Here is a 60948-nt window from a genome sequence, read left to right as displayed (position 1 = left end):
TGACTCTACTGACAACATCACAGTGACATGAATGACACCACTGACAACAACACAGGGCAATGAATGACTCCAATGACTGCATAATAGTGACATGAATGACTCCACTGACATCACAGTGACATGAATGACTCCACTGACAACATCACAGTAACATGAATGACACCACTGACAACAACACAGGGCAATGAATGACTCCTATGACTGCATAATAGTGACATGAATGACTCCACTGACAACATCACAGGGACATGAATGACTCCACTGACAACATCAGTGACATGAATGACTCCACTGACATCACAGTGACATGAATGATTCCACTGACAACATCACAGTGACACGAATGACTCTACTGACAACATCACAGGGACATGAATGACTCCACTGACAACATCACAGGGACATGAGTGACTCCACTGACAACATCACAGTGACATGAATGACTCCACTGACATCATTACAGTGACATGAATAATTCCACTGACAACATCACAGTGACATGAATGACTACTGACAACATCACATTGACACGAATGACTCTACTGACAACATCACAGGGACATGAGTGACTCCACTGACAACATCACAGGGACATGAGTGACTCCACTGACATCATTACAGTGACATGAATGACTCCACTGACAACATCACAGTGACATGAATAACTCAACTGACAACATCACAGTAACATGAATGACTCCACTGACAACATCACAGTGACACGAATGACTCCACTGACAACATCACAGTAACACGAATGACTCCACTGACAACATCACAGTAACATGAATGACTCCACTGACAACATCACAGGGACATGAGTGACTCCACTGACAACATCACAGTGACATGAATGACTCCACTGACAACATCACAGTGACATGAATGACTCCACTGACAACATCACAGTGACATGAATGACTCCACTGACAACATCACAGTGACATGAATGACTCCACTGACATCACAGGGACATGAGTGACTCCACTGACAACATCACAGTGACACGAATGACTCCACTGACAACATCACATTGAAACGAATGTCTACTGACTGCATCACAGTGATATGAATAACTCTACTGACAACATCACAGGGACATGAGTGACTCCACTGACAACATCACAGGGACATGAATGACTCCACTGACAACATCACATTGACACGAATGTCTCTACTGACTGCATCACAGTGACATGAATAACTCCACTGACAACATCACAGGGACATGAGTGACTCCACTGACAACAACACAGGGACATGAATGACTCCACTGACAACATCACATTGACACGAATGTCTCTACTGACTGCATCACAGTGACATGATAAACTCTACTGACAACATCACAGGGACATGAGTGACTCCACTGACAACATCACATTGACACGAATGTCTCTACTGACTGCATCACAGTGACATGATAAACTCTACTGACAACATCACAGGGACATGAATGACTCCACTGACAACATCACATTGACACGAATGTCTCTACTGACTGCATCACAGTGACATGTACAACTCCACTGACAATATCACAGGGACATGAGTGACTCCACTAACAACATCACATTGACACGAATGACTCTACTGACAACATCACAGTGACATGAATAACTCTACTGACAACATCACGACAATGAATAACTCCGCTGACAACATCACAGTGACATGAGTGACTCCACTGACAACATCACATTGACATGAGTAACTCCACTGACTGCATAATAGTAACTATATAGTTGTGTTCTTCCTGTTCGTGCGTCTGGTGTCATTTCTCGAAAGGCTTTGACCATGGAGCTACAAGCTCCCTGCTTTGACCGATCACGTCCAAACTTGACACAAAGACCATGTATATGGTGACTTACATATGTCAGTATTCGTTATAATTTATAACTGGCAGTAATGTTGATCCTCAAATTCGCTAAACTTTGATAGTTTAAACCACAGTCCCTGTGTTTAAACGTGTATTGAACCGTTTCTAGGAAACGAATAGGGCGAACTATGTAAGGGATCATACATGTTGGGTTAAATGTGCTGAATTGTAAGTTTGCACTCAAGTGCTATACATTGGTTGTGTTATTCTGTGTGAGTTGGTCACCAGGGGTTGATCATCAGTTGAGTAATTTCCCGCAGATAAACAGGATTTTGTATGCGGGTTATATGTACTGGGTTACAGGCACACACCATTTTAACAACCGTTTCTTTTAAATGCGTCGTATGTTTCTTTCAAACTCAATACAATGATTCTACGCACTGGATTTTGGTTGCACGTAACATTTTATATTGATTCACAGTCCCTCTCTATTTGTAAATTGTAAAAACCCATTTTACTGTAAGTGGAATTTTTATTTTATTTCCTGTAAAAACGTAAAATGCTTATCTTATGTGATTTAAACAAAGACATTAGAAAGAGATATGTCTTTGATTTAAACAAACAAACAAACAAAACACGCTAACGTAAAACAATGATATAATGTAAAGAAAAAAAACACACATTAATACACCATGGTCTAGACATGCATATTCTCGTCAAAAAATAATATTTTATCAGAAAATCTAAATGCTGTACTAGCTTACTTCGTATAATACGCCTCTCCAAGTTGTTCATCCAGCGACGAGACGTTTCTGTGAAGTAGACGGGAAGGGAAGTCACATCGTCGCTATCGTTTTGATCTGTAGATTGTGTGCAGTTATCTGTAAATATGTCAATATAAATATTCTAATTGACCATAGTGATTGGTTAAACTAAATGATAAACAACTAAACAGACTGTGATAATTTGCTTCACCTACGTGACCACCGTCTCTGTCCCTTCCCGACCCAGTTACATGTTCGTGTTCGCCTGAGCCACGTTTCCAGGTTACAGCAGCGTTTCGCCGCCAGAGCGACGAGTCACAAGAAAGGTGCACTTCCACGATCGTTGAACATCATACAGTACCCATGAACAAACCAATACAACTTTCCTTTAAATTGCGCCCTCTATGACGAACATGGGGACCGTTCAAAACGTCGATATCGCTTTGACCTTTAGCCGTCCTTCAACAAAGGCCATGTTTTTGAGAGATTTGACTTAATTCTAAATGGCAAACGACTACACAACAAAACAGAGTTGTCGATTTGAGTGACACTTGTCGATTTGGCGATGGCGCGATTCATGTGTTTGGTTGTATTATCGGGAAAGGTGGAATATGTCTAAATTCGAATCATTTAATATGAAATATGATATTTATCTCTATTATAGATATTAATTGTATGACTACATCACGCGCCGATATGTACCAACATAACATGTTCCAATGTCATCATGAAATTTAATATTATTTACTGTGGATTTTTTGGCGGGAGAATGTTACTAACGGCCCACGTGAATGGCGCGGCACAGCTGCAAGCACACAAATTGCTGTCCTTGGGTGTAAATGATTCGGTAAACAAAACATGTGTATCTTTCAATGAAATTCAATAGAAACGTGTATTTTTGTCACTACTACGTGTTTTTATTTTACTATATTAAGTATTTTTATTTACTGGTATATTTCATTGCTTTATACTGTGTTAAATAAAAGAAGGATGCCGTTTTTTCCCCGTTTATCAAGGGAGTTTGCCAATAATACCCTTTAAGTTCTTAGTTTGTTACCGTGTAGGGAGACATGTTATCAAAGAAAATACGTCAATGTCACATGATAAGGGGGGTTATCACTACCATGTAAAAACTGTAGACAGAAATATATTGTAAAATATCACTGTTGGCATATCATATTACAATATTTGTAAAAGACGAAAGTAGTTTAGATAATATAAAATTCGAAAAAGTGTCATTCTTGAAAATAGTTTGGGACAAAAAGAAATCTTTCGCGTTTAAAATGAAAAAAAAATCAACCAATCAAAGCCTTGGGCATTTGGTTTGGTTAGAATAGTATAAAATACGAACGGAAATTACGTAATTGGCTTGAAGGAGATCTTACCTTCAAATGTAATTGACTCATCACAACTTACTTAGTTAGCATCTATGAGTTTTGTACCAGAATACATTATTAAAAAAGTTGATAATTTAAATTTACGAGTTTACTTCAAAGGGTGTCGAAAAAATGAAACAAATGTATTTTAGCCGGCCCTCCACGTAATGATGGGTTTAATATGCCACCATTCAGACTAGGATGAAAGCTCTAAAATTAAGGATATTTTTGGGATTTTATTTATCATGATTTTCCTGCTCCAAATCATGAAATCTCATGTTACACCAAATACACCTCTGATTACATACAATTCTTTGGAATTCATTTCCGTGAAGTGAAATTTCGATTATGTCTTTATCAGTAATAATAATTACCTTGTAATTCAAAAACCAAATATATTTACAATTTTCTCGTTAGCCCAATTTCAAAAGGAGCCAATAAACTACGCGATTTCTGCTGGACGTTTTTGCATAAACGATTTTTTAACAATGCGAAGTTACATCAGTGGAACAAAGATGAAAATTGCGTATTCTCGGGCGGAGCTACGTCACAGAACTTTCTATGTTGCTAAAACGCGCACCACTGTACCATGTATTTCTATGGACTATACGCGAGCTGCGGTGGAACGCTGGTCGAAGAGCCATAAGTCGAGGAAACAGCACAAACTTAATGTTGAAGTAATCCTGAGCAACTAAATTTCTATATGTACATGTAGGGGTAATCTTGTTACACTTTTCAGGGGAGTATCAAGCCCAAAGTACCATTTCCTGAGAGTTTTCGGTTTTTGTTTTGTGATGGTTGCTAGGCAATGAATATAAATAGTGTAACGTAACAGACACAGCTGTACATAGATATTACGAATGTGGTATTGATAATAATATTTTTTTTTGGAGGATAATAGTAGTTAAACTGTCAATTACAGCCAGGCATACCAATGAATGTAATGTTACTTGATATCAATAATAAAATAAATAATAAAATAAATTTATTTATTCTAATTTTCAAATGGTCAATTCACATATTGCATAGCAGAACAGACTCACACTGAGACATTATAAATTCAATCATTCAACATTACGTTAGACATGTAAGCGACTTCAATTTTTATCCTGTTTAGAATGTAATAAAATCTTTATTTTAGTTTCCATTCATCATTGTTACATCGTCATACAATCCACACGAAGCTGTTCGCATCAGAAAAATCCCTTCCAGATACAAAATCTAAAATTAAATGAAAATAACAAAATATGGATAGCTCGACTGGCGCCCGCCTTCATCCTCAAAGAGTCTTGTTTTATTTCAGTCAGAAATGTTTTTAGCAGTGTCCTGCAACTTTGATTATTTTTCATAAATTTTGGGAATTTATTTATTTGGCCCACTTATCTGATTGTTAAGTTTTTGTAATATTTGAAGCGTGATTTCTGTTCGTTTCGGAACATTTATTAATAGCAATTCTTCAAGGTCGTCGAGCAAGTCTGTTTATGTGTAGATAGTATTCAGTGCACTTTGCATTATATTAATTTCGTGATTATACAATTTTTGAAGCATTACTATTAAAATCAATCATACGAAACTACTAACCCAGTATATAATGCATGCCAATTCAAATTAAATACTAATGATTCGTTACAGTCCATTCTTATAAGTTTCCGCCTAAAGGGAATGTAAAAAACGCCGTCGAGAATCGGTGTGAAAATGCCGGACCCCGTGTTTAAAGAATCGTACACACACCCCTACTCAGTGCTTCATAAGTGTTGTAGTTATGACGAGCATAACAAATATACGCACAAAATGCTCAAGTCAAATAAGTTCTGCTCCAATTGTTTTCGATCGATGTGACCTGTGGGTCAACTACCCATTATCCATAGTTGATTGGTTTTCGATGTTATCTAGTTTACCTATCAACTTTATCAAGGGGAAATCCACATACACTTAACATAGCTCCCGTATGGCTTTTCTCACTTCACGCCGGAATAAAAACCTGTATAAAAATGAGTGAGCTCAATCGAACCATGACTAATCCAACCTCGTGCATGTGTAAAGTGTACACGTGCGTGTGTTGGACACAATTTGTGTAGCCACGGAATTCATTTCAGTACTCAAAACGAATCGTTGTTTTTAGTTGGCAACTTATATATCCTATTAAAATCTGCGTCATAAAAAATCTTCAACTTAATATCATAACCACAATTTTCATTAATATTTACGGCTATTATATGCCGTTAGTTCGTCAAATAATTAAATAACAAAGTTGTCCAAAGAAATCGAAATATGAAATGAAACTTACAATAAGTACATACGAATCTGTCGTACAAGTAGTATTGCTGCCCAACTCAATAACTGAAATATACAACAACAATAGGCTGTGAAGCAACAATCAACCGTATCAGTGGAAATGTACATACCATGATAAATATTTATGTGTCGGAAACTTGTGTTGTCTGTTTTTTTGGTCTGGCTTTTTATCTATAACCTGGTGGTGGGACTTTCAGAGCAATTCAAGTTGGGTACCCACATAAGTTCCCATTTTTAAGAAGAAGGGACATTTATTGCCGGTATCATTTTCCAGATTTGAACAATACTTTCATTTGTCTCGCAAAAATAAAATTGCATGATACCAGTTCCCAATAGGAGTCATTTTCATGTTTTCAATTATTTATTAAGGGTATTTGAACAGAAGTGTCACTCATTCAGAAATATAAATACGATACTGTCTACTCTCTGGTTCCTAGGGCATATGTTTTTGACCAAATATATATCGAAATACCACCACCGCCGCGGTTTGAAGTGAGCATAATACTAATTAGTAATATCTTGACATTATCTCAGTACTGGTGAGCAAAATTTCACTTCACTGACTACTTGTCTAAACTTTACAATTTTCGTTGAGGGCGCACTAACCTTCATTTTACGCCAAGCGACGTGTATCGATGGGATACTGGAACACAACTACATGTGCTATCATTTGATACGAGATATTCGACGTCGGGTTATGAAACATATGGCACTTATAAATATTCGATCATAAAGAAATGTAAAACATGTACAGCAAGCCACAATGCTTTCTATTTTTTGTACTTCTACTAAAAGGCTGTAAGTGGGTGTTATAATGCCATTATCAAGCCCAAGTACACTATAGACAACTTTTACGCCTGCAATTCTTGGTACATACATACCAGACGTGCCCACACTCGTATGCATACACTTACAGCGTCGATTTAAAGCATTACCTGTGAATTGTAAAGTAGGTCGAGGAAAGTTAACGCAAATTAATGCAGATCTGTGCGATTTAAAAGACACACTAAGTAGGTAGGCATAAGTGAATTTGTTTGTTCGTAAAACCAATATATTTCGGGTCTTGATTATATTAGGCGTTTTTCAATTATTTCTCTGAAATTGAAAACAGAAAATTATTACTTAGAATTATCTAGTTGAAGCTGAAAAAGAATCCCGATTACCTACGTTAATAGCTACTCAAAGCTCGGATGTTGTTTTCATTATATTCATTTGTCATTGGATTGTATCTATTTTATCCTGCGAGAGGGTTAACACGTGGCGATGAATCTAAACAGCAAAGAAGCTGCTACCAAAGAGAATATGCATAATATTATTGTTATTATTTTATTTTGAATGTAAATACCGGGAAGCACGAGCAATATCTGATGTTTTGATTCTTGGAAACCCGTATAACGCAGCAATATCTGATGTTTTGATTCTTGGAAACCCGTATAACGCAGCAAGCGACAAACACTCACAGTCTGCCTAGCACGGGAATATAACTTTCAACACTTACCGAGTAAGTCAGTTTCAGAACTTCAGCTGTTCCATCCACTTCATATCCAATTAAACCCCTCCTAATTACTGATTCTCGTCATTAATTATCTTCGATATTTCCCGAAATGAATTTCGTAACGAGATAATAAATAACCATCAATTTAACCGCATATAAATTAATAAAACCCATCATTCATATCTAGGAAACTATATTGAAATAAGAATAGCAATTTATATAAAGCGAACTCTGGTCTTCTGGGGGTCATATCTTTTGACCCAATCATGGAATCTTCCAAATGAAATTTATATTCATTTGATATCATTAGCTGCTAATGTCATCACTTTTACTATCTCTTTCGTTGATGGAATTCTAATCTTTGTATCTTTATCCGAGTCCGCCAAAGTCTAATACGATTAATTTCAATAAATATGGCTTAAGTTATTACTCTGACTGTATTAATATGACATCATTAATATCAAGTCGGTCATAAGTTTGTCTGTCGCCTTGTCACAATGCTTGTAAGTATCGCGTACACTCAAATCACAAAACTAATGTGCTTGCTTTTGTTATATTCAAACAGTCTTGCCTTCACAATGGTAAAAATGAGAAATATACTAAAATTATCGAAAAAAATGCAAAGATGATCCTATTTTAGAATGCTTTGCATTTTAAATGACCGTAAAAAGAATTGTTGGTACGAGTGCTTAAGAACCCGAGTGATTAATTTGTTTAAACAGGACTCCACAATTTATATACGAGACTGATATTATATAATATACTATTTCTTGTTTGTTTGTTTATCAATCAAACCAATGGTAAACATTTCACATCGTTTTGTGACATTTTACCCTTATTTAGAAATAATTTGAGCTTGGTATGGCATGATATATATAATTGTTTATAGTGATATCCATTACATATGGTATGGTTACATTTTATGATATTAAAGCGGAGAGGGTCATCACCTGCGCATACGCGGGAATTGAGTCCCCGCGCGACGATAACAACGCACGCTAAAACGCAAAAGCTCATTGATATACGCTTGTTTGTAAACAACGACACTCTATAGCCATTTGCTGCATGCGCAGATGATGACTCCCCTGCTTTAATCAATGCCCAAACGACATCTCATAATACTAAACTACGTAATGTTAAACTACTCTGCAACAACGTAATGCAGTTACTTTGTACTAAAATAATGCAGTTACTTTGCATTACGGTAATAAAGTTACTCTGTATTAACGTGATGCAATTGTTTTGTACTAACGTAATGCGGTTACACTGTACTAACGTAATACATTAACTCTGTATTTTCGCTAATCAGTTACTATAACGTATTGCAGTTCATTTGTACTAACGTGATGCAGTTACTTTGTTCTAACGTAATACAGTTACTTTGCACTAACGTAATGCAGTTACTATAAAATAACGTATTGCAGTTAATTGATACTAACGTAGTACAAATGTACGAACGTAATGCATTTAATGCTCTATATTAAGGTACTGGTGTATTATATAATTACTCTTCTGCACTATGTAATGGGTGTCACCACTATGTGCTAACACAGTACCCCACCCTCACATCACTGTCCTCTCCTTTATTTTACTGTACACTTATCTGTCTGCCCCTATACCATTGCCCTACTTCACCTACATCTACTCTTTGTCTACCTCATCCTCCGATCTCCACCCTCACCCGTATTCGTACTCTCATCTGTCTGTCCCCATACCGCTGCCCTCACCTGTGTCCTCGTACTACTCTTTGCCTACCTCACCCTCCGATCTCTGCCCTCATCCGTATTCTATGAACTCTCATTTGTCCGCCCTCATACCACTGCCCTCACCCGTGTCCTCGTACTACTCTTTGCCTACATCACCCTCCGATATCGACCCCCACCCGTATTCTCTGTACTCTCATCTGTCTGCCCTCATATCTCTGCCCTTACCCGTGTCCTCGTACTACCTTTGTCTACCTCACCCTCACATCACTGCCCTCACCCGTGTCCTCGTACTACCCTTTGTCTACCCCACCCTCCGGTCTCTACCCTCTGTCTGTCCCCATACCACAGCCCTCACCCGTGTCCTCGTACTACCTTTTGCCTAGCTCACCCTCACATCACTACCCTCGTTAACTGTCGGTGTGTTTCAAACCGTAGTACGCATAGACGTTGTAGGTCAAACGTCTATTAACCTGTATCATGTTGAGTTTGTTTTTGTTAACAGGAAAGTGTGGAAGATGAAGTCATCCACGAATGAAAATTTATTATGATTTGCTTTTATATGCAATAGATTGCATCTTTATTATACCCATGGTAAATCATACGTCATCAATCATTTTTATACCCAAATGGGACTGAATTAAGTGTCGACAACGTCGTCTTTTTGAGTTCGGAATGGATTTTTTATTATGCCGAAATGGCGTAACTGAGGCGTGTTAAAGCGAGGTGTTTGTGTCGGTGTCCGTTTTAGTGTAAATGTTCGTCAAATTCTTCTTAACGGAATGAAATTACTGTGCACCATGTGTCGGATGCATGCAGCTGTTGTTTCCGTATATCAATTCGCGATTTGTGACTCCATTTAGTCCTCAATATTTTATTCTACTATATATACTTCACCAACTCGTTCAATTGAAGACTTCACAAAATGAAATTATAACATTTGTGCGTTCCACGCGGGTTCCATGCTGCGCATAGTAGTATGTAAACGCATGTGGTTTAAATATATATACACAACTTAGACCCACGCGGTCGCGACGACAACCGCCCTTTAAGCCGTCGACAATTTTCTGAATTAAGGATTAGGTGGCTAACGTGCGATGGGAATTACGATGATCTCCCCGTGCTTGCATAACAATTGCCGTCACTGTGATAGTGTACACCTGAGACCGACTGGCAATTGCCCGAATCGCGGCTCATTTCAATCTGTGGTTAGTTCACTCAGAATTACCTGCTCCCTGTATTGCTAAAAAAATGTACGCTGGCCACAGATAAATCGTAATTACTGATCCTAGCCGAAATAGATGGATATGAATAAAATATTGAATCGCGTCATCTTTTTTTTTCTAAGCGCATTACGATTGAATGTTACGATTAAATCGGTTGACCGTTCGATTCGTGGAAAAATGAATGAATGAAAAATGTACGTCTACGGTGTATTTTACAAAAATAACGAAATAAGTGTCATCGGTCACACATCCGAGAACGTTCAATGGGAAGAGAAATTGTTTAACTGTTGTTTCTGAAGAAAAGGTTAAATGTTCGGTGACCCACGGCGAAAGTCAAATTAACCTCACATGGTCTCTAAATGACAACTTCCTTTCACATTTCAGTATATAGACATAGTTATTTGCATATTATTTTTTTCTGAAATAAAAAAATAGGTTTACAGTAAAAAAATGTCAGACAAGAACGGCTAGAATACTTTATTAATCTTTCTTGGTAAAGTACTTTGATGTGACGTTTTGCTTTTTCTCAGTTAAAGAAGAAAGAGTACATTCGTCTAGTTTGAGTTTCGAGAAAGCCACTGTTCCTTGGATGAGTGTATCACAGACTTAATCACGGGGGAGGGGGTGCAAAGCCACTGTTACCTGGTTAAGTGTGTCACAGACTTAATCGCGGGGGAGGGGTGCAAAGCCACTGTTACCTAGATAAGTGTGTCACAGACTCAATGGGTAGTCCAAAGCCACTGTTACCTGGATAAGTGTGTCACAGACTCAATGGGTAGTCCAAAGCCACTGTATTCTGGGTGAGTGTACCACAAACTCAATGGGAGATCAAAGTCACTGTACGTACCTTGGGGTGGGTGTACCACAGACCGTGACTCAATGGGGACAAAAGCCACTGTACCTTGGGGTAAATGTGCCACAGACTCAATGGGGAAGCCAATACCACTGTACCTTGGGAGAGTGTGCCACAGACTCAATGGGGAAGCCAATACCACTGTACCTTGGATGAGTGTGTCACAGACTCAATGGGGAAGCAAATACTACTGTACCTTTGGGTGAGTGTGACACATACTCAATGGGGAAGCCGAGGCCACTGTACCCTGGGAGAGTGTACCACAGACTCAAAGAAGAGGTCATAGCCACTGCACCCTGGGAGAGTGTACCACAGACTCAATGGGGAAGCCAATACCACTGTACCTTGGATGAGTGTGTCACAGACTCAATGGGGAAGCAAATACTACCGAATACTACTGTATCTTTGGCTTTGGGTGAGTGTGACACATACTCAATGGGGAAGCCGAGGCCACTGTACCCTGGGAGAGTGTATCACAGACTCAAAGGAGAGGTCATAGCCACTGCACCCTGGGAGAGTGTACCACAGACTCAATGGGTAGTCCAAAGCCACTGTACATTGGGGTGAATGTGCCGGACACTCAATGGGGAGACCATAGCCACTGTACTTTGGGGGTGAATGTGCCACAGACTCAATGGGGAAGTCATTGCCACTGTACCCTGGGAGAGTGTACCACAGACTCAATGGGGAGGTCAAAATCACTGTACGTACCTTGGGGTGAGTGTACCACAGACACAATGGGAAAGCCAATACTACTGTACCTTTAGGTAAGTGTGCCACATACTCAAAGGAAAAGTCATTGCCACTGTACCCTGGGAGAGTGTACCACAGACTCAATGGGTAGTCCAACGCCACTGTACCTTGGGGTGAGTGTACTACAGACCGTGACTCAATGTGGAGATTACAGCCACTGTACTTTGGGGTAAATGTGCCACAGACTGAAAGGAGAGGTCATAGCCACTGTACTCCGTGTGAGTGTACCACAGGCTCACTAGGGAGACCAAAGCCACTGTACCTTGGGGTGAATGTGCCACAGACTTAATGGGGTAGCCGAAGCCACTGTATTCTGGGTGATTGCAGTAGCGGATCCAGCAAAATGTATTTGGGTGGGGGGGGGGCAAGCTTCGCTTAACATTACGGAGCGAAAATCGCATAGAAGCTATGCGTGATGAAGATGATATAAATCGTCATGTCCCCCTCTGGATCCGCCACTGGGTGAGTGTACCACAGACTCAATGGAGAGGTCAAAATCACTGTACGTACCTTGGAGTGAGTGCACAACAGACTCAATGGGGAAGCCAATACTACTGTACCTTTGGGTAAGCGTGCCACATACTCAACGGGGAAGCCGAGGCCACTGTACCCTGGATGAGTGTGTCACAGACTTAATTGGGAGGCCAAAGCCACTGTACTCTGGGTGAGTGTAACACAGATTAAATGGGGAGGCCAAAGCCACTCTACACCGGGTGAGTGTGCCACAGACAATTAATTATTTCTTTGGGGATGTTTTAACAATAATGTGATTCATATCAAAAATAATAAATGAATTTTTCCCTCCCATGTCGCCGAGCAAAATTTCAAGATATGAAGAAATAATTTCACTACAGAAACCAGTACAAAAATGCAAATTGTTGCCATTTTCCTTAACAATACAATCGCTTCTTGCTTCTCAAAAAAATATCAGCTGACCACATTATTTTAATGATGTCCTAATGACATTAAGCCCATAATGACGAAAGCATGAGTACGATAACGTATAACATTCATTTATTTCAACAAATCGTCTTTATATTATCTCAATAGCAAATAGTCATTAATTCTAAGAGGGTATAATAATACCTTAAGAGTACAACAGTGACGTAAAACGTGGTTGTCTTCTCTATCTAGAAACATCCCCACCCCAATATTTGAAGATCGCCTTAAAATATTGCCAGTTTTCGAGTAACACGGAGACGTTTGATGCAGACGTGTCATCACTTGCCGATGACAAATGTGTCAACTTGTATGTTGTGTGGATTGTGCCATCATGATAAATACACGGCATGTGCCGGTCAAGTATTAGGCAAGATAATTTGATTATCTTTAGAGCCACACGCGGACTATTTATATACTTCATAACAATAGGTCTTGGTTATAATACCAGTCTGATAACGGCTCCGTCCTTTGTAGTGGAATAATTGAATTTCACAGTTGCTAACACTTGCTTTAATTAAACACGCCGGGTCCTCACCTTGTAGTTGGCACGTGCAACGCCAATAACGGATTGGGGGGGGGGGGTCACGTGATTTTTTTTCTGAGGACGTCATCAGCTAGGATTCTCCATACTCCTGCTCCCCAAACTTGATGACTAGTCTTTTGTAATCACTTTATCAGTCTTTCTAATATAACCATATCTATCCACGATCTCGTGGTTAAATATTGATAATACAACGTATCAATTGGTGGAACTTGATTGGCGCAATTATGTGCCTACACGATACGAACAGAATGTCTCGCGGTCCAGGAACTAGACGAATATGTTCTGGGCTTGTCCATTTCCGTCAAGAAAACCCTTGGCACATTCTGGACCATGACACTGTGCGAGGGCGCCCTATTATATCAACACAATAACAGAGGTCCTCCCACTAACTGAACTATTCAACACACAGGAGCAAAGCCCTCCAGCCATCCGTTTAATACTGCTCCGCTTTTCATCGAAAATACGATAATTTAATTGAATTTATTCAACAGCAATTTGAGTCTAATGCAATTATCTACCAGGATAGGATCATAGCCTCGTGAAAAATTGATGAGCGAAAATTACGGATTAGCGAAAATCTGATCCGCCGAGGACACTAGAATGAAGCCGCGTATAGAAGACAAGCTCTCTTGAAACCAAACAAAAGGTGACGGTCGTGCGCTACGGATTGCAAAGTATTTCAGACACGTGGGACGGGAAAATGTTCCATGATAATGGTGATCATCATTAAATCTCATATAAAGAACCGAGTTATCAATTTTCCTTAGCCCTTAGCACATTATTCTGGCGGTACTGATTTTTAAACCATCTCGACAATTGTTGTTACATTTCTCTGTGTTATTGGTGACATTAGCGAGTAATACGATATCGATCTCAGTATAATTTGTACGATTGAAGCCCAAGGTCTTCCTGAGTTAGGACATTCAGCGGAGAGAGCTGAGTGCGCGTGGCAAAACAGTTGATGGGAAAGGTGTGGATATGTGCATAATTTTGTGTTTGAAAAATACAGATCGGGAAACGTTAGGGTGGATCAATAGGAACTATATGGGTGGAAAATATTTGTTCCATTCACTTAGTTTTGATCGTGTTTTGTAATTTTAGAATTATTTTTCTCTCATATTCCAGACGTGTATATTTTTTCTTGATATTTCTCTGTGATGATTTGTTTTCTCAAAGTTTATAATGACCAACCTCTTATTACATCTACATTGTGTACATTCACCGTCCTATCGTTTTAACGTTGACCATCTATTTTGAATATATTTAACGATTTTTGTTTGAAATCGAAGTCAATCACAGATGATTGTTGCGTTTCTACTGGCAGGGCCTGCTTCCAATCATTTCACGAGATTCACCGAATGACCGTAAATTATTAATGGCGGGCGGTATCACGTGGTATGAATAATTAATGAAGTGAGATATCGATGATTGGCTACGTCATGCATAATAAATGATGGCTCTATTTCGTACTGTTTGGAAAGCAATGGCGCGTGACAAATCAGACACCATGTAGTTATATTGCAGGTCATGCACATTCTGAATGGCGCTTCTTGATGTTAATGGCCATCGTTTTCATATGTTACGAAACATATTTTTTTCTATACTTGCCATTCATTTATGTGAATCTCCCGGCTTCTTGATAGTTTTTGAGTGGCAATATGTTATTCTTGATCACCAAGATATATTCATAGTACTGTGGGTATATATTTGATTGGATAGTAGTCTAGTAAGTGGTGATGGGACGGAGAATTGAAAGCTATTAACATATGACATATAAAAACTTGTATCCACCACTGTGCTTCCATATTAATTGACACATACGTTTCTATGTACCGTTACATTTTATAGGGAGTAAAATAGAGTCAAAGTAGAAGCCTCCTTCAGTTATTTATTCATTTTGCCAAAAAACTGCACTCCAGGGCAATATAAGAATATTGACTTTGAAAAAGTTGGGGGTCACTAGTCTAATTTTCGAGAAAACGATTGTTGTATTTTTGTGGATAGTTGCCATTTTGGTAGTACTACAGTATAACGATTGTTGTATTTTAGTGGATAGTTGCCATTTTGGTAGTACTACAGTATAACGATTGTTGTATTTTAGTGGATAGTTGCCATTTTGGTAGTACTACAGTATAGCGATTTAACCATATGTTTCTATGGTAGGGACATTATATCTTAAATTGTAGGCTGGTGACATTGGCTGAAAAAATCATATATTGATAATTATTGGATTCTTTTTGTTGTCCTGAATTGCATTTTTTTCCTAAAATAGCGAGTTTTTTTAAACGTCACTGTAACACACACAAACAATGTTATTTTCTTGTGTCATGGGACAACAGCTTCGTGATTTTACATAATAAACCAATGAAGATAGTCTTGCTACTTATGATTAATTTTTTTCTCAAAAATTATGAGTAAGCTTCTACCTTAAAGTCCATGAATGCTCGATTACGTTTCCCCTCGACACAGCACAGGGCAGAGTGTGTACCCGCTACGACCTCCCTTCAATGTCAGTACTCAACACACTCACTACCCCGTGAATACTATTCAGGATGCCGTTTCCCCTCGACACAGCACAGGGCAGAGTGTGTACCCGCTACGACCTCCCTTCAATGTCAGTACTCAACACACTCACTACCCCGTGAATACTATTCAGGATGCCGTTTCCCCTCGACACAGCACAGGGCAGAGTGTGTACCCGCTACGACCTCCCTTCAATGTCAGTACTCAACACACTCACTACCCCGTGAATACTATTCAGGATGCCGTTTCCCCTCGACACAGCACAGGGCAGAGTGTGTACCCGCTACGACCTCCCTTCAATGTCAGTACTCAACACACTCACTACCCCGTGAATACTATTCAGGATGTTAATCTCCTGAATTTGTGGAGGAATATATTACGTTTGAAGTGACGAGGAATCAGAGGAGTGAAACCTGTACACCAGATCATATATAGAAATGTTCGTTACGCGAGGGGGCATCTGAGGAAACTAGTACACTTCCCTGGAAACGTGGACCTTCTAATCACATGACATATATTTTGACCAGCGACTTACGTCTATATAGTATTTTGTTCACTGACCCCCACCCGAACACCTAAATTAAGTCCAAAGCAACTATTTTGCTACATGTGAACGACTCGGAGGAACTACGAACCTGTGCCAGATTTCTTAAGTGTCAACTATCACAGCCATGATTTAAGATTAATGGTTGCGTAGTTACGGCAGGAAAAGTGTTTAGTAACCTTATTAGTTTGACGTTTATCCTTACAATCAACCCATATCTTGCGGGAAACATGTGTCTATAGTTTGAAGGTGATATTTTGCTTTGAAGTTCTATTGCGAAAAAAAAACCCACACATACTGTGAGATTGACCTTTGACCTGCCGTTAGAATCAAACCATATCTTTCGGGTCACATGGGGAACATAATAGCAACGTTTTAAGGTGATACCTAGTTTTGCCTTGGCGTTACTAGTATATTAGGAATGTGCATACGTATGCACGTATAAGTGACCTTTGTCCTCTTGACCTGAAAATCTAACCGTATAACGTGTACACAGATAAAACAAAACTCCCAGATTTGTATTGCTGAAAGTTATTTAATAGAATATTTACAGCAGTGTTCCAAAGACGAACATCTTTTATTTTAAGCGTGAAACGGCCAGACGGCGTAAGCATAAGCGACGCAACATCCGAGTTTGATATGAAATCAGAAAACAAATATACGACAACAAATTTGAATAAAAGTGTTACTGCTTCTCGTATTGCAGTAAGTACTGAATTAGGTTGTGCGAAGAGAGATGACATAAAGACGGTGATATCATAAGCGCCATAAGTTAGGTATGACCACACGTGATTTTTCATCCATGTATAAGAAAAAGATTAAAAGAAACTCCTGACATGTCACTATGCTAGCAGTGTAAAGATGACGTAATGTTTGTTACCGCGGGGAGAACCCATTGCGATTATATAACATAGCACCCATCAGAGCATTTGTGTAATCCTTGGCTTTCTGGCGAAGTTCAGCGACGCTTGATGTTTTGTGCTGAACTGGCACGTGATAAGGCGAGTATAGCGAAAGAAATTTTGATTGACACTCTGCTTGTAGTTGTGGCGAGTTAATGGCTGCCGTCCCTGCAACAGAATAGGAAAGTGGCAATTTAGTATTGTATTTCATAAATCAATAAACTTTATGTAGACACATCGATGTAGAATGTCATCTTATCTCATTCCAACCAAGTCTTATCACATCTCGATCACATCTCATCTCACATATATAATCTCACCTGATCTCATCATCATATATCATCATATATCTTCATATATCATATCATATCATATCATATCATATCATATCATATCATATCATATCATATCATATCATATCATATCATATCATATCATATCATCTTACCTAACGACGATACTTTCACCACAGGCGACGTGCATTTATTGTTGTAAGTATCTCTTCGTAGAGTATCATCACTGGTAGATTTCATTACGTCACCGGGAGTGATATCTCTTTCTGCCAATCTACCTTCACATGCATCATTGTCGCTCTGCTCGGTCGGTGTACTAGATCTACAAATAATAGTTACACATGTATAAGGTATATGCTTGTGACGTCATGCAATGTATCCTATATTTATTTCATGTTCTCACAGTCAGATTAATCTTGTAAGTCAGTCAGACAAGAATAGAGCATGCGAACAAAAATATCTGACGTCTTTTTTGAAACATTTGACGCGTTGATGCTTATCAGATTAATCTAACGGCGCCATTGAACAGTCTGTACAACCTGAATTATCTCATCGAAGAGGTGATTAGATTAGACTAGTCTTATAAGATTAATCTTACTATGTACAAATGTGTAAGAACGGCTATAGATAGAATACTAGTAGATCGTAGTTTTGAACAAAAATATCGACTGATTCTACTTAGCAATTTATAGTCAATTCACGTGGTTTTCCTTGGAAATTCATGGGATGTTTTTGTTTTACATTTCGCATTATTTTCATCAATTTATTTCAACATCATAGATTTTGTGCTGTGCTAAATGATCAATGTGGAGTCTTAATAAATATATTACTGAATAATATTCAGTACTTATTTTTATTAATTGATTATATTATTTTAGACATCACATAATACAGTGACCCCTCGCTAAGTCGCGCCTCGGTAAGTCGCGATTCGGCTAAGTTGCGGGTACTTTGATGGCTCCCAAAATTTCTATTGTGTTTTGAAGTACAAAGACTAATGTTTTGTTGCATAGTGTTTTTAACTAACCGTTAAAAAGGCAACTTAACACCTACTGTCCGTCAATTGCTTAGATTCAATGGGTGACGGCGGCCTTACTCAAGGTGTCAACAGGGGTGTCGAGTAGTGATCATACGTGCTTCTCGGCCGGTCCCATTTTGGTATACCTCTATAAAACTCGCTTTTTATATGTTTTTCAATGCACGATCTCCCTCTTTCACGAGGTCCCTCGGTAAGTCGCGGCCCTCGATAAGTCGCGGTTTTTGCTTGGATCCCGACACCCGCGACTTAGCGAGGGGCCACTGTATATTGAAACATACCTTGAGTCCGCTTTACAATATTTGTCATTGTCTTCCACGGGGAAATCACATGACCCGACTGGAGATGATACTCTTCCTGGTTTCCATAGTAATGGAGCTGATTTTAGGGTGGGGGAAACACTTGCTAGTTGTTCGTCTAGGTGATCGTCTTCTTTACATACAGGGTTGTCAGTTGCAATTTCAAAGTTCGTTTGCTCTTGGACGTTTGTAGTGTCACTGTCCTCGTCCACAGAAATCGGTCTATCGTTTTCGCTATCACGTGTTTCGTCTGGGCGGCCCTTCTCGGTTTTTCGCCATTTCGCTCGCCTATTTTGGAACCAAACCTATAATTTCAAATTAAACGTAGTAGGTCAATAGAATGTTTTGATCATTGAAGTCTGTTTCATCTGTTCCTGTTCTTCTTATAGTTTATATGCTCTCTATGTCATTATTTTTGATGCACAGTTCAATCTGGGAGTTCGAGTATGAGACCACAGGCACATAATTTCATTACCGCTTTATTACTTTTAAATACTGCACCACCACACATTATAATTGTACCACTGCAGAATTCGCTCAGACATTTATTTATGAGACAGTGGGCCTAAATGAGTTAGGATTTAAAACCACATTTTAGTTTGTATGTAATGACTGGTGGTGCCCTAGGTACCGTCATGTAGCCAGACAAATTTAATGATAATTGCAATAACGACATTCAAATCTGACCTTATAAAAAAGAGAACACTCTTTTTAATACAATTTAACCCCGATAGTTGTGTTTATATTTTACAGGCGAATAGACTGGTAAATTTAAGCTGTAAATGTTTTATTAAATTCGAGAGGTCAACAAGATTCAATAACGACTGTAAACACAGAGAGACAATGTTTAAGAACATGCCCATTGGGTTTAGGCAGAATAATTTGTTGTATCTGTCTGGCGGCTTACTCGATTTCGTTCTCGTCCCAAGTTGGCTTCGTTTGCTCATGTTAAAATTGGTTTTGCAATTTATGACTGTTAGACCATGTATCATTTGCGTACGTTAGCGACCGTCAGGCGGCCACAATAATCGTCGGATCGTGATGTCTGTTTTCCCCTAACAAGAAAAGGTTCAGTAAATCATTAAGTTGAGTGGTATTGTTTGAATCAAACTACACGTAATTGTTTGAAAAACAGGAGCAACACGAGACGATAACTTAAATGTAGTCAAATTGACATCCGGATATTTTAACAATTGTAAGCTTCGCCAGTCATTGTTTTAAATCAACAGCATCGAGATTAAGGCTGGACTGACTTTATCGTATTGCTGACATTTCTTTCATTCGGTTTATATGGTACAGGCATAGGGTGTTTGTTCTACTCTAATAATAATGCAATTCAAGTACTGCGCTTGTGTGTGTTTGAATCAGATAAGAACGGAATAATATATTATATAATAATTTAAAGCTGGACTCAGTGTATCAACATTATCACTGATTTTGACAAAAGTATTGACGAACCATGGGCCGAAATATCAATTCTGAGTATTTTTCTGTTTCAGATGAGTTTCTTTCTTCAATAATGAGAAATCAGTAGATCTGTGTAACACTAGAAAAACACTCAATACCGCGTTATGATGTCGCTTGGTATAATGAGTTTATTTTCTTAGATATTAAAACGACTATAAAGAACACTGGACAATTATTTCTGTCTGAACAAATAAAGCTAGACATGTTCCAAGAAGACGTAATCGCCTCGATGACAGTCTCCGACGGCCGATCCGAATGGCGTTAAATTATCTTAGTGTAACGTAACGAACAGTATTTGCAAATACAAGGTAATTGAGTGAAACGTTGCTCCTAATCGGATAACATGTTTATATGATTATTTGAACTCAATTATTTCAGCAATTAGGTACACCTGTGTCGTGTGTTCCCTCTGGATTTGACCATCTCAACTCTAATGCATCTTTCAATATACGCTTTGCGGGTTTCACTGTCACGTGCTTGGTACATCATCAGATGTACCATTTTGTTCAGCCTCGTTCCAAACTAGTTCTACAATGGTTTTCCAAATATTGATTGTATCTTGGCTTGGCGGGTAGATGTTCTCCTGTGACATGTTCGTCAAATGTATCATTTTGTTCATTCTCGTTCGTAGCCATTCGTGTTGAAAAATTAAATATATGGTTTACGTAAAATTTATCACTGGGGTTTTAAATTCTAAATGGTGAAATGTTTTTTTTTTTTCGACAATGTTAATGCTGAAAGGCTTATTTCGGTTCTTCGGTGGTTGTTCATTTATTAAAATACTAATAAATGTTTCTACTGGGGACGTAATCGTAAAATAGGAAACTAATTAAATTAAATGTTAGACTCAATTGTTTTTAGAGAAATACGTCTTCGGCTGATTTGTTGGCATTATAAAATAACCCAGAAAAAATGTATAATTTTATTTGGAATAATTATTCTTATCATGACTTTTTATTATTACATATTTCCAAAACGTATTCACATGGTACAAACTATCGAATATTCCATTCATTGAAAAATTTTTAGTGGATTTCTGGCGCTCGCGATATTCTGTCTGATTAGTTCATCAAATTGACTCGTTGGACGTTGGTGCACTAGGCCATCGTCTCATGCACAATAACAGACGTCCAGAGCGAATGAAACATTTTCAGGATTTGTCAATGTTTCAAATCGAACATTTACCTGCCACGCCACAACTGCCACAACTTGGATTCGAACGAGGCTGAAGATTATGTGACGTATTCAGACAACAATTATGACATTAAAGCCGCATGCCATATATTCAATTGGTGGCACATTGATAGTTTGTTTTACCCGCTGTTATGGCAATAACGTATCACCCACCTGTACACGTGCCTCTGTTAGGTTGATTTTGACTGCGAGGTCTTCTCGCGTGAATACATCCGGGTAATGTGTCCTGCCAAATGCCGATTCTAATTCTTCCAGCTATCAAAAAATAAAGTAAATTAATTCATGAACACGAGAGCTAGAAAGTAACATATGAATGATGAGCATAAGTATACCAGTCTTGAGATTATTATGACATCATTATTGGCGCAGAACTCGGATGCAAGCATGACATTGGGTGTGGTATGTTTTTTACATATCTATACCATGCCGGAGCCATGAACATGAACGGAGTCACAAATTATATTAATAAACGTACCATATTATGACCATATAAACAATAACCCATAGTATCTCATAGTCACAAGTTACATAAATAACTGTTCAGAAAACACGAACACGACACACTGGCATGTGAGCTTGACAGAGAGCATGGCTACCCCTACTATTATGGTTGCCATGTAATCGATAGTTCTACTCGTGCGCAATTGTAGATGACTAAATCAAAACTTGAAAATCAAGTTGAAAATTTGATACGCTTCCCGTGTTTTCAACTCTACAAATTCTAATTGAGTTGATTTTAGTTCAAGTTCTTTATCACAAGTCACAGTTAAATATTCACAATTGTGCAGACACATATGCTTGTCGCCAATATTCACTAAAAGCATCGTATACTTGCAGCGCAATCGCCTCTGATATCGAATATGTTTCACAATGGAATATACATAATCCATAAAAACAATCGGGTCTGATCTTGCAATCTCATCTCTCGTGACAGCAATAAATCTTCCCACTAACATCATTTGCAGCATTTTATGGACCCACACAGATTAAAATAATAAGGACAAGACAACATTAACCCCCATCAGTAGATAGTATATATATTCGCTAAAAGTGTGCTAAAACAACGTTTTCACGCCTCCATGGATAGGATTCACCCTCCCTGTTGGTATTATCTAGTAATAAACCTTGGGGGATACAAAAGTTACGACGAAACATTGCAGTGATATCATAAATAATAATATCGGGTGATGAGTTACTGCGATGTAGGTAGGGGATTACTCGTTTGATCGTGTCAGAAATTACATTCGTCACCTCGCTATTTTGACAAGTTGTTGTATTAACCTTATGCATTTTACATTTTTTTTCGACTCCAAATCCACTTTTAATGAATAATAAAATGTACCCTCTCTGATTTAGTGCCCGACAACTCATAAACTTTGCCAGAATTGTAAGGTTCGAGGCGGGCATCAAACTTGATCTGGCATGTATCCAGTTTTCTGTTATCACCTCGTTCGTTTTAATGACGCCGCTAGAGTAGGGTGATGGGAATCATCTTTTCCCGCGAACTGGTCACGTGACGGACAACAGCAGATGTCCAATTTGTTTAACCATAAAATACCAATTTTATCAGAAAACAAAAGTGCAAAAGTTAAAGTTTAAATTGCCAGAAGTAAATTTCCAGTGAGGTGGATTTTAATTGATATTTTTTAAAACTCAGCGCTGAGCTGTAATTCAGAAACAGACGTACTAAAGTTGATTGCAATATTTCAAGGATGAAATATTCTCCTACAAAAGTGGTAAATCATTTGAAAAAATAAAGTAGAAATCATCAATATCAATTTCAACTGCAAATAAGTTTACAACTAGCGATGAAAGGATTACCCGAACCATTCTTAATTCGATGACAAGAAAGCCTCGCATTATGGTTCATATATAAAAGCAGAGATTGTTTTTGTATTTGAGTTGGGCTTACGAAGCGGCACGCGGCATACATACCGACGCCAAAGAACAACGGTCTTATAATTACGGAATTTTCTAGCACACATCTCCATTATTTTTAAGTGAGTAGTTTTGATTACCTGTCATAATAGTGACGTGACCAAGGACGATTACTGAATCATACTGTGAGTGCGTATGTAACAAAGAAATGGTCAGACCCCCATATATCACGTGATACCACGTAGGAGCTTCTCTGCACTGCCGAGTGGCATGCCGGGTTTACATGCCGATGGTATTATGTATTCAGTGTTATACACGGAACGGCAATATGTCACGCACCATACACTGACAAATTTTCAGTGTGTTTCACTGCGACATAAAACAAATTTATTTACCTGCTGGGCTGTAAACGTGGTCCTGTTTCTGCGCTGTTTCCTACGCAAGAAAGTGTCATCAAATTCATGGTGGTTTGCGTAAGATGATGTCGAAACTGGAAAAAGAAATAGACAACAAATACTATTAGTATAACTAGGCAAGGTATGCAATGTAATTAACAGCCTACATAAGATACATCTCAGATCCATGCCGAAAACTCATTTAATTGAGTTTAGTATTGTTACGTATATTGACGCGTTCTTGGTCAAACAATCATAGCGACTTGTCACCCAGTTAATTTTTGTGGGGGGGGGGAGAATACGGAGAAGTGGAATTTTCAATTACGCTTTTTGTTTTTATTTTCCAATAATTGATAGCTGAGTATCTATATTTCTCTGCCAGTGCGATACGCCATATAGAGACATGGCGCGCGAAATAAGACCGTGTTCCCGACCAACAACTTATTTTCTCTTCTACCACCCCATTCCTCCATCCCGGAAACAAAGAAAATATGAACTTGCGCGTGCCCATTTGCTGAAATTATACACTTCAAACAGCAATACGTTTTACTTAGTATACTCGATCTTCCACAATTCTCCCCAATTCAAAATGCACTATAAAATTCAGAAAATGTTCTTTTCGACATTACATGATAACCGTCGATTTCCTTTCCTTTTACGTGAACCGTGGTTGTTTTCGAACGCACACGCGGAAAAATAATTGAATCCCTCGAAGGAAATGAAGAGTTATTAATTCAATTTGTCGTTCTAAAAAGATAAGTTCATTTATTGACAGGGTGTGAGAATGAGACGATCAAATGCACCGACAACCGACTCCCTGTACATCGTCTTATCAGACTAAAAATCTAATCCGCAATTAGGATCCAACCAATGTTATTATTACTCGTGATCATGGAAAAATAATACTCAATGACCCTAGTTCGAAATTACCCACTTGTCTAACTTCGCGGGCTTTTTTAATCATTTCTATTCTGTGTGTACAGTTTAAAATTCAATAAAAGTGATCAAAGGATGGTTAGATGTGATTAATTCAATTAATTGTAGCTACACATTGTCAGGTCGTCGACTTTTTATGACATTCAGTGCAACAATAACTTTTTAATTACATATTAAGTACAGTCTACGGTGCTATGTAATCACCATTGCCCACATGATATCTCCCCATAGAAACTTGATGAATGTGTGACCAGGATGAATCCCATACAATTGAATTGATGACTATGTCCAACAAGCATGATGGATGTACCCTACCCGATGTCTCCCCATATCATTTAATGGAAACCCGGATGTATCCTATATCATTGAATAGATGACCAGTATGTCTCCCATAACATTGAATAGCTGACGATAACTTCTAATGAGAATAAATCGATGACCGCATGAGACCGCAGAATGACAACCCGAATTAACAGTTTTTAGATTTTGACAAACATACATGCTTGATGACTGACATAAACATGTCATTGTCATTAACCCAAGCATACACGTGAGTTCAATACAGTGACAAGTACAAATGCAAGGTTCATTACAATGTGTAATAATAACATGATGTATGTGGTGTGGGGAAACAAATTATGAGCACCGCTGAGTAGCGCCCTCTTGTTGTGATTTATACACATTCGACCGCCAAATTGTCCAGCGTTTTATATTATGTAAATAAGCAGTGCGATTGATAAGCACGGAATAATAATGAAAAATGCTAGTAGTCAGACATTATGTGTCCTAGCCTAGGATTACCGTTATATACTGGTGATCGTGATCGTTGATAAACACAGTTTCAGTTGTTTAGAATATCATGTGATTACAGGTATTTTATGCAGTATTTCTAAAGTGATATCATGAACAGACTACCAAACTAGTAATCAAAATGCTTTTTAGAAAACATGCCCGATCGCTGCTAGCCCGGCTGTCAATAGCCAGGAGTGTGAACAATCTTCCCGTAGTAGCGGACGAACCTTTCTGACATCGCGTTCACAGAACGGATGGACCTCCCCGTTATCGGGTTAACAGAGGGAGTATTAGCGTTATCGGGCCCACATAACGGACGGACCTACCTGTTATAGGGTTAACAGAGGGGGTGGACTTTACCGTTATTGTGCACCGAGAGGATGAGCTTTAGAATTATCAACCAACATCGTAAAAAGCGGGTGTACATGTTTTCATTACATCCTGTGAACCAACTGAGCAGACTTGATTTTCTTTACGTCGTACGTTAACGAACCACAAATATCGAATATTTGTGTGAGTAGTCAGAAAATAGCATTTTAAACAATTTTGGAGAATGTACTTCTACTATTGTAGAAAATAATCCCTCTGTCGCGCTGTAGGGATATATGTGTATATCGAGACAGTTCTCAACCTCTATTGGCAAATTCATTATGGCGACGTATTATTTCTAAATTTGGTTATTCCAAAGGTTGAATTAAAATATAATAACACAGCACTTCAGCAGTTCATTCGACACCCTGAAAAATATCTAATCAAAGGATAGATTGCAACGGGAAGGAAGCCATTCAAGTTTATTTTCCTGTGAGCGGCGAGAACTTAACTAACAATATTATGTTTCATATTTTCACATACGTGCAAATAATAAATACGATAATGACATAATAATAAAAATAATAATAATTATATTATATTGCTCTCCTATCGTGAATCGCCATGCTTTCCTACTGAGGGGCACTCCCCATCTGTAAAGTGCACAACACAGGCTTACATTCTCAATGTCAGTAAATCGGCACTGCGACGTTATACCCAAAGGATGCCGGAATTAACTTGAAGCCTTAGAAGTGACAAAGCACTACTATATGCTATAGTCACTTATTGCTCAAATTACGAGAATTCGCCGATCGGTTGGTACAGTAAACGTAGCCAAAAGTAATAATTTAAGGCCGCCGATATTTACTTCACCTGGTAAATCACTATGAATCGTATTTTATATAAAACGCATAACCTTTCTGCAATGTCTTCAATCAAGGGCGAATTCGAGATAATTTAGGCTAGAGCACCTTAATGATATGTTATAAAGAAGATTATTTCCGCAGATTTGCCGAACTAACTCTATTCCGGAAATCAAATTTTCCGCTGAAATGCGTGTCAGTAGAACTAGCAGGCTCACAAGTTTACCGACGTTACCACACATATATAGCACAAGCACAAATAAGCAGTACTTACATATAGGCGGCACGACAGAAGGTAGAGGAGCATTATTCCCTGTCGGCACTCGTTGCTCAAAATACGGGTAGCTAGCAGCGGGAATCGGACAATGATAACAGAACATGTTGGCGACGGACGGGTTTGGGTCGCGTATAGAGTATCCGGCCTTGTGCGTGGCAGTGCGTCGATTGAAGTTGAAGTTTGGACAGCCTCTTTCTAATCAGCAACCGCTACTATCTCCACCAATAAGATTAAGTTGACAGCTCTACTTCTGAATTCTGAATTAGCATATCCCACAATGCAACACCATATGCGTCCATCTGTTACCAAGACGACAGCGAAAGTATAATATCTGGACGAAAAACGTAAAACGATATTTGAGTATTTAGTGTGTTTTTTAATTAAAGGGGAACCGCTCAATCCCATGGATTGCACCAAAGAATCATGGAACACTATTGTTTATGTTGTTTACAATGTTAATCTATCTTTTGTTATCCATTGTTATTTTAATCCAGAAAGTAAATTTGTTGTGAAATTAATCTTAACTGGAAGGTGCCCCTTTAAGGTATGATGAATAATCACGGCGCAATACACATGTAATGTTACAGTATGACAATACATTTTTTTTCGCACATTGGACTCCTCAATTTTGCAGCACTTTATTGACATTGACTTTCTGTATATTTGAATAAATTGTTAATGACAAGAATTGTTCACAGGTACTGCCCACGTGAATTTTGAAACAAACGGCGGTAGTATGTTGCGTTAGAGTGTACTACCTATTCAATATCTACATGCTGATTTTTCATTGCAACTTTTTATTATGTATCGTATCGCGGTTACAAATTGCGCCGTAATATACCATGGTCGCAAACTGGTTACAATTTGTGCAACGGTTACAAAGTATCATAATGAATTCAAATTGCATCGTAATGTCTCCTGGTTACAAATTGTACCGTAGTTTATCACGGAGACAAGCTGTAGCATAATCTATTGTGGTCACAAATTTATGGTACCAAATTATATCGTGCTTTATAATAATACGAAATTGTATCGTACTTTATAATGATACGAAATTGTATCGTACTTTATAATGATACGAAATTGTACCGTGCTTTATAATGATACGAAATTGTATCGTACTGTATAATGATACGAAATCGTATCGTACTTTATAATGATACGAAATTGTACCGTGCTTTATAATGATACGAAATTGTATCGTACTGTATAATGATACGAAATTGTATCGTACTTTATAATGATACGAAATTGTATCGTACTTTATAATGATACGAGATTGTATCGTACTTTATAATGATACGAAATTGTATCGTACTTTATAATGATACTAAATTGTATCGTACTTTATAATGATACGAAATTGTATCGTACTTTATAATGATACGAAATTGTATCGTACTTTATAATGATACTAAATTGTATCGTACTGTATAATGATACGAAATTGTATCGTACTTTATAATGATACGAAATTGTATCGTACTTTATAATGATACGAAATTGTATCGTACTTTATAATGATACTAAATTGTATCGTACTGTATAATAATACCAAATTGTATCGTACTGTATAATGATACCAAATTGTTTCGTACTGTATAATGTTACGAAATTGCATCGTACTTTATAATGTTACGAAATTGTATCGTACTGTATAATGTTACGAAATTGCATCGTACTGTATAATGTTACGAAATTGTATCGTACTGTATAATGATACCAAATTGTATCGTACTGTATAATGATACCAAATTGTATCGTACTGTATAATGATACCAAATTGTATCGTACTGTATAATGATACCAAATTGTATCATACTGTATAATGATACTAAATTGCATCGTACTGTATAATGTTACGAAATTGCATCGTACTGTATAATGTTACAAAATTGCATCGTACTGTATAATGATACCAAATTGTATCGTACTGTATAATGATACAAAATTGTATCGTACTGTATAATGATACGAAATTGTATCGTACTGTATAATGATACGAAATTGTATCGTACTGTATAATGATACTAAATTGCATCGTACTGTATAATGATACTAAATTGCATCGTACTGTATAATGATACGAAATTGTATCGTACTGTATAATGCTACGAAATTGCATCGTACTGTATAATGTTACGAAATTGCATCGTACTGTATAATGATACCAAATTGTATCGTACTGTATAAGGATACCAAATTGTATCGTACTGTATAATGATACCAAATTGTATCCTACTGTATAATGATACCAAATTGTATCGTACTGTATAATGATACTAAATTGCATCGTACTGTATAATGTTACGAAATTGCATCGTACTGTATAATGATACCAAATTGTATCGTACTGTATAATGATACTAAATTGTATCATACTGTATAATGATACGAAATTGTATCGTACTGTATAATGTTACGAAATTGCATCGTACTGTATGTTACGAAATTGCATCATACTGTATAATGATACCAAATTGTATCGTACTGTATAATGATACCAAATTGTATCGTATTGTATGTTACGAAATTGTATCGTACTGTATAATGATACCAAATTGTATCGTACTGTATAATGTTACGAAATTGCATCGTACTGTATAATGATACGAAATTGTATCATACTGTATAATGATACCAAATTGTATCGTACTGTATAATGATACCAAATTGTATCGTACTGTATAATGATACGAAATTGCATCGTACTGTATAATGTTACGAAATTGCATCGTACTGTATAATGATACCAAATTGTATCGTACTGTATAATGTTACGAAATTGTATCGTACTGTATAATGATACGAAATCGCATCGTACTGTATAATGTTACGAAATTGCATCGTACTGTATAATGTTACAAAATTGTATCGTACTGTATAATGATACCAAATTGTATCGTACTGTATAATCGTAAAAAAAATTACTGTAGTGTATCATGGTCGCAAATTGGGTACATATTGTATCAACGATACTGTATTGTACCATGGTTGTATAATGATTACACTGCATCAATTGGTGCTGATTTCAATGTTATTGAGTGCACAATATTTTTTTTACACACATGCCTACAATTTTGTTCGTTTCGGACTTGGTTAACAACACCTAGGCGGGGACGGATGGTCACTACAGCTATAACGAAGCTCAACCAGTTCATCAACCACATTTAACACAATTTGATTAGTATTATGGCGTATTATGGACATGGATTCATAATTACAGTAATTATTATACCCGTTAATATATCCACTGACACCTTATATCATGATATTGAGTTCATTGACCTGGATCGAAAAAAGTAATTAGTATTACCAATAAGGTAAACAATCTCTTCAAGTACACCTGGAGCCCCGTCCATGTTTTGTTGATGAACACTGAGAGCAGACCACCTTACATTCACGAGAAATACAACGTTCAACATTATTCTTACATTAAATATGAAATTTAATTTTTCCATTCTGCCCGGCGATTTCCTAATCAAAGAACCAAAAGAATCTGAAAAAGTCATTCACAGTCACTCACTGTGATAATTAAATGGTGCACAATTTTATAATGTAAACATAACGATAACTTGAAATAATATGTCGTTTTTAAAGAGAATGCAAAAACTAAATATTCGAAATGACCCACATAGAATCTGAATTTTCGCCTTTGCTTTTTGTCTTTTGACAGTTTTCTGCAACAATGCCACATTCTATGTTGACGTTAGCCAAATGAACGTCGCTATTATGGTACATCTGTCGTTATTAACAACGGTGTTAACATGAGTGCGATGTTGCTACCAGTCAGTTGTAGTTGTATTTACATCTGTGTTTTGATAAGACATGGTATGCGGAGTTAACAATGTGTCGACAGATGTTAGCAGTGCCCTTAATCTCATTCCCGCTCTACTTTATACCAGTAATTGGCAGTAACACTTAGACTCGGTATGAGCTCGTTTGTAAATCGGCCTTACAGCTTTACAGCGGATTACCCACGTGCCCCCTTATTCGCCGTGATCATGATTCAAACCATGTTTGTGAATTTTATTGTAACCGTGTCGATACAGAGGCGTTCTGTGAATTGAGACCGTGAAGATAGATTCAACAAGAATGCATCACGCTGATTACAGCGTTATTCCGTGGGTTTGAAAAGCTAACGCTGACAACACAGCACTCGTGTGTGAATCATTGAATAAGGTGTTCGGCACTGTCGGTGGGCTAGTTTAAATATGAGTCCATGAGTTTCAATATTTTGTTCATTTCTTTCAGTGTTTTTTGCCATGAATTTACGGTGTTTATATGTCCAAAGCTAACTGGTTTAATACGAAATACGGCAGGAATATTGAAGGTCGATTGTCGTCACGACGCGCCGTGTTCGATACTTCCTTATGTCGTATGCAACACAAGAACAATACATTATTTTTTTACAAGAAATTCGCACGTTCAGCGCTCTATAATATAATATGGACACATTTCCTAAACATTGAACTTAAACTTGTTGACTCCATAGTTATTATTTTCACGAGAACATACATCATATGGGGTTCGACGCTGTATATTGCCTTGGCTTACGAGCTGCATTTCGTCCAGTTTGTAATGCAGTCACACGGCGACCTCTGCCTCATATAACCGTTTAGCCCTTTATCAAGCAATAACATTGTCAATTTCCAGGGACCCACGACGACCTACGTAATTAGATGTATTGTTTGGGGGGTTTCCTTTACTTAATGTCTTTGTTAATGTCTATTTATGGTCATTTTCACCCAATTATACACACTTAGTATTAAGTATCTTTGTTTTCCCGCACTTGAATTAGAAAAATACGTTGTATTATTTGTTTAAACTCGATGTCTTTTGTTAGCTGTTATCGATATAACAATCGTGCAGTAATATTATGAGGACCGTCAAGTGCCTGCAGTATTCTTACATTGGGAGAGTGTCGAGTACTCATTGCTTGGCGGTCGCCATCACGATTTCCTGACATGTATGGTGCTGAAGTATTCAACATGTCGGCGCACATATTGAAATTCCATCAACTCATCTGTTCAGACCGGTAGACTATCGTAACTGCCATACAAGGGAATTCTAGTGTTCGTTTCATAAACTCAATATTATTAGCTGATACATTAGTCTAACCGGAGTAAAGAAATAATAAATTAAAACGCAACAATGAATCAATATCGGTGAATAAAATGCGTATTTCGACAATACTCGCTGTTTCTCTTTTCTTTTTTGCTGTAAGAAGTATTTTTTGTGTGTGTGCAAATACAAATATTCGGTGTACACCGTCATTTAGCTAACTACAGTAACTATAATCTCGGTGTCTATGCGATATTCAAATAAACAATATCAATGGTATTCAGCAAAATAACTGTATTTTGTACAGCTTGAATATTTGAAAACTGGTGTTGAAAAAGGAAACAATGGGACAGTGATATATACTGAATAAGAATAACACAACAATGTGAACATTCGGATACTACCACGACCGAGGATATTTGGCACAGCACGTAATCATGTAACTAGTAAGGGTTTATGACGCCTATCGGAGCTAGGTTTACTTACCTAATGCAGATACGCACAGGAACACAGCTCCTCTTGAAATGACAATATATAAAGAAAACGAAGATATTATGGCTTTGCTAGAATACGCAGTTGTTTATGATGAATCGCTCGAAGCATTCCCCTTGTCTGATACTGGCTCATCATATAACCCGCCCATGGACTTAATTACATGGCGGACGTATTCTGTTAAGCTAGTACCCCGAAAACAATCATTGTAATAATACTAATTTCATAATCATTTATGTATTCTTCCGCACGGGGATTGAAATGCCGTCCCAAGTGAACAAGCACGTGCACCGAAGCGAAGAATATGCACACGGAGTAGAATTGGTTGCTGTTATCCTTTTACATAATTCCGTCTTTTAGTAATTAATTTTGTCAACAATCTCCCGACAAACTAACAACTGCTGAGTTGTGAATATCTGTCATTTACAGAGAATTGTCGTCGGCAAATAAAAGACTGCTACACACAACAAATCTATGCAAACAAGCAAACGAATATAGGATAAATTATTCGCTATGATCATTGGAGCTGAAGATGATTTCTATTAAATTAGTAGTGTTCATTTAAATTTTTAATTTCTTAATTATGAATTAGGCGTTCCGCAAAACGGATTTCACGCATCACATTTCCCGTCTTCTCCCAGGCCACGTATTTTGCGATAAACCCGAATAACAAAATTCAATTACCGTTAATGTATTTTTAAACATTCATAATTACCAATATACTGCTGTGGAGGAAATCCGTACACTGGGTTAGGGAACGGCCAACAGTTCTGGGTGGGGAGTGGGTGATTTTTAAACGTTAATAATTACCATTATACTGCCGTGGAACAAAACCATACAACTAGTCAAAGGGTGGTGGTCGTCGGGCAGCGAGTGTTCGAATTTCATGTAAAAAATAAAATTAAAACAAAGCTGAGTTAGGGAGCGATATCAATGGTTTTCCTCGCACTATTCAAGTTCAAACTCAATTACCCGTTTTATTCCAGACGTCAGTGTCAAAATTATAACTATATACATCGATGTGTTCTGAAATATTTCAGCTTGTATCACAAGTACAAGTACTACCAATGCGTTCTTCTGGAAACGGTAAGATATGCCCGAAGCTGTTGACATGTACTGTTTGAAACACATGCGTAGCGTTGGACCGTCGAAGACATTATGCTACGAATCAAGCACTTTCAAAATTCAATCGCTCAGCGGAACAATGGAGTATATTATGGGCGCTAAACAAATCAAGTAGCAATTGAAATATTGTCAGCAATAGGAATAAGCAATTACTGCCGCTTGTTTTATTACTTGATTTTATTTGGCAGAGCACAGGAATTGTGTGAGATGTAAGGTTTGCGAATCACGTAAAATACGTCGGGAAAAGTGCGATTATATTTCGGTTTAAATTTTTCACGAATTAACTTTTCTGAAGATCGTGACGACAATAGCGCAGACAACATGGCAGGATGCTTGTACAGAGACCATACAAATGAGATGGTACGTCGCGATATGGCACGCTCTGCTCTTATCTAATCGTGGCAGTGAAGAAGCCACTTCCGGGCAATGCCAAGTCTACATCAGATTACCTTTCATGATATGTCAGCTTGGTTGCATGGTATCTTTATTCACAACGACTAATTTTGGTTTAGTCGCGATATTGCGGCTTGGTTTATCTTTATCTTCAACACAGCCTCTGGGGTGAGTTTATGCTTCGACGTTCTGCGCAATCGTACTTCACTATTTGAGATTACTGTATTTTGTCAACACCAGCCTCATAGATTCGATCGAAATACGATAAGGAGGGACGAGCGTTTTTAATAAACTCTTTTTGTAAACGATATTCAGAATTATTCATTGGACAATTTTGTATTGTAATCATTTAGTTGCTGCGATTATATTGCACCGGGCGAAGATGTAATTCGCGAGCCAACCTTGGAGACCTATTTCAGTCAATGCCTGATAGTTTATAGATGATAACAACTATTTCGGCGCTTTAGTCTGGATCGCATACCGCTCAAACAAACCGCGTATAAACGATTGTACTGAATGTCACCAAGAAGAAATTCAACCCACACTTCTTCACCTCCAACCTCGTTTCATGATAAAATATTGTGTTATCATTAAGCATACTTTTTTCAATTCAGTTGATGCCGGTAATTGCATTACCAGTTAGTAGAATTAATAGGAATATTTATCCCTAAGCAAAAAGATTCATTAGCAAATTAGTAGCAAAGTCAGCCACTGAGTCATTAAATACCTTTTACAAGCTTAAGGTGCACTTTCATGGATTGACCTCCCTTGATCTCTTCCAGTAGCACAAATCCGTCGATTCCGTTCTCATAATATGACATCATGTTGCCGCGCCTTAGTGGGTGTATTCACCTTTCTTGTCTGAATAGAATTGCCACGTCACAGTGCAGACGAGATTAATTGGAATCAACGTTGGCTAAATATGGACTTTAAAGTTGTTTTGTTAGTGGAAAGTGACAAGTTTAGCGTCTACAAACAATTATATTCAATCGTCCATTGCCAATTGTGTGTATACCCCACAACTACGTGGTCGTCGCACCGCGCCGTGTTTGACAATGGGACCCGGACGAAGTATATAAAGCACGTACAAAATATTGTTTGTTTACTTGCAATTCGAACACGCGGTGAGCGTCGACTGTAGCAGATCAAGGGGAAGTCACCGCTACACCGCCTAGCGTTCGACGTCGATCCCAATGCTATCACGTTCATATTATACACGTGACACGGTCTTTACATCTCACGTATGAAACAAATAAACAAAAATACTTGAATACATCGGTTTCTACATAACGCTTTCGAAATATTCACTTTAAGTAGTTTTAAAAAGCTAATTTAAGTCTGGTTTTGAAGATTACCTTTCTCTGTTTCACATAACACTACTTGGGGTTTAACCACTAAGTACACTCAGAAGTGTATATGCCGTCATGTACGTGATTTACATTAATCATAGACTTTCACGATATTCTTTTATATAAATGAATCAAATTTTATCAACACGTTAAAGAAATTGTCGAGCCCCCTCTTTTACCCCGGTAAAGATCACAGACGGCGCTTTTACTTTGTCCCGTAAAACATGCGATTTGGTGTTGGGACAATACGATGTGATTTATATCAATTTTAGAACCCCGCATCATGGATATCATATTTTAGATATCTACAATATATAAATACCGCCAGTAATGACGTAATTTCTTTATCTGCAGTTAGTATATTGGTATACAATGCATTCATACTGCTATTATCTACGCTTAACGCAATCTGTAGGGAATGACGTTTGAACGCTTTTTAAAAATATTTTTTCGCCTCAAGTAATATTTCACACCAATGGGAAATAATTTCTTTTTTATTATTTTTTTGGCAGATTTGTTGAAAGAAATTAAATTCTACATTTCACTTGCCTGTAGAAGAATACGTGACGGATCCTTAACAACGCATCGATATTTACCGTTGATTGTGTAGTCTGTGGACTAGATTTGAAAGATATTTTCATAAAATTCAAAACTATATCCGTACTGTGAGCGATATCGAGTTACTAGTAAAATCTAACCGAGGAGTTAGGGGGCCCTCGCGCCGTTTAACAGAAAACATACCGAGATTCGGATAGTACGACTGAGCGGCAACAGTCAATGCATTAACCGTATTACTGCTAACACATAATCGGATGACGAATAATGGAAGAAATTTCGTTTGAAATAAAATATTAACAAATTAAGCTCTTTTCGGAGATAAGAGCTCAAATGTGCGAACAGTCGCGTTAAGGGCGATCCGTCGCCGGGAGGGTGACAACACGGTCGCCAGGATTGTCATGAAAGCGGACGGAAACAAAAACCTCCTTATGAACAAAAAGTGAAATTTTGTCGGTGAATTGATGTGGGAAATTGAAATCGGTACTATGCTATAATCGGATTGGGAAGATACCATTCTCAATAGGATGGGAATGTTAGTTCGTGATGTCTTTCCTATCACGCTACATGGGTGAGGCTTCGTTGATTTTCCACTGAACTCCCGTGATTTAACATGCAACCAGTTGAACAGTGTTTTTTTAAAAATATTCTTATACAATTTAAAGAAAAATGAAATTAATAAGTTTGTATAAAGTGTACCCCTGTGTGATTCTTACTGTTGGGTAAAGGAAAAGCAGGAGAAAGCGTCTCTTCGGAGATTAAAGCAACTCGATTGAAAGATGGAAGCAATCCTCGCAATAATATTAACCTAGAACTGGAGTGAACTACTCGAAGAGAAATGATAAAATAACAAATACGCATCATTCGTGTATGACTGTGTTGAGGTGTGAGTCGGGTATCCAAGTCTCTGACTCGGATCACGAACATTTGCCTAACCCGATTACAGCCGAGTGAAATTAAATTAGCGTTTTAACCAAAAGAACAGCAGAAATTTCATTACCTTGATTTGATTTGGCTTCTTTATTCAATTTGGAAAAGATGTCGAAGAAAATTTGGCTTGATTTTTGATCCAATGAGCGTTTTACTCATCGACGATACATTGAATTGACAACTAGGTCAAAGGTTAATTTCGGCCTCGTTTTGGGCACGCTCCATTTTCGTTTACGATGTATATCACAACTTTACGTATCTTAATGCATTGTGTATTATGTTGAAATGATTCAATCTCAAAAGTAAACAACATGATCATCACATGTTGCCATGTGTTTAGTAAAATACAGTCAGACGGAATACTGTGAAGCAACATACAATGCAAAGTACTACATTTACAATGTATTTGTACCGCATTATATCGCGAGTAGCCACGAGAGAATCAATGCTTTTAAAGACACTGTTTACTTGTAATTATGTATTGCATTGCACGTGGTTACTTGTAATTATGTATTTCATTGTACGTATTTACTTGTAATTATGTATTGCATTGCACGTGTTTACTTGTGATTATGTATTGCATTGCACGTGTTTACTTGTGATTATGTATTGCATTGCACGTGTATACTTGGGATTATGTATTGCATTGCACGTGTTTACTTGTGATTATGTATTGCATTGCACGTGTTTACTTGTAATTATGTATTGCATTGCACGTGTTTACTTGTGATTATGTATTGCATTGCACGTGTTTACTTGTGATTATGTATTGCATTGCACGTGTTTACTTGTAATTATGTATTGCATTGCACGTGTTTACTTATGATTATGTAATGCATTGCACGTGTTTACTAGTGATTATGTATTGCATTGCACGAGTTTACTTGTAATTATGTATTACATTGCACATGTTTACTTGTGATTACGTATTGCAATGCATGTGTTTACTTGTGAATATGTATTGCATTGCATGTGTTTACTTGTGATTATGTATTGCATTGCATTGCTTACTTGTAATTATGTATTGCATTGCATGTGTTTACTTGTGATTATATATTGCATTGCACGTGTTTACTTGTAATTATGTAGTGCATTGCACGTGTTTACTTGCAATTACGTATTGCATTGCACGTGTTTACTTGTGATCATGTATTGCATTGCACGTGTTTACTTGTGATTATGTATTGCATTGCATGTGTTTACTTGTGATTATGTATTGCATTGCACGTGTTTACTTGTGATTATGTATTGCATTGCACGTGTTTACTTGCAATTACGTATTGCATTGCATGTATTTACTTGTGATTATGTATTTCAATGCACGTGTTTACTTGTGATTATGTATTGCATTGACGTGTTTACTTGTGATTATGTATTGCATTGACGTGTTTACGTGTGATTATGTATTGCATTGCACGTGTTTACTTGTGATTATGTATTGCATTGCATGTGTTTACTAGTGATTATATATTGCATTGCATGTGTTTACTTGTGATTATATATTACATTGCATGTGTTTACTTGTGATTATGTATTGCATTGCATGTGTTTACTTGTGATTATGTATTGCATTGCACGTGTTTACTTGTAATTATGTATTGCATTGCACGTGTTTACTTGTGATTATGAATTGCATTGCACGTGTTTACTTGTAATTATGTATTGCGTTGCACGTGTTTACTTGTAATTATGTATTGCATTGCACGTGTTTACATACAATTATGTATTGCATTGCACGCGTTTACTTGTGATTATGTATTGCAATGCATGTGTTTACAAGTGATTATGTATTGCATTGACGTGTTTACTTGTGATTATGTACTGCATTGACGTGTTTACGTGTGATTATGTATTGCATTGCACGTGTTTACTTGTGATTATATATTGCATTGCATGTGTTTACTAGTGATTATATATTGCATTGCATGTGTTTACTTGTGATTATGTATTACATTGCATGTGTTTACTTGTGATTATGTATTGCATTGCATGTGTTTACTTGTGATTATGTATTGCATTGCACGTGTTTACTTGTGATTATGTATTGCATTGCATGTGTTTACTTGTAATTATGTATTGCATTGCACGTGTTTACTTGTAATTGTGTATTGCATTGCATGTGTTTACTTGTGATTATGTATTGCATTGCATGTGTTTACTAGTGATTATATATTGCATTGCATGGGTTTACTTGTGATTATGTATTACATTGCATGTGTTTACTTGTGATTATGTATTGCATTGCACGTGTTTACTTGTAATTATGTATTGCATTGCACGTGTTTACTCGTGATTATGAATTGCATTGCACGTGTTTACTTGTGATTATGAATTGCATTGCACGTGTTTACTTGTGATTATGTATTGCATTGCACGTGTTTACTTGTGATTATGTATTGCATTGCATGTGTTTACTTGTAATTATGTATTGCATTGCACGTGTTTACTTGTAATTGTGTATTGCATTGCATGTGTTTAATTGCAATTACGTATTGCATTGCATGTGTTTACTTGTGATTATGTATTGCATTGCATGTGTTTACTTGTGATTATGTATTGCATTGCACGTGTTTACTTGTGATTATGTATTGCATTGCATGTGTTTGCCTGTGATCATGTATTGCATTGCACGTGTTTACTTGTGATTATGTATTGCATTGCTTGTGTTTGCTTGTGATCATGTATTGCATTGCACGTGTTTACTTGTGATTATTTATTGCATTGCACGTGTTTACTTGTGATTATGTATTGCATTGCACGTGTTTACTTGCAATTACGTATTGCATTGCATGTGTTTACTTGTGAACATATATTGCATTGCACGAGTTTACTTGTGATTATGTATTGCATTGCATGTGTTTACTTGTGATTATGTATTGCAATGCATGTGTTTACTTGTGATTATGTATTGCATTGCACGTGTTTACTTGCAATTACGTATTGCATTGCATGTGTTTACTTGTGAACATATATTGCATTGCACGAGTTTACTTGTGATTATGTATTGCATTGCACGTGTTTACTTGTGATTATGTATTGCAATGCATGTGTTTACTTGTGATTATGTATTGCATTGCATGTGTTTACTTGTGATTATGTATTGCAATGCATGTGTTTACTTGTGATTATGAATTGCATTGCACGTGTTTACTAGTGATTATGTATTGCATTGCACGTGTTTCCTTACAATTACGTATTGCATTGCATGTGTTTACTTGTGATTATGAATTGCATTGCACGTGTTTACTTGTGATTATGTATTGCATTGCATGTGTTTAATTGCAATTACGTATTGCATTGAATGTGTTTAATTGTGATTATGTATTGCATTGCATGTGTTTAATTTCAATTACGTATTGCATTGCATGTGTTTACTTGTGATTATATATTGCATTGCATGTGTTTAATTGCAATTTCGTATTGCATTGCATGTGTTTACTTGTGATTATGTATTGCGTTTAATGTGTTTACATGTGATTATGTATTGCATTGCTTGTGTTTACTTGTGATTATGTATTACATTGCATGTGTTTACTTGTTATTATGTATAGCATTGCATTTGTTTACTTGTGATTTTGTATTGCATTGCACGTGTTTACTTGTGATTATGTGTTGCATTGCATGTGTTTACTTGTGATTATGTATAGCATTGCATGTGTTTACTTGTGATTATGTATTGCATTGCATGTGTTTACTTGTGGTTATGTATTGCATTGCATGTGTTTATTTGTGATTATGTATTGCATTGCACGTGTTTACTTGTGATTATGTATTGCATTGCATGTGTTTACTTGTGATTATGTATTGCAATGCATGTGTTTACTTGTGATTATGTATTGCATTGCACGTGTTTCCTTACAATTACGTATTGCATTGCATGTGTTTACTTGTGATTATGTATTGCATTGCACGTGTTTACTTGTGATTATATATTGCATTGCACGTGTTTACTTGCAATTACGTATTGCATTGCACGTGTTTACTTGTGAATATATATTGCACTGCACGCGTTTACTTGTGATTATGTATTGCATTGCATGTGTATACTTGTGATTATGTATTGCAATGCACGTGTTTATTTGTGATTATGTATTGCATTGCATGTGTTTAATTGCAATTTCGTATTGCATTGCATGTGTTTACTTGTGATTATATATTGCATTGCATGTGTTTACTTGTGATTATGTATTGCGTTTAATGTGTTTACTTGTGATTATGTATTGCATTGCTTGTGTTTACTTGTGATTATGTATTACATTGCATGTGTTTACTTGTTATTATGTATAGCATTGCATGTGTTTACTTGTGATTATGTATTGCATTGCACGTGTTTACTTGTGATTATGTGTTGCATTGCATGTGTTTACTTGTGATTATGTATAGCATAGCATGTGTTTACTTGTGATTATGTATTGCATTGCATGTGTTTACTTGTGATTATGTATTGCATTGCATGTGTTTACTTGTGATTATGTATTGCATTCCACGTGTTTACTTGTGATTATGTAGTGCATTGCACGTGTTTACTTGTGATTATGTATTGCATTGCACGTGTTTACTTGTGATTATGTATTGCATTGCATGTGTTTACTTGTGATTATGTATAGCATTGCATGTGTTTGCTTGTGATTATTTATTGCATTGCACGTGTTTACTTGTGATTATGTATTGCATTGCATGTGTTTCCTTGTGATTATGTATTGCATTGCATGTGTTTACTTGTGATTATGTATTGCATTGCATGTGTTTACTTGTGATTATGTATTGCATTTCACGTGTTTCCTTGTGATTATGTATTGCATTGCACGTGTTTACTTGTGATTATGAATTGCATTGCATGTGTTTACTTGCGATTATGTATTGCATTGCACGTGTATACTAGTGATTATGTATTGCATAGCACGTGTTTACTTGTGATTATGTATTGCATTGCACGTGTTTACTTGTGATTATGTATTGCATTGCATGTGTTTACTTGTGATTATGTATTGCATTGCATGTGTTTACTTGTGATTATGTATTGCATTGCATGTGTTTACTTGTGATTATGTATAGCATTGCATGAGTTTGCTTGTGATTATTTATTGCATTGCACGTGTTTACTTGTGATTATGTATTGCATTGCATGTGTTTCCTTGTGATTATGTATTGCATTGCATGTGTTTACTTGTGATTATGTATTGCATTTCACGTGTTTCCTTGTGATTATGTATTGCATTGCACGTGTTTACTTGTGATTATGAATTGCATTGCATGTGTTTACTTGCGATTATGTATTGCATTGCACGTGTTTACTAGTGATTATGTATTGCATAGCACGTGTTTACTAGTGATTATGTATTGCATTGCACGTATTTACTTGTGATTATGAATTGCATTGCACGTGTTTACTTGTGATTATGTATTGCATTGCACGTGTTTACTTGTGATTATGTATTGCATTGCACGTGTTTACTAGTGATTATGTATTGCATTGCACGTGTTTACTAGTGATTATGTATTGCATTGCACGTGTTTACTAGTGATTATGAATTGCATTGCACGTGTTTACTAGTGATTATGTATTGCATTGCACGTGTTTACTTGTGATTATGTATTGCATTGCATGTGTTTACTTGTGATTATGTATTGCATTGCATGTGTTTACTTGTGATTATGTATTGCATTGCACGTGTTTACTTGTAATTATGTATTGCAATGCATGTGTTTACTTGTGAATATGTATTGCATTGCACGTGTTTACTTGTGATTATGTATTGCATTGCATGTGTTTACTTGTGATTATGTATTGCATTGCACGTGTTTACTTGTGATTATGTATTGCATTGCATGTGTTTACTTGTGATTATGTATAGCATAGCATGTGTTTACTTGTGATTATGTATTGCATTGCATGTGTTTACTTGTGATTATGTATTGCATTGCATGTGTTTACTTGTGATTATGTATTGCATTCCACGTGTTTACTTGTGATTATGTAGTGCATTGCACGTGTTTACTTGTGATTATGTATTGCATTGCACGTGTTTACTTGTGATTATGTATTGCATTGCATGTGTTTACTTGTGATTATGTATAGCATTGCATGTGTTTGCTTGTGATTATTTATTGCATTGCACGTGTTTACTTGTGATTATGTATTGCATTGCATGTGTTTCCTTGTGATTATGTATTGCATTGCATGTGTTTACTTGTGATTATGTATTGCATTGCATGTGTTTACTTGTGATTATGTATTGCATTTCACGTGTTTCCTTGTGATTATGTATTGCATTGCACGTGTTTACTTGTGATTATGAATTGCATTGCATGTGTTTACTTGCGATTATGTATTGCATTGCACGTGTATACTAGTGATTATGTATTGCATAGCACGTGTTTACTTGTGATTATGTATTGCATTGCACGTGTTTACTTGTGATTATGTATTGCATTGCATGTGTTTACTTGTGATTATGTATTGCATTGCATGTGTTTACTTGTGATTATGTATTGCATTGCATGTGTTTACTTGTGATTATGTATAGCATTGCATGAGTTTGCTTGTGATTATTTATTGCATTGCACGTGTTTACTTGTGATTATGTATTGCATTGCATGTGTTTCCTTGTGATTATGTATTGCATTGCATGTGTTTACTTGTGATTATGTATTGCATTTCACGTGTTTCCTTGTGATTATGTATTGCATTGCACGTGTTTACTTGTGATTATGAATTGCATTGCATGTGTTTACTTGCGATTATGTATTGCATTGCACGTGTTTACTAGTGATTATGTATTGCATAGCACGTGTTTACTAGTGATTATGTATTGCATTGCACGTATTTACTTGTGATTATGAATTGCATTGCACGTGTTTACTTGTGATTATGTATTGCATTGCATGTGTTTACTTGTGATTATGTATTGCATTGCACGTGTTTACTAGTGATTATGTATTGCATTGCACGTGTTTACTAGTGATTATGTATTGCATTGCACGTGTTTACTAGTGATTATGAATTGCATTGCACGTGTTTACTAGTGATTATGTATTGCATTGCACGTGTTTACTTGTGATTATGTATTGCATTGCATGTGTTTACTTGTGATTATGTATTGCATTGCATGTGTTTACTTGTGATTATGTATTGCATTGCACGTGTTTACTTGTAATTATGTATTGCAATGCATGTGTTTACTTGTGAATATGTATTGCATTACACGTGTTTACTTGTGATTATGTATTGCATTGCATGTGTTTACTTGTGATTATGTATTGCATTGCACGTGTTTACTTGTGATTATGTATTGCATTGCATGTGTTTACTTGTGATTATGTATTGCATTGCATGTGTTTACTTGTGATTATGTGTTGCATTGCACGTGTTTACTAGTGATTATGTATTGCATTGCATGTGTTTACTTGTGATTATGTATTGCATTGCATGTGTTTACTTGTGATTATGTATTGCATTGCACGTGTTTACTTGTAATTATGTATTGCAATGCATGTGTTTACTTGTGAATATGTATTGCATTGCACGTGTTTACTTGTGATTATGTATTGCATTGCATGTGTTTACTTGTGATTATGTATTGCATTGCACGTGTTTACTTGTGATTATGTATTGCATTGCATGTGTTTACTTGTGATTATGTATTGCATTGCATGTGTTTACTTGTGATTATGTATAGCATTGCATGAGTTTGCTTGTGATTATTTATTGCATTGCACGTGTTTACTTGTGATTATGTATTGCATTGCATGTGTTTCCTTGTGATTATGTATTGCATTGCATGTGTTTACTTGTGATTATGTATTGCATTTCACGTGTTTCCTTGTGATTATGTATTGCATTGCACGTGTTTACTTGTGATTATGAATTGCATTGCATGTGTTTACTTGCGATTATGTATTGCATTGCACGTGTTTACTAGTGATTATGTATTGCATAGCACGTGTTTACTAGTGATTATGTATTGCATTGCATGTGTTTACTTGTGATTATGTATTGCATTGCATGTGTTTACTTGTGATTATGTATTGCATTGCATGTGTTTACTTGTGATTATGTATAGCATTGCATGAGTTTGCTTGTGATTATTTATTGCATTGCACGTGTTTACTTGTGATTATGTATTGCATTGCATGTGTTTCCTTGTGATTATGTATTGCATTGCATGTGTTTACTTGTGATTATGTATTGCATTTCACGTGTTTCCTTGTGATTATGTATTGCATTGCACGTGTTTACTTGTGATTATGAATTGCATTGCATGTGTTTACTTGCGATTATGTATTGCATTGCACGTGTTTACTAGTGATTATGTATTGCATAGCACGTGTTTACTAGTGATTATGTATTGCATTGCACGTATTTACTTGTGATTATGAATTGCATTGCACGTGTTTACTTGTGATTATGTATTGCATTGCATGTGTTTACTTGTGATTATGTATTGCATTGCACGTGTTTACTAGTGATTATGTATTGCATTGCACGTGTTTACTAGTGATTATGTATTGCATTGCACGTGTTTACTAGTGATTATGAATTGCATTGCACGTGTTTACTAGTGATTATGTATTGCATTGCACGTGTTTACTTGTGATTATGTATTGCATTGCATGTGTTTACTTGTGATTATGTATTGCATTGCATGTGTTTACTTGTGATTATGTATTGCATTGCACGTGTTTACTTGTAATTATGTATTGCAATGCATGTGTTTACTTGTGAATATGTATTGCATTGCACGTGTTTACTTGTGATTATGTATTGCATTGCATGTGTTTACTTGTGATTATGTATTGCATTGCACGTGTTTACTTGTGATTATGTATTGCATTGCATGTGTTTACTTGTGATTATGTATTGCATTGCATGTGTTTACTTGTGATTATGTATTGCATTGCACGTGTTTACTAGTGATTATGTATTGCATTGCATGTGTTTACTTGTGATTATGTATTGCATTGCATGTGTTTACTTGTGATTATGTATTGCATTGCACGTGTTTACTTGTAATTATGTATTGCAATGCATGTGTTTACTTGTGAATATGTATTGCATTGCACGTGTTTACTTGTGATTATGTATTGCATTGCATGTGTTTACTTGTGATTATGTATTGCATTGCACGTGTTTACTTGTGATTATGTATTGCATTGCATGTGTTTACTTGTGATTATGTATTGCATTGCATGTGTTTACTTGTGATTATGTATTGCATTGCACGTGTTTACTAGTGATTATGTATTGCATTGCATGTGTTTACTTGGGATTATGTATTGCATTGCATGTGTTTACTTGTGATTATGTATTGCATTGCACGTGTTTACTTGTGATTATGTATTGCATTGCATGTGTTTACTTGTGATTATGTATTGCATTGCATGTGTTTACTTGTGATTATGTATTGCATTGCACGTGTTTACTAGTGATTATGTATTGCATTGCACGTGTTTACTTGTGATTATGTATTGCATTGCACGTGTTTACTAGTGATTATGAATTGCATTGCACGTGTTTACTTGTGATTATGTATTGCATTGCACGTGTTTACTTGTGATTATGTATTGCATTGCACGTGTTTACTTGTGATTATGAATTGCATTGCATGTGTTTACTAGTGATTATGTATTGCATTGCACGTGTTTACTTGTGATTATGTATTGCATTGCACGTGTTTACTAGTGATTATGAATTGCATTGCACGTGTTTACTAGTGATTATGTATTGCATTGCATGTGTTTACTTGTGATTATGTATTGCATTGCACGTGTTTACTTGTGATTATGTATTGCATTGCACGTGTTTACTAGTGATTATGTATTGCATTGCATGTGTTTACTTGTGATTATGTATTGCATTGCACGTGTTTACTTGTGATTATGTATTGCATTGCATGTGTTTACTTGTGATTATGTATTGCATTGCACGTGTATACTTGGGATTATGTATTGCATTGCACGTGTTTACTTGTGATTATGTATTGCATTGCACGTGTATACTTGTGATTATGTATTGCATTGCATGTGTTTACTTGTGATTATGTATTGCATTGCATGTGTTTTCTTGTGATTATGTATTGCATTGCATGTGTTTACTTGTGATTATGTATTGCATTGCACGTGTATACTTGGGATTATGTATTGCATTGCACGTGTTTACTTGTGATTATGTATTGCATTGCACGTGTATACTTGTGATTATGTATTGCATTGCATGTGTTTACTTGTGATTATGTATTGCATTGCGCGTGTTTACTTTTAATTATATATTGCATTACATGTGTTTATTTGTGAGTTTCGTATTGCGTTGTACGTGTCTTAGCTAATTACATAATGTATATTGCATATGTATTTTGCCAGGTACCATTTTGCTATTTCCATGATTACTCTTGGTACAACTTTTTGTATCAATTGTAATATTTATCAAGGTAATTTCCATAATGTTATCACTATACTTTAAATAATTAAGTATTCAGTGAAGTTATATCTTTAGTACATGCTGCAGGCTGACTGTTCCGCTATGGACTTCAATACTTTATAACTTCCTCATCACACACTAATTTTATTATGTATCAGAGGGTATTGGAAAGAAAGGAATGATCCAAGTTTTCACATAAATTATCATGTGACTTTATCGGGATTATTATTGGATGTTTTGGTTATTCTAAGCGCAATAGTTAAAACTGCAAGTCGATAACGTGATATCGCCATGTATACGTGGCTAATTTAATATCCACATAGCATATGCATGCAATGTACTCAGCCAGCACTGTCATCTATCTTGAATAGGGATATATTCCAACCGTTAGATGGCGCCAACTATTATGCAACTGCATTCTGTTGATTACTGAAAAATTATTTAAAAGAAGTTAATTAAAAATAATATTTGATACTGCGACATGAATAATTATTGATTTGCCTGGATCGGCTAAAATACTACACAGACAGAAACAATAAATAAACGTCTTATCAGTATTTATTCGATGAGATTTGTTAGAAATCAAAAATTAATTAAAAATCTGCATTGTGAGATAGAAATAGCATTACGTTCGGTAATATATTACGTGGAAATGTGCTTGTCCGATATTTGCGCCTGGCGACCGAGGTTTATGCCGCGAATCCAGTTTATAGAAAGAAAATCGTCTAACAGCAATTGCCGGGGGCAAATCGTTATTATTAAATTCTACAGGTCACGAAAATTTAATAATCGCCAAGAAGAGAGAGGGAAATAAAGTCTAATCCTGGCCGGGGGCGAGGCGGAATCAGATCCTCTCATCTTTGCTTTGACTCTCATCATTGCATGATTGCCGATTACGGTGTAAAAATTAGCATCTATTTGCCGAGTAAATGAGATTACAGGGTTTTGATATCGACGTGGATCATCATCTATGCCGACAATTGGATTTGCTGTACCGTCGGCGAGTATCTGCAATGACAGCATAGACTTTGATTGTTATTTCTCTCCCAGCCCTAGAGATTGTGTCGTTTGAAGAAATAAACAAATTTGTGTAATTTCCCGGCTTGATTGGACATTGTTGGTGGCTTGGAGGGAAACAAAATTAAGATATCGTCACCGTTGCAGTGTGACTTACTGGTTTGTTGAAACGTAAAACATCATGACACACTTTGACGACATTTAGAAAGCAGTAAAATAACGTAGATGCACGTATCCTAACAACAGCTCATATTCCGGTATCAAAAACATCGCAACAGCGTGGCTGTGCGAAGTACAATTCTATTACGAGGAAATACAGTCAGCTGAATGTGCAGCCATGATCTTGTATTTAACTCTTATATCGCATTATAGAAGAAATAAATCATTCAAAACTAGCAATTATTTAAACATCGGAATCAAAATACTGTATTTTATTATCTTCATTTTGGTTTTTCGACGGGAAAGCCGCTTCGTCGCTGTTTTCGTTAACGTTTTAATAAAGCGCGTTGTAATGTATTTATGCGTTTCGCTTTGAGTGTTATCTTACCGCTCTGGGTATCGATTATTTCAATCTACAGGCAGCAAAACAACCACTTTCAATTTATTTTTAGATTCACAATTGAGTTTAAAAGAATCGGAGATGATTTTATTATTAATTGTCAGTTTAGAAAAAGAAGCCTATTCTTTCAAAATATAAAATAAATGCGTAACGTCAAAATTGTCGTTTTTCATTATTTCTGGGTTCTTACGTTTGATTTCCTAGATGTAACGGATGATATTTAACCTATAATTAGATGTTTGTTTACAAGAAGGATGAAATGTCAATTAATGGTGTTTTTGGGGATGTCTAATGCGCTTATCACTTACTGTTCACTAATCGAGCGTAAGGCCGACTCCAATAAGAATAACACCAAGATTCGATTATAGCAATTCGATTGTTTCATCAAGCATATTGCACCTGTGCCGCTCGATCCCGCGAGACTTCTCCGGCCTGTACCGCGTAACCCCGCGAGAGTTGTTCCGCACTAACGGCTAATGCATTTGTGATTTGGCACGGTACCCAGCGCATCAATGTTTGATGCGCGCAAGCTGTACCGTAATGAACTACACGCCAACAACAGCCTTTGTGCCTCCGTCTCGGTGTTCTCCGTGCTTTACACTCTAATTGTGAAAAGAACGGGTAATGGTGGGGGCGTGTCGGTGAAATGAGTTTTGTCAGAATTTTAGTGCGAGGTTTATAATTGGGAAAATGTAAAGCAATGGAATGAGTAATAGTGGGACTGATCTGACGTCCCCAATATTGCACACCAGCCCTGTACCCTAATATACGTAGGTTTACTGTGTGTTGTGGTGATTGAACGCGAGGTTGACGGGAATGTGCGCCACCTTTTCTCAAGGAGAAAGATTATGTGAGAGTATGGGGAGGGGGGTATAAGTCATGTACAAGAAAGTAGTCAAAAATAATAGCTTGGAAAATAAACATAAACGCTTTTTTCTTTACCAACCTTATAAATTATTTCAAATAATATTAAAACGAATACATAATTAAAAATGTTTGCTATTTTAATGATTTAGTGTATATGAGAACATTTTTCTTTGTATATTTTAAAGATTTTTAAACGGATTTAAACATACTACAGTAGATTTAGTGGAGACGACAACACACGTTAAATGGCTCCACGTGTGGTTGTATTGTCACCGTGTTGCCAATAATCAAGACTAGTCGATTAACAACGCATCCATATACTACTTTCCAAATAGAGTTTCTAAATCAATTTCGACTAACTGCACAATTCATTCTCCTCTCTCAATTGACATTTAAACTCCAAATAATGAAACGTTATCATCCTTTTCCTCTCGAAATCGGTGTCAATATCACTTGTGCAAATTATCAGAGAAAGGGGAAAAAAGATTCAATTCTCCCCGGAAATTGGGAGCGATTTATTAAATTAATCTCGCATGGTCGTTAATTATAGTTTATTGGAGAGGTGTGAAAATTTAACAGAGAAAAATAAAGACAGAAATACGTGCTATTTCGTCATTTTATTGAAAGCAATTGTATTACTTATTGGGACCAAACTATAGGGTAATCACAATAATAGCAATATATAATAGCCTTTCTTTTTCCGTGAGAATTCCGCATTTTAGCATTCGGTTATTTGATTGATTGACAAGTTAGTCCTACGGAGTCTTCTTACTCAGTATATTTCGGTACGACGACTCCCGTCCCGAGGTATAACACAAGGTTGACTCCCGTTACTGGGCATATTATTTGCAAACCCTCGTTAGTGGGTATATTACGGTACGAAAACTCATGTTACTAAGTATATTACGGTTTACCAATTCTCGTTAGTATGTATACTATTGGTTTTCACCTTCTAGTACTCGTATATTGTGGTATGACAATTCTCGTTAGTATGTATACTACTGGTTTTCACCTCCTAGTACACGTATATTGTGGTATGACAATTCTCGTTAGTATGTATACTACTGGTTTTCACCTCCTAGTACACGTATATTGTGGTATGGCAATTCTCGTTAGTATGTATACTACTGGTTTTCACCTCCTAGTACTCGTATATTGTGGTATGACAATTCTAGTTAGTATGTATACTACTGGTTTTCACCTCCTCGTACACGTACATTGTGGTATGACAATTCTCGTTAGTATGTATACTACTGGTTTTCACCTCCTAGTACACGTATATTGTGGTATGACAATTCTCGTTAGTATGTATACTACTGGTTTTCACCTCCTAGTACTCGTATATTGTGGTATGACAATTCTCGTTAGTATGTATACTACTGGTTTTCACCTCCTAGTACACGTATATTGTGGTATGACAATTCTCGTTAGTATGTATACTACTGGTTTTCACCTCCTAGTACACGTATATTGTGGTATGACAATTCTCGTTAGTATGTATACTACTGGTTTTCACCTCCTAGTACTCGTATATTGTGGTATGACAATTCTCGTTAGTATGTATACTACTGGTTTTCACCTCCTAGTACTCGTATATTGTGGTATGACAATTCTCGTTAGTATGTATACTACTGGTTTTCACCTCCTAGTACTCGTATATTGTGGTATGACAATTCTCGTTAGTATGTATACTACTGGTTTTCACCTCCTAGTACACGTATATTGTGGTATGACAATTCTCGTTAGTATGTATACTACTGGTTTTCACCTTCTAGTACACGTATATTGTGGTATGACAATTCTCGTTAGTATGTATACTACTGGTTTTCACCTCCTAGTACACGTATATTGTGGTATGACAATTCTCGTTAGTATGTATACTACTGGTTTTCACCTCCTAGTACTCGTATATTGTGGTATGACAATTCTCGTTAGTATGTATACTACTGGTTTTCACCTCCTAGTACACGTATATTGTGGTATGACAATTCTCGTTAGTATGTATACTACTGGTTTTCACCTCCTAGTACACGTATATTGTGGTATGACAATTCTCGTTAGTATGTATACTACTGGTTTTCACCTTCTAGTACACGTATATTGTGGTATGACAATTCTCGTTAGTATGTATACTACTGGTTTTCACCTTCTAGTACACGTATATTGTGGTATGACAATTCTCGTTAGTATGTATACTACTGGTTTTCACCTCCTAGTACTCGTATATTGTGGTATGACAATTCTCGTTAGTATGTATACTACTGGTTTTCACCTCCTAGTACACGTATATTGTGGTATGACAATTCTCGTTAGTATGTATACTACTGGTTTTCACCTCCTAGTACTCGTATATTGTGGTATGACAATTCTCGTTAGTATGTATACTACTGGTTTTCACCTCCTAGTACACGTATATTGTGGTATGACAATTCTCGTTAGTATGTATACTACTGGTTTTCACCTCCTAGTACACGTATATTGTGGTATGACAATTCTCGTTAGTATGTATACTACTGGTTTTCACCTTCTAGTACACGTATATTGTGGTATGACAATTCCCGTTACTGCTTTTTTAACGATTTGTCAAATAACATCACCGGGATATCACGGTGTATGAATTAAATAAATAAATGAATAAATAAAAAGAGCGTAGTTGTACATATGATCTAATTTTTCTCTCCCAATAATGGACATCTCATGCATATTTTGGGCACACTTGACAAATTTTATTCTTGAACATTCAAACGTGGCGTCAATCATATCTCTTTTTAAATGTCCTTCATGTCGACCTATCCAATGATACAACGCGCGAAACATATGGTTGTATTCGAGGTAACGGTACTTGACTTCCCACTGGCAATACATTTAACATTTAATAGAATATTTGATCTTACTTTGCATTGGCAGTGAATAACGCTAAACTTTTGTATTAATCCGAGACGCAGGCGGATGCAGCGCGAAAGCTCTTTGCTATTCTGATGGCGCGTTAAAAAAAAACAAAAAAAAACGTTATTTTTGTAGGTGTGGTTTAATTCGGTATGCGTGTGCTGTCTTTTATTCTTTCAGACACAGACGACTTCGACACGTCGTTTTAATTCAATATTACCTATTCGAGATGTCGAATGTTTTGTGTTAAAATTACTTAACATCGCCAACTAAAGAATGAGATCCATATTCCTTTGCCAATTTGGCGTCCCTATCGAGTTATGATGGCACTCCCAAACCAGATTACAGTGCTTTCGACCTTCCCATTGAGTCTGTGGTACAATAACTCAGGGTACAGTGATTTCGACCTCCCTGTTTAGTATGTAAACATTCACTCAAAATACAGTGACTTCGTCCTTCCCACTGATTATGTGAGTCAGTAACCCTAGGTACAATGTAATTGACCATTACTCCGGCGTAATAACCAATTGCTTCCGGGAGTATGTCTTTCGTTTAAAATCAAACAGGTTTATAAAAAATTGTACATACCACTACGTCAATGCTGTCCATGGCGGGCGTGGTACCAGTAATGTGTGGTAAGCTTCCATGGCTCTACGTCGTGAATATTTGTACCATCACCATGCACCAAGTTGCGTTTACCATGGCCAATGGCGCGCGGCATAATAACACTGCTGTGGACACTTCAAAAATACCGGCAATTAATTCGCCGCACTACCCCCATTCACCTCCATCTACAGACACACATATGTAAACACATTTTAATATTTCGAACACACGCGTATAATAACATCAAAGTAATCCCTTAACTGAGTCATCATGACGCTAAACAAATATTCAACACGCTGACCAGCATATTTTGGCGGGAAAAAGACGAATGTATGTTATCACACTTCTATGAGCTATACTGACAGCTTTATTGTGATGTATTTACCTGACACGTACTCTTATACAATAACATTTATCGTGTTTTAACAATTATTATTTAAAAAATATTAATGCCACATTAATAAGTGTAGCATGGCGTACAATATAATGATCGTAATTCGTATATTTTAGTTTCAAGTGCCCTGGAGGATCTAGTCTTTTAAAAGATTTGGTAATGGCCACTTAATAAGTGCATGAAATCTAATTTCCCGTGATTTTCTTTTTATTTTTCCAATGTATTGAACTCATTGAATAAGACGTCATTAATGGAATTAATCCCCCTTCCTGCCACCATCTAACTTCTGACCTCTCTGCCGTCAATCATCATATTTCCCGCCAACACTGCTAAGGAAAGAACAATCCGAGCTTTCACAAATTATCTTGAATTATGTACTTATTGTAAAGAAGGACGAACCTTAAACCTTTAACAGCAAATCTGTACTATAATTAATATTTTAGTGTGAAAGAACTTATCCGTCTCCCTCGAATGTTTTGATCACGTGACTTATGGATTAACGCACTCGTGCATGCATATTTCTTTGCCCGTATGGATTGAAATACAACACATTCAAATGAAATACTACACACTGAATTGAAATATTACACATTCAAATGAAATACTACACACTGAAATACTACACACTGAATAGAAATATTACACTCTGAATTGGAATACTACACACTGAATTGAAATATTACACACTGAACTGAACTATAACACACTGAAATACTACACGCTGAATTGAAATATTACACACTGAATTGAAATACTACTCACTGAATTGAAATATTACACACTGAACTGAACTATAACACACTGAAATACTACACAATGAATTGCAATATTACACACTGAATTGAAATATTACATTCTGAATTGGAATACTACACACTGAACTGAACTATAACACACAGAAATACTACACGCTGAATTGAAATATTACACACAGGATTGAAATACTACACACTGAATTGAAATACTACACACTGAATTGGAATACTACACACTGAATTGGAATACTACACACTGGATTGAAATACTACACACTGAATTGAAATACTACACACTGAATTGAAATGAAACACACTCAAATGAAATATTACATACTGAATTGAAATACTACACACTGAATTGAAATGAAGCACACTCAAATGAAATATTACATACTGAAATGAAATACTACACACTGGATTGAAATACTACACACTGGATTGAAATGCTACACACTGGGTCGAAATACTACACACTGAACTGAAATACAACACACTCAACTGAAATACTACATACTGGATTGAAATACTACATACTGAAATGAAATACTACACACTGAAATACTACACACTGAATTGAAATATTACACACTGAAATGAAATATAACATATTGAAAAACAACACACTGAATTGAAATACTACACACTGAACTGAAATACTACACACTGAATTGAAATAGTACACACTGAATTGAAATACTACACACTGAATTGAAATGAAACACACTCAAATGAAATATTACATACTGAATTCAAATACTACACACTGGATTGAAATACTACACACTGAATTGAAATACTACACACTGAATTGAAATGAAACACACTCAAATGAAATATTACATACTGAATTGAAATACTACACACTGGATTGAAATACTACACACTGGATTGAAATGCTACACACTGGGTTGAAATACTACACACTGAACTGAAATACTACACACTGAACTGAAATACTACATACTGGATTGAAATACTACATATTGAAATGAAATACTACACACTGAAATACTACACACTGGATTGAAATACTACATATTGAAATGAAATACTACACACTGAAATACTACACACTGAATTGAAATGAAACACATTTAAATGAAATATTACATACTGAAATGAAATATAACATACTGAAATACAACACACTGAATTGAAATACTACACACTGGATTGAAATGCTACACACTGGGTTGAAATACTACACACTGAACAGAAATACTACACACTCAACTGAAATACTACATACTGGATTGAAATATTACACACTGAATTGAAATATTACACACTGAATTGAAATACTACACACTGGATTGAAATACTACACACTGAATTGAAATGAAACACACTCAAATGAAATATTACATACTGAATTGAAATACTACACACTGAACTGAAATACTACACACTGGATTGAAATACTACAACCTGAATTGAAATACTACACACTGAAATACTACACATTGAATTGAAATGAAACACACTCAAATGAAATATTACATAATTGAAATACTACACAGTGAATAAAAATATTACACTCTGAAATTAAATATAATACACTGAAATACTACACACTGAATTGAAATGAAACACACTCAAATGAAATATTACATACTGAATTGAAATACTACACACTGGATTGAAATACTACACACTGGATTGAAATGCTACACACTGGGTTGAAATACTACACACTGAACTGAAATACTACACACTGAACTGAAATACTACATACTGGATTGAAATACTACACACTGGATTGAAATACTACATATTGAAATGAAATACTACACACTGAAATACTACACACTGAATTGAAATGAAACACATTTAAATGAAATATTACATACTGAAATGAAATATAACATACTGAAATACAACACACTGAATTGAAATACTACACACTGGATTGAAATGCTACACACTGGGTTGAAATACTACACACTGAACAGAAATACTACACACTCAACTGAAATACTACATACTGGATTGAAATATTACACACTGAATTGAAATATTACACACTGAATTGAAATACTACACACTGGATTGAAATACTACACACTGAATTGAAATGAAACACACTCAAATGAAATATTACATACTGAATTGAAATACTACACACTGAACTGAAATACTACACACTGGATTGAAATACTACAACCTGAATTGAAATACTACACACTGAAATACTACACATTGAATTGAAATGAAACACACTCAAATGAAATATTACATAATTGAAATACTACACAGTGAATAAAAATATTACACTCTGAAATTAAATATAATACACTGAAATACTACACACTGAATTGAAATACTACACTCTGAATTAAAATATTACACACTGAATTGAAATACTACACACTGAATTGGAATACTACACACTGGATTGAAATACTACACACTGAATTGAAATACTACACAGTGAATTGAAATGAAACACACTCAAATGAAATATTACATACTGAATTGAAATACTACACACTGGATTGAAATACGACACACTGAATTGAAATGAAACACACTCAAATGAAATATTACATACTGAATTGAAATACTACACACTGGATTGAAATACTACACACTGGATTGAAATGCTACACACTGGGTTGAAATACTACACACTGAACTGAAATACTACACACTGAACTGAAATACTACATACTGGATTGAAATACTACACACTGGATTGAAATACTACAACCTGAATTGAAATACTACACACTGAAATACTACACATTGAATTGAAATGAAACACACTCAAATGAAATATTACATAATTGAAATACTACACAGTGAATAAAAATATTACACTCTGAAATTAAATATAATACACTGAAATACTACACACTGAATTGAAATACTACACTCTGAATTAAAATATTACACACTGAATTGAAATACTACACACTGAATTGGAATACTACACACTGGATTGAAATACTACACACTGAATTGAAATACTACACAGTGAATTGAAATGAAACACACTCAAATGAAATATTACATACTGAATTGAAATACTACACACTGGATTGAAATACGACACACTGAATTGAAATGAAACACACTCAAATGAAATATTACATACTGAATTGAAATACTACACACTGGATTGAAATACTACACACTGGATTGAAATGCTACACACTGGGTTGAAATACTACACACTGAACTGAAATACTACACACAGAACTGAAATACTATACACTGGATTGAAATATTACATACTGAAATGAAGTATAACATACTGAAATACAACACACTGAATTGAAATATTACACACTGAAATGAAATATAACATACTGACAAACAACACACTGAATTGAAATACTACACACTGAACTGAAATACTACACACTGAATTGAAATATTACACACTGAAATGAAATATTACACACTGAATTGAAATATTACACACTGAAATGAAATATAACATACTGACAAACAACACACTGAATTGAAATACTACACACTGAACTTAAATACTACACACTGAATTGAAATATTACACACTGAAATGAAATATTACACACTGAATTGAAATACTACACACTGTACTGAAATACTATACACTGGATTGAAATAGTACAACCTGAATTGAAATACTACACACCGAAATACTACACATTGAATTGAAATGAAACACACTCAAATGAAATATTACATAATTGAAATACTACACAGTGAATTAAAATATTACACTCTGAAATTAAATATAATACATTGAAATACTACACACTGAAATAAATTACTACACACTGGATTGAAATATTACACACTGAATTGAAATACTACACACTGAATTGGAATACTACACACTGGATTGAAATACTACACACTGAATTGAAATACTACACAGTGAATTGAAATGAAACACACTCAAATGAAATATTACATACTGAATTGAAATACTACACACTGGATTGAAATACGACACACTGAATTGAAATGAAACACACTCAAATGAAATATTACATACTGAATTGAAATACTACACACTGGATTGAAATACTACACACTGGATTGAAATGCTACACACTGGGTTGAAATACTACACACTGAACTGAAATACTACACACTGAACTGAAATACTACATACTGGATTGAAATACTACACACTGGATTGAAATACTACAACCTGAATTGAAATACTACACACTGAAATACTACACATTGAATTGAAATGAAACACACTCAAATGAAATATTACATAATTGAAATACTACACAGTGAATAAAAATATTACACTCTGAAATTAAATATAATACACTGAAATACTACACACTGAATTGAAATACTACACACTGGGTTGAAATACTACACACTGAATTGAAATACTACACTCTTAATTGAAATATTACACACTGAATTGAAATATTACACACTGAATTGGAATACTACACACTGGATTGAAATACTACACACTGAATTGAAATACTACACACAGAATTGAAATGAAACACACTCAAATGAAATATTATATACTGAATTGAAATACTACACACTGGATTGAAATACTACACACTGGATTGAAATACTACACACTGAATTGAAATGAAACACACTCAAATGAAATATTACATACTGAATTGAAATACTACACACTGGATTGAAATGCTACACACTGGGTTGAAATACTACACACTGAACTGAAATACTACACACTGAACTGAAATACTACATACTGGATTGAAATACTACACACTGGATTGAAATACTACATACTGAAAGGAAATACTACACACTGAATTGAAATGAAACACATTTAAATGAAATATTATATACTGAAATGAAATATAACATACTGAAATACAACACACTGAATTGAAATATTACACACTGAAATGAAATATAACATACTGAAAAACAACACACTGAACTGAAATACTACACACTGAATTGAAATATTACACACTGAAATGAAATATAACACACAGAAATATTACACACAGAGTTGCAATACTACACACTGAACTGAAATATTACACCCTGAAATGAAATATAACACACTGAAATGCTATTCACTGAATTGAAATACTACACACTGAACTGAAATACTACACACTAGATTGAAATACTACAACCTGAATTGAAATACTACACACTGAAATACTACACATTGAATTGAAATGAAACACACTCAAATGAAATATTACATAATTGAAAAACTACACAGTGAATTAAAATATTACACGCTGAAATTAAATATAATACATTGAAATGCTACACACTGAAATGAAATACTACACACTGGATTGAAATACTACACACTGAATTAAAATACTACACAGTGAATTAAAATATTACACTCTGAAATTAAATATAATACACTGAAATACTACACACTGAATTGAAATATTACACACTGAATTGAAATACTACACACTGAATTGGAATACTACACACTGGATTGAAATACGACACACTGAATTGAAATACTACACACTGAATTGAAATGAAACACTCTCAAATGAAATATTACATACTGAATTGAAATACTACACACTGGATTGAAATACTACACACTGGATTGAAATGCTTCACACTGGGTTGAAATACTACACACTGAACTGAAATACTACACACTGAACTGAAATACTACATACTGGATTGAAATACTACACACTTGATTGAAATACTACATATTGAAATGAAATACTACACACTGAAATACTACACACTGAATTGAAATGAAACACATTTAAATGAAATATTACATACTGAAATGAAATATAACATACTGAAATACAACACACTGAATTGAAATATTACACACGGAAATGAAATATAACATACTGAAAAACAACACACTGAATTGAAATACTACACACTGAACTGAAATACTACACACTGAATTGAAATATTACACACTGAAATGAAATATAACACACTGAAATATTACACACAGAGATGAAATACTACACACTGAACTGAAATATTACACACTGAATTGAAATATTACACACTGAAATGAAATATAACACACTGAAATACTATACACTGAATTGAAATACTACACACTGAACTGAAATACTACACACTCGATTGA

At 36.0% G+C, this 60948-nt stretch overlaps 1 protein-coding gene across 3 annotated transcripts; it reads right to left on the bottom strand.

The window, feature by feature from the left end:
• Positions 1–17352: 17352 nt before the first annotated feature.
• Positions 17353–53962, bottom strand: drgx (dorsal root ganglia homeobox). Of its 3 annotated transcripts, XM_085493477.1 has the most exons (9): positions 53721–53962; positions 33845–33875; positions 33029–33060; positions 27476–27809; positions 24302–24396; positions 22182–22283; positions 19350–19672; positions 18188–18354; positions 17353–17907 (listed from the first exon to the last, which is right to left on the bottom strand). In XM_085493477.1, the coding sequence occupies exons 4-9, from the start codon at positions 27579–27581 to the stop codon at positions 17714–17716; spliced, it is 987 nt and encodes a 328-aa protein (XP_085349603.1). In that variant the 5' UTR covers positions 27582–27809; positions 33029–33060; positions 33845–33875; positions 53721–53962; the 3' UTR covers positions 17353–17713. The 3 variants fall into 3 exon arrangements, with proteins under 3 accessions (XP_085349603.1, XP_085349604.1, NP_001158481.1); XM_085493478.1 differs by lacking the exons at positions 33029–33060; positions 33845–33875; NM_001165009.1 differs by lacking the exons at positions 33845–33875; positions 53721–53962 and having other exon boundaries at positions 33029–33156.
• Positions 53963–60948: the final 6986 nt, after the last annotated feature.

Source organism: Saccoglossus kowalevskii, chromosome 19, assembly GCF_978046115.1.
Source record: "Saccoglossus kowalevskii chromosome 19, keSacKowa6.1, whole genome shotgun sequence".
Lineage (NCBI taxonomy): Eukaryota > Metazoa > Hemichordata > Enteropneusta > Harrimaniidae > Saccoglossus > Saccoglossus kowalevskii.
This window is presented reverse-complemented; position numbering and strand designations above follow the sequence as displayed.

Coding starts and splice junctions, on each gene's coding strand:
- drgx (XM_085493477.1), bottom strand. CDS start 27,581: ATGTTCTGTTATCATTGTCCGATTCCCGCTGCTAGCTACCCGTATTTT. Junction 19,673..22,181: donor TAACAGAGGCACGTGTACAG/GTGGGTGATACG, acceptor TTGAAATTATAG/GTTTGGTTCCAAAATAGGCG. Junction 18,355..19,349: donor TATTGTAAAGCGGACTCAAG/GTATGTTTCAAT, acceptor TATTATTTGTAG/ATCTAGTACACCGACCGAGC.